The sequence below is a fragment of the Phyllostomus discolor genome, chromosome 5 (genome assembly GCF_004126475.2).
Source record: "Phyllostomus discolor isolate MPI-MPIP mPhyDis1 chromosome 5, mPhyDis1.pri.v3, whole genome shotgun sequence".
Classification (NCBI taxonomy): domain Eukaryota; kingdom Metazoa; phylum Chordata; class Mammalia; order Chiroptera; family Phyllostomidae; genus Phyllostomus; species Phyllostomus discolor.
In genome coordinates this window covers 89,143,734-89,205,374 of record NC_040907.2, presented here as the reverse complement: position 1 = coordinate 89,205,374, position 61,641 = coordinate 89,143,734, and the positions used below count along the sequence as shown (strand labels likewise).

The following is a 61,641-nucleotide window of genomic DNA, read 5'->3' as shown; positions in this document are numbered from 1 at the left end:
CACCTATACAGCCCCACACACAATTTTTGCTGAATTATTTGAAAGTATTGAATAGGTTGCAGATCCTTCACCCCAAATGTCCTTATGAGTCTTTTAAGAATGAGGACATTTACCTACGTGACCACAATAATCGATCAAACCTAAGAAAATTAATCATTTTAAAATACCATCTTACAGTTAATATTCAAATTTCCCCAGTTGTCCCAAAAATTCCCTATTTTTTCAACTCACGAGCTGTAATTGGTTATTGTCTATTTTTATCTACAAAAGTCTCCCCTACTCTCCTTTTTAAATTAAGTCATTGAATTTTGTCAGGAGCCTCAGCAACTAGTCTTGTAGAATGTCCCTCTTTCTGTGTTTGTCAGATTTTTTTTCCTTTATGGTTAGATTCAGTTGAAGTGGTTTTGCAAGGAGATATGTGTGCCTCTTTATTACATCTCATAGAGGACATCTACTTTAGATTCTCCATCAGTAGTATGAAATTTGATCACTTGGTAAAGGTGGTGGCTGTATCACTCCATTTTAATAGCACATTGCCTCTTGGTAATTGGTAATCTGCAGGGTATCTTGAGGTCATACGAATGTCCTGTTCCCCAAGAAACTCACATAATTCTTCACTGAATGTCATTATGTTAGAAATTATAAATGATGATTCTTTAATACTATCATAGCTAGCATTCTTACTATAATTCTATTTTATTGTTTCCAATATGGAATCAAGGTTTCTAAAAATTACTGATTTAACAACAAATTTTTAAATTCATTATTACTATTCTATTACCATCATAATCCTTATTGATGCACAAATCATCTCAAATTTGACCTGTGGGAGCCACTTTAAACCAACTCATGACTCTTTGACATGTTCCATTAGTCCTTGAGTACTTACTTCCTCATACTGATAAACCCCAGTTGGTTTCCCCAGATGGTTTTAACTCCTAGAATCTAATCCCTTTTATATTATTTTTATTTTATTCAAAATTGATGCCAAATCTTTACTTCCCTTTGCACTTGTATCTACCAGATGAAGAAACAAATGTGAAAGAAATTTTTGTGAACAGCTGTTTCCAAAGGAAGTACCAGAAAATACAGAAACAAGCCAGTAACTGCAAGCAGATGTGGGGTAAGGGGTGAGTTCTAGAAGCGGATTATTCATTCTGCCCACAGCATCTTTAGTAACATTTACTGTTTAGCTCAGCAGCCTGGAAAATGTGACTATTTGAATGTGAGATGATTTTCACCTAAAAATTATATATTTTCCTTTTCGGTGGATGTACTGTGCACATGAACCAAATTAAAACTAGTGCAGGTGAAGAATGTCCTCTCTCCCAGGACACAGCCCTATCTCATCTCAAAGCTTAATGACAACTTTGGTAACAGCTTGGAGTGGGTGCAGTTTCAACCTTAGGAACTGCTTTACACTGCTGTTTGTTCATGTTTAATCATCACTTTCCTAGAGCATTCTGCCTCATTCTGGGTTAGGTCTCCTAATGGGCTGAACTGCATCATCCCCCACACCCCACACCCCAAAATGCGTATCTAATCCTTAAACCCCATTGTGACAGTATTTAGAGATAGGGCCTTTAAATGAGGTAATTAAGGTTAAATGAGGTTATAAGAGTGGGGCCCTAATGTGATAGGACTAGTAGTATCCTCATAAAATGAGAAAGAGACATCAGAGCTCCTTCCATACCCATCACTGCCCACAAGGCGGGAAGAGTTGTCACCATAAACCAACCCTGGACTACAACTTGATCTTGGAATTCTGACCTCCAGAACTATGAGAACATAAATTTGTTTAAGCCACCCTGTCTGAGGTATTTCATTATGGCAGCCCAAGCTAACAGTCTCCCAGCTCTAGTATAAGGAATCTCTATTTGCTCCAACACAGCACTTATGTTTTTCTTCCTTTCATATTACAAGGGCTATTTTTGTGCCATGTGTTCCTACCATGGGATCTAGTTTCTAGCACAGTGTGTGGCACAAAGAACAACTCAATATTTAGTGAACGAAATAATGGCAAGTCTCCCAGATTGGAAGGTGGGGAAGGGCAAGAAAAGAGGCAAGGCACAAGTGTTTTCACCATACCAAAAGTCCCAATAATTTGTTATCTTACGTATGATCTTTTTTGTTCTACACATTAGCATTTCATTTACTTCCCTTTTCTTCTATCTGTACTATAAAATTCATTTGACTATTGAAATATATTACTGACATATGCAAGGTGTCCCACTGAGTGATGTGCATGTATCTTCTGTCCCCATCCACACTGTACAGGCCTGAAGTCAGGGGCCTTCTAAATTCCACTGCATCCTCATAGTACCTAGCCCAATAGTAGACACAAACTAGGTACTCAGTAAAGCCATGTTAATTTAATGACAAATTCAAGTTTCTCTTTTGATTGAAAGAATAGGCTTCTATCATATGGACTCAAGGACAGTCCTTTTAGGGGACAAAATGAATACCATGCATTTTGAGTATACCCAAAATAGAATTTTGGCCACCTCATGCTTTTTAAATGTTATGATGATAACTTCTGCCCATGCTACTTGATACTCATGGTCCAAAATAAAGTAGAAGTGAGTACTGACCTCTGGCCTGGCCTTCACACAGGCTTATTTCCAAGGACTCTACATGATACACAACAGGCACTGGATAAGTGTTGAAAAAACTATCTTCAAAGACCAAATTCTAACAAGAATTCAGAACCAAAATGGTTTATAAATGGTCTTTCTTAATTCATATTTTGCAAAAAGCTGCTGCTAAATGCCCTTGTGTGTATAAACATGTTATTAAGTCAAAACACAAAAAATTCAAAAGTCCAAAAGTTTATTGCCAGAATAGCAAACTTCATAGACAGCTTTTTAAAGTACAATGAAAATGACAAGCAAAATAAACAGGAAAATTTGACCAAAGAAAAGCAAAGATTGCTGCTATCATGAACAGTCAAATTAATACCAAACCAACCAGATACATAATAGTGTATGGGGTCATACAATCCACATTCTAAAACTGAAGGAGACTCATTCCAAAATGCTTAAGTTTGGGTGGGTTTCTTTTGGTGGGGGGTGGGGGATGGGGGTGGGAATCTCCTAATACAGAAAGTGGAAATATGTAGATGAGAAACAAAATGACTAAAATATTAATGATCCATTTAATGTTCATCTCTAAGAACAGAAATCTGTATTATAAGTCAAAAGAAGTTTAAGAAGAATCAATCGAAAATCTAAACACAGAAGAGAAGAAACAAATTCTAAGTTCAATTTGTGCTATCCTTACAACTGATTACCACTTCACAGACATGATATCCAGTGTATTACATTAGTTGAGGTGGGCTAAGAAGATAAAAAGCCTGAATAGCCTTTACTATTTGATTTCAACTTAGGCTATGTTTCCTTAAGCACAGAAAATCCTATCACTATACTGCAAGCACCAATTTCCTTTCTTATTTAATAAAATGAAAATTCATATGAATGAAGTCACGGTATAGCAACCATTTCCAACTGACTACTAGTGCCCAATAGAGCTACTGCTAAAGGAGTAGGAGTAAGAGTAGGAAGAATTCCCAGTTGCATCAAAGCTTCCTCTCCGGGACCCACTGCGGGAGCCAGAGCGCGAGCCGGAGCGGGAGCCCGAGCGGGAGCCCGAGCGCGAGCCTGGGGCAGAAGACACGTTATAAGGGCTGGGCAAGCCCTTGGATGAGACAGAGGCAGCCTCCAGAAGGCGTAGGCCAGTGACATCTTCCACCATAGAGCGATTCATAGCATCCTTATAGGATATTTTCAATTTGGTTTTGGGGCAGGTCAGGATTTTGGCATAGCTGCTGGTATCCTGCAGCCTCTGGGCTGCTCGGCCGTCGATGAAGCCCTTTCTGATGGCTTCTTCCGTGCTTATCCTCCCGTGCACTTCCGGGTCAACTAGCCCCCCAGTGAGGTGCTGGAACTCCATGAAGCGCTGACCAGCCTCGTAAGGAAGCCATTTCTCTTTCACTGCCTCTGCTGCTGACATCTTCTTTCCCTTCACACCTTCAAAGCCAATGAAGGCTTTCTGCGCAGGCTTCAGCCTGGTGGCCATTTCTTGGTCAATCAGACCCTGGGAGAGGGCATCCTGCAGCGACAGCTTCTGACCGGTGGTTGGGTGGATGATGCCACCCGTACAGGCCTGAGCCTCTAGAAGCCTCTGGCCAGTGATGCTATCCACAATGCCCCGCTCGATACCTTCTGCAACAGAGATCTTCTCCAAGTTTTCTGTGTCAAAGATGGCTGCAATAGGGCTCGATTCTTCCAGAGGGTCAGAAAGAGAACTGCTCTTGATGGTTAAATTCCTGACACTAGATATAGTAGAAATCTTAGTTACTGACTCATGTCGGGAGTTGCTAAAAACATCATCACTGATACTGCCACCCATGCCAATGCTGTTGCCCACACCATTTTTCAAGGAGATCATATCAGCAAACTGAGTGAGGCTGAGGCTGCCAGATCGGTACTGATCAAAGAACTTCCTGTCAACGAGGCCCTTGTCAATAGCATCTTGAATATCGTACTGACTGCCTGTCTTTCTATCTACCAGGACCACCCTGGTGGAGCCGTCAGATCCAGTGATGGTTATTTCTTCCCACTCACACTCCTGCTCACACAGTTCTTTGAAGGTTTCATAATCAATAAGGCCCTTCTTGTAAGCCTCCTGAACAGACATCTCCTTGTTGGTTTCTGGGTCCACAATGACCACTCTACGCTTCCTCAGGGTATTCTTCTGTGATGTCTGCACCTGCTTCTTCTTTTCTTTCAGAGGCAGTAGACAGAGCCCCGTTTCCTCATCCTTGATGCATCTTTCTTTCAGTTGTAAATAGGTAAGATTTTCTTCAGTGTTTGGATCAAAAAATCCCTTCGTATCATCAGTTGGATCTGAGAGAATCTCACTGAGCTCCTCATTAAAGTAGCCCCTTTTGTATGCCATATCAACTGGTAATCGATGGCTCTCCTTTGGGTCGATGATCCCACCAGTTGCAATCTGTGCTTCTAATAATCGAATGCCATGGCCCTTCTCAATGAGTTCCTTGTTCATGGCTTGAAACAAAGAGATGATGTTTCCTGTTTCAGGATCATTATACCCAGTGACAGCTCGTTCTGCAGACAGGAGCTTCTCTTTGAACTCAATACCCACGAGACCTCTTTTATAGGCTTCTTCCACTGTTAACCTTAAGTTGCTAACAGGATCCACTATAAAGCCAGTAGCTGCTTGGGCTTCCAGCAACTCCAGAGCAGTACCAGGTCGAACCAAGCCAATTTTCATGGCCTCATAAATGCCAAGCTTCTGTTTTGTGGTCTCATTGTAAATGCCTGCTATGCAGCTTGAACCCTGAAGGAAGTCCTTAATTCTCTCACCAACCTCATCATAAGAAATTCGACCCGATTCCAGCTCATTTACAGTGCTGAGTCCCAATATACCAGAATCTACTAGCTCAGAAACAGTCACAGGTTGTCTGATTCCTTGGAAGGACATACTTCTCTTCTGTACCAACAGCAAGAGCAGACCAGTGTGAGGTTCGATTCTGCACCGTTCCCTCAACTGCATGTAACTGACCTTCTTCTGCGTGACTGGATCCACAAACTTTTTCTGACTATCTCGGGGATCATTCAGGGACCGATACAAATCTCTGTCAATCAGCCCACGAGCCAAGGCTATATCTTTTGGCAAAAAGACACTGTTCACGGGGTCCACTATCCCCCCTGAAGCAATCTGGGCTTCCAGCAGACGCATTCCGGTTTCTCTATCAATCAAATTTTTCTTGATGGCTTCTGAAAGAGATACTGTCTTGCCTGAAAATGGATCATCAAAACCAGTGATAGCTTTTTCCGCTGCATATATCTGTTGACGGTCATCGAAGTCAATGAGGTCCCGAGCTATTGCACTGTCAACAGTCAGCTTCTCATTCCTATGGGGATCAATTATACCACCTGTAGCTGCCTGGGCCTCCAGAAGCATGACTGCGGACTCTGGGGTGATTAGTTTCTTTCTCTTGGCCTCGACCAAAGAGTACTTTTCCTTAGGAGAAACAGATGCTCCAGCAATAGCTCCTGCACCCCGAAGGAAAGGCTGGATTTCAGAAGCAACTTCTTCCACTGACTTTTTCCCCTTCAGCAGTTTGTCTAAGGTTGTTTTGTCAATCAACTGGCACTCGTAGAGCTGCATCGCTGTCACCTTCTTCCTCAGTCCATCAAACACCAGCTTGGAGGAGTCAACAGTCCATTCATACTCAGTCTGGGTCTCCCGATGGGACCCATATGGGCGTTGTTTGAGTTTGTCAATTTCCCTCTGAAGTCGACATCGTTCTGTTTCCAACTGTGACTGTGTCTCTCTGGTAGAATCCTCCAACTTTCGTCTGCACCTCTCTTCAATCCTCTTGATCTCTGCTTGGAGTCTTTCTACCTCACTCTTAAGGCTGTTCTTCTCTCTCTCACTCTTTTCTCTTTCTGATTCTATCTTTCGAATAGCCTCTTCTTTGCGGGAATATTGAGTTTTCCACTGATTCAGGTCATTCTGGATTTGTTGTTTCTCACACTCGAGGTGCTGTTTCACCCTACTTTCTGCATCTAGAGTTGCTTTCATACGGTTCAGCTCATCCTCCAGCCTCTGCAGCCTGATCTTATCTTGCTCCAGGACCTTGATTTTCACCAGAAGGCTCTCTCTTTCCTGCACCACCTGAGTGCACTGACTCTTTGACTCCTGAATCCTATTAGATGCCTAGAATTTAAAAAGAAATGGAAAAGAAAAGTTTGGATCACATCATATGACTACCATAATTTAACCTCTTCTACATTTTTAAAAAGAAATACTTGTTTACTTCTTTTCCCTTCCTTCGTTTTCTCTGACTATAATGTTATTTTGTCAACTTACACATTCATGAAAAAAAATCTGCAACTATATGTTGTCACTCTGGGAAATGGCTTCATACTTACTATTTTGTTCCATAAAAGGAACTAGTAGAAGTTGTAGTCCTGTCTTATTCTTAACAGTAATTATGTTTTGAAAAAATGCAGGGAGTTCTATTCTGGGAAGTTACATCTGCTATACCTACATCTCACCTTCTGTAGCTATATGTTGCCACTTTGAGAAATGGCTTCATACTTACTATCTTTTTCCATAAAAGGAACTAGGAGAAGTTGTATAGTCTTGTCTTATCCTTAGCAGTAATTATGTTTTGAAAATATACAGGGAGTTCTATTCCAGGCAATCATACCTGCTATAGCTACATCTCACCTGTTACAGCTATATTAATGTTTTAAAAAGCAATAAAAATCTTTAAATATATACATATCCCACACCCAGCCCCACACAAATATTGTCAATAGAAGTCACATGTATTATAAGTTAGAGAAGTTATTTTTAAATAGGGGTTAAAAAAATAAAAGCCAAACGAACAGGGCCATGATCAAGAGAGGAGAACAATGCATGCAGAACTAATGTAAGCAAGAAAGAAGAATGGTTTTAATATTGCATGGAAAATGCCTATGACAAGAATTTTATTTTTTAAAAAATTTAAATTAAAAATGTAGGTCATAGCTCACCAAGTAGGAGCTATCTTCTGGAAAATAAAGTGCAACACCAGAGGAAGTGATGCCAGATGTTATAGCCATGCTGAACTTCTAAAAGCAAGGCCAAACACAGGTTACATGTGAATTGGCACTGATGCAGTGACAGAATAGAAGGGCAAAGAGCACTGAAATTACTTTAAAGCAGTTGTCTGGATGACTACAAATAGTAGTTCAGTAATAAAAAGAAAAATCAGGCTCTCTACAAGCATTCATCTCAGTAGCAAGAGCACAGTTCAAGTAAGGTGATAATGGAGTGAATTATTTGAGAGACAGTGGAGCTGTGATCAAATATTTGTGAATACCTCTAAAGCCTGCTTTTGGAATTTCTCAATTTCCTGTCTCAAATTTTCCCTCTCTCTCTGTAAATCATTAATCAGCCCCTGCAGTTCCAGGGTCCGGTTGCTGCTGATCTGCAGTTGGCTCCTTAATTCAGAGATGGTTGCACTTTTATCACTATCTGCTTCACTTCGGCCCCTCCTGAGTTCGTCGTATTCCAGCCTCAGGTTCCGTAGCTCTTCCTCCAACATCAAATGGTCTTTGGTCAAGTTCTCCGTGAGAGACTGGAGCCTCTCAATTTCTATTTTGCTTTCATTTAAGCTTCTGCTTTTATCTTCTATCACCTTCTGGAAATGTTCATTCCTCAAATGGGCCTGTTTGACATTTTCTTGTTCCTGGAGCAACTGCCGCTGCAGGGCCTCTACCTCCATGGAGAGCCTCCTCAGCTCTTCCTGGGTCCTCTGCTTCTCCCTCAGGTGGCCGTCCAGCACGTCCCTCTGCTGCCGGAGGTCATCCTCACTCCTTTTCTTAACAATGGATGCCTGTTCCAGCTGCTGGGTCAAGTTGGTGATTTTTATTGCTTGTTCCTTCAAAGACCTCCTCATGCCTTCCAGCTCCTCCTCCAGTTGCTTCCTTTTGGAGGAGTCTTCTGAGGCTGTCCTCTTCAGCCGATTCAGCTCCTCTTCCACTATCTGCTTCTGTAGCTGCAAGTCTTTCAGAGAATTCTGGAATCTGGTGATGTCCTGCTCCTTCACAATCCTCTCCTGGGAAATCCTTTCATAGTCAATCCTCAGGCGTGTTAGCTCTTTCTCCTGAACCTTCAATTTGCTTATCGTCTCTGTTGCACTGTTATTTGCTTTCTGCAGATCATACTGGGCCCTTTGTAATTTAGCCTTTTCATCTTCCAGGCATTTGCGTTCATTTGTTTCTGATTCTACAAGTTGTTTTAACCTTTCTATCTCCTTGTTTTTGTCTTGGATCGTCATGGCAGCATCATCAAGAGACTGCTTATATCTCAGGCTCTCCTCTGCTCGCATCTGAGTAACCTGTCTCAGCTCGACCTCCAGCTGCTGCTTTCTCTGACATGCCTCCAAGCCGGTGGCCTTCTGCTGCTGGATGTTCTCTTCAACCCTCCGGAGATTCTCTGTGGTCTGGGCTAAAGTGTTCTTCAACCTCTTTATTTCTTCACACAGGTTCCTGTTTTCTCTGGTGAGGTTATCTATCTGAGCTCGGTAGCCACTGGTGTCTTCTTCCTTCTGCATGGTGAGCTGGTGGATGGTCGTCTTGGTGATGTTGATCTCTGTCTCAAACTGGTTTTTTAAGCTAATGATTTCCTCATCGTAATTGTTTCTTACCTTAGCCAGTTCATTTTCATATTCCCAGCGGCGCTTGGCCTCCTCCTGAAAGTCAGCTTTGAGTCTTTCAATCTCCTTATTTTTGTCCTGGATAGTCTTTGCAGCCTCCTCCAGGGACTGTTTGTGTCTTGCATTGTCCTCAGAGCGCTGCTGGATTACCTGCTTAAGCTCCATCTCCAAATGTTGCTTCTTTTGCATCATCTCAGACCCACAGGCTTTTTGCTGAAGGGCATCTTCTTCAGCCCGCCTTCGATGCTCAGTGGTCTGTAGGATGCTGTCATTCAGCCTGACGACTTCATCCTTCAGATCTCGATTTTCCCTAGAGAGTCTTTCAAGCTGGTTTCTAAGATTTTTGGAATCATCCTCCTTTTGCATGGATATCTCCTTGATGGTGGTCTTCGTAATGTTAATCTCTGTTTCAAACTTGTTCCTTAAATTACTGATCTCCTCATTATAGTGGTTTCTTACCTTTGCCAGCTCACTCTCATATTCTCTCTTCCGGGCACTCTCCTCCTGCAGAAGAATCCTCAGTCTTTCTATCTCGCACTCCTTCTCTTTGATGGCTTTTTCAGACTCTATTTTTTGCCAACCAAGGCTCTCCTTTTCACATTGCCTGGCTTTCTGCAGTTGGTCATAGTCACTCTTCTGTTGATCTAATCTGTCTTCCACAGTCTTTCTTCTTCTCTTTTCATCTTCGATTTCATAAGTTAGTCTGGTGATCTTCTCATTGAGTTCTTTTATTTGGCAATAGCATCTGTCTAGATTTTGCTTTGCTGCCTTTCCATCCAGCTCAGCTTGTCTCTTTAGTTCCTCCAGGCTCACAAGCTTTGCTTTGGCCTGAGAACACTCTGTCTGATATTTCTGCAGGTTCTGATCCAGGAATTTGTTCTTGTTGCAGTTTTCAGAGTTGGCATCCCGGGCCAGTTTGAGCTCCTCTTCCAAAACTTCAATCTTGGTATTTTTCAGCTATAAAAGTAAAATCAGAAACACATTGAAACAAAAACACCTCATATCATGAGAAAGAAGCAGTACTTTTCCCCTCCCAGACCAATGTACATTCTCATTTCTCTTTACCCACTCGCAAACATACACACATACAAGCACGCATGAGCACACACAGTACCTACAAAGAGTAGTTAGTATACGACAAAAACTACTTGACAAAAATTCAACAAATCTGTATTTTTCTCAAATTCTTCTATCAACTGCTTCTTATCTTATGATCTTATCAAATGATATACATTTGAGTTTCAGCCTCTCCATCTGTAAATGAGGTCATTTCTTTGAAAATCAAAAGCTTATGATTTTATAAATTATGTTCTTTTATTTCAAGGTATAAAATAAGTGTCCATCTATACTCAATTCAAGTATTTGAAATAAGGAGTAAATTAAACAATCACTCAACATGAAAAAATTCAAATACAGCTCACCTAGGATGTTCTTAGGCTGAATTTAATACAAAGGAATAAAGCAAATTCATTGACCAAATTATAAATAAAATTACTGGTTTTGGGCAAGGTTAAATAGCTACAATTTTGGAAACATTACGTAAGGCATTTTAAGCAGTATACTGGAGCATGGGACTAACGTCAGGCTTATAAGCAAACTGTATTATACTAATTGTGTAGAGAAAACACAGTTTTACCAGTAAGTATGCCCAAATCCATGTTATAATGAGGCAGTAACAATAAGTTCTACTCTATTTTTTGATGCTTCAAGGAAAATAAGTAAATTACCTTCAGATCTTCCAAACTCTTCAGCATTTCACTCAAGAATCTGTAATAGCCTCCAGATTTTGTAAGTAGTTCTATGTATCGAGAATGCACGTCTGCAGCCTTGGAGAAAAGGAGTGAAAGAAGAAAACAAAGGTATTACATTCCAAAAAAAGTTGTATGCAAGTTGACCAATTTTGTTTCCTAAAAAAATGAAATAGTAAAATTATAATTCAAAGAGTGAATTCCCTTCTTTCATGTGTGGTAATGACAAATTCTAGCAATACATCAAAATAAAGGCCTAAAATATTATAGTCCATCCTCATGACTTCAGGGTGCTTCCCGTAAGTCTCCTGACAGGTGACATTCTCTGAAATCTTTGGGGGAAAGTTATCTTTTAAAAATCTACAAGGTATTTTTTATTTTAAAAGTACCCCTCATTAAATCCAGCATTTAAGCCTAATTTCCACAGATTCTAATATATGGACAACAGATTCAGACATCTACTGATGATTTCCTAAAATGCATCACATATTGATGACTCACACTAGAAGAAGCATAACCTATTACTGGATCTTTCTGAGTGGATACTCTTTAACAAAGGATGAGTTTAGGGACTGTTGGTAAGACAGGAAGAAGACAGGTAAAAGGAAAGAGGCAGAAGGGCAGGTCCCAAGAGATATGTAATTACATACATACCTCTTGCAAAATCACCCCAGAGGGAGATTGAACCATGGTCCTCTTAATAGGTATGTTCAGTAGAGTTTCCAGTCCTGAGGTGTATGATGCCAGCTGGAGTTCATAATCCTGCAGAATAATCAAGTTGAAGAAAAACATACTTAGTGAAATTAAAAGGAGTTACTGACAGCTACAATTCCACAGTTTCAAATCATCAAACTATGTTTCTAATGACCTACCCCAAAAGCTCTGATTGTACAGCTAGCACCCAAGCAACAAATACTGCATTACTAAACCAAGCAGTACATCTCTCTCCATGCTAACTGGAGAATTCTGCACATGCCACCAGTCTAAAGAATGAAGACCAGTTTGTTCCCACAGATATTGCCTACGTGAACAAATTCAAGTTAATGGATAACAAATTTTTATGGTTTTCTCAGGAGAGAATATCTGAAATCCATAATTGCTATCCTTGAGAAGTTTATAATCTTGAAAGTGAGTCAGAAAATAATGCAGGTAATAATATCCTTGATGAAATACCAACATTCTTTGTAAAACCAGCATACCTTAATTGAATTTGCACAAAGTTCAGCAACTTTTTGTACTTCTTCTGCTTTGTCTCGTTTGCCAGAAATTTCGTTATGCAAGTTCTATATAAAAAATAAAATATTATTTACAAGTTAAAATGTATACATATTTTTAAATAAATGTTATTTCACTCTCTAAGCACTGTTATATGTTTTTCTCTCTCAGTTTATTACAACATGTACTGACCTCATATTCTCACAGTTCAACCTTAGGAGATAAGCATATGTTCCATTCAGAAAAAAGAACAAAGTTCTTCAACTTATTGTCTTCCTAAAAGGTTACTTTCTAGTCAGAATTCTTTTCTTGTCCTTTTCCCTCAATTTATAAAAATACTTTAGTACATTACATTATTTCTATATTCATAATTGCATTTTTTTGTAAATATCTCAATTGTTTCTCTCTGGGCAGCCTTTGAGCATTCACAAAATAGGCTTGTAATATTAATCATTTCTAACCTAGATACCACTATGAAAACCAAAGGAAAATATAGTTTACACCCAAATAATTTTGAAACAAATGACAAGCTGACTTTTACCTTCTGCTCATTCAAAAATCGCATGACTGTGTTGGAATCTCCAAATTTCATGGACTCTAAGGAATCCTGGCGGCGTTTGGCCTCGTAGAGCCACTTGCAGAAAGCCTGATAGTTATCACGGTAATTCCTCAGTTGCTTAATTTGTTTCTCCAGGTCCCATAATCTAGGACAAACGCAGATAAAATTATTAAAATTGTTAAAGCGCTGCTATTGTCCCTCAACGTATTTAACATAAAGATACCATAAGACCAAGCAATTCCTTGGTCATATACCTAAGAGAAATTAAAACATACATCCACACACAAACTTATACACAAATGTTTATAGCAGTTTTTTCACAATGATCAAAAAAGGGAAATAACCCAAATATCCATCAGCTGATGAAAAGATAAAAAAATGTGGTATATATCCGTACATAAAATATTATTCAGCCATAAAAAGGAATGGAGTACTGACACATGCAATACCACATATGAACCTCAAAAACACCATGAGAGTGAAAAAGCCAGTTACAAATGGCCGTGTATTGTATGATTCCATTTATATGAAATATCCAGAACAGGCAAATCTATACAGACAGAAAGCTAGGAGGTAGTGATGGCTAGTGACTACAGGGTTTCTTTCTGGGGCTGATGAAAATGTTCTGAGCTCAGATTGTGGTGATAGTTACACAATTCTGAATATACTCAAAACCACTGAATTGTACACATTAAATGGGTGAATCATATGATGTGAATTATATATCAATAAAAACATTTTTAAAAAGCAATACTAGTAAAATGAACTACAAGCATGATTCAGGAGATATTTTTAAACCCTCATGTGCAGTAAAGCATTTCTTTTGTTAAGATTTAATTTTTCACAAACTTTTACTGAAAAAGTATCTACTTCCTCTAATAATCGTGACAAGAGCTTGTTTATAGGGCACAAAAGAGCATGATCAATGTCTTCTAGTATTTCTCAAAGAACCTGGATGGCACTTGGCGTTAGTAGGTCAAGCTTGGCTATTACGACACACTATCTTTCCATTTCCAACAGCACTGCCTATAGGCAGTCCATAAATAGAACGTCTGTACTGACTAATTTACATACAAAACAGAACCATTCTTTTTTTACAGTGATTATTTCAAGTGACATTATCTTAGGAACAAACAAATGGAGAGAAAATATGGGAGAGGGCGGCATACCTGTAGTCTATCTGTTTGTCTATTCTCTGCCAGCGATCTGTCAGCTGCGTGACTTTTACACTGAACTTGCCCAGATCCAGGTCATAAAGTGGATATTGCTGTGAAGTCTGAGAGTAGATCTGCTGGGCCTTCTGCAGTTCTGTCTTCATGGTAGCCAACAACGACTTCTTCAAGTTCAAGTCATTTTTAATTTTCTGTCATCAGAGAAAAAAAGAATACAAATTCATCTCATCTCCTACTTCATGCCTCACTGCAGATCACCAAACTATAAAAAATGTATGAAAGTCTTTAGATTGTTCATATTTTTAAGTCATAATCAATTCAGGAAAATATATTTACTGATTGCATTTCCCAATATTTGTGCCAATGATTTAGTTCCTTATGCTATCCCATTAAGAAAAATGAAATGTGTAAATTAGTTTCAGAAATGCTGAATATTACACTCCATTCTACTCCTGAATAATTATGACATATATTAATGTATTAATGGTTCTGAGGAGTCCTACAATAAAGAAACCAGTTTAACTACATTTAACTAAGCATTCCCCAGACTAGTCTCACCACAAATTACTTTCTCACATAGTTCCTACTAACACACTCTAGAAAACAGTGCATTAGAGATAATTAATACCATGTGTGGCCAATGAAATCTGGTAATCCTCAAAACTCATGAAAACTTAGTGAATCTTTATAGTTGGGAATTGAGTGCTGAATTATCTCCCATAAATTGGCCACTGTTACATCCCTTCATATTACCTTTAGTCCACAGCGGTACGCTTCCACCTTGTCCAGATCCAGGTAGACAGTTTCTTCTTCAGTGAGTCTGGCTTCGTAAACCTTTAACATGTCCTCTGTCTGGAGAATGGCCTGGAGTAGTGCTCGCACTGAACATAAGCTGTAAGGAGCAAAAGGGGCAAACAGAACTGCTGGTAACTTCATTAAACTCGGAACATCTGGCTCCTGCCACTATTAGTGAAAGAACACTATGAAAGCAGGTCATTTATTTTGCGTCGTTTATAAGCTGAAGGAGCAATACATTCTCCCCACCCCCATGCTTCAGACCACCATGTTGCACTAGCAAGAGAATTCCAAGTCCTGGCCCTTAAGTATACCTTAAATGTAACACACCCTAAATCTGAAAACAGTGGAATTAACACCCTTATCTAGAGGACCCTCCCTCAAAAGCATAGAAGACTATTAAGCCTCGAGTGAAACAGAAACTGTAAGGCTACAGATTCAGCAAGCCAAGCATATAAAGCAGACAATATGTTGTATTATCTGACAAAATAAAGCTTAAGCAAAGCAAAGGGTCTGAGATAAGCATTAGTTGTGATTACCTATTTAAGTAGCCATCTGTAACGCCATTGATATTTTCCAGTTTCTGAAACAGCCCAAATATCTCATTCTGTAAATAGCAATATTTTTCTGAGCCTCTGAAATTAGCCAGCATATCTTTAAGCTGGTTGAGAACTTCAGCGATTGCTTGAGAATCATTCTGCACACTCTGTCAAAAAAGAAGGCAAGCTCTTTCAATTTAGCTGTGTGATTCTTGTGATTGTTTTCATCTTTAAAAAGTTCACTAAATGTAAAGGGTTCAAGAAAAAGACTGACTTGACCTTTCCCTTCCTTCTTCAGGGAGGCCCTATCAGCACTGTGCAACTATGACCCCTTATTTATTTAGAATTTAGACTTTGGATATTGCAAAGTAGTGCCCAGCTGTGACTGGGCAGAGAAGATCACTCAGCTTCAAGCTAAAACACCTGAGCTATGGTCCCAGCTTCATCAGTGGCTTTGAGTTTTTACTCCACCAATCAACTCTCCCAGTACCAGTTTCCTATCCATAAATAAAGATAATTCCACCTGTCTAGTCCCTATCATAGGTTGTTTTAGGCAGAAGCCAAATTAATGTTTGTGAAAACTTTTGAAATAAACACAGTACTATATGGCACAAAGGAAAAGCACTGTAGCCTGATTCTGCAACCCACAAATGCACAGGAAAGCTGGCTTAATCGCCAGCCTGATGAACACCTACAAATGTGGAAGCAGGAGAAAGAAGAAAAAATCATGCCAGAAATCAGTTTTATCAAAAATTAATGTTTCTTGCCTATGAATATGTAAACCAGGTGGGGTGTTTTGTTTTTGTTGTTAGGTTGCAAATAAATATAAATATACCTGGAATCAGGCAAAATATTAATGGATACCTACCTTTAGCTCATTTATTTTCAAGGTGATATGGTGAGAAGACCCTTGGTCTACCAGAAGGATGTTTTTAAGAGCCATCCTCCCTTCGCAAAGCTCCATCTGCCTACGAATCTTCTGGAGCTCCATCAGCATCCATGTTTCCTGCTTGTCATTTTCTCTGTTGGTTTCAATTACTTTATTATGGTTGACATCTTGGCAGGAACCAACATGAGTGATTTCCGTTGTGCTTACTGTAAAAATACATTTGGACCACAAAAATCAGAGAATTCCTAGTTAGAAGGGTGCTAGCCCTCAAAAAAAAAAAAAAAAAGAAAGAAAAAAACCACACTGCATAAAGGTATGCTACTTCATTTGTTTTGATTCTGAAAATTTAGCATGTAAATGAATTTTAATATATTATCTTTCAAAGAAATGATTCTGAAACTAGTTTTATGCCTACTACTCTCTTTTGAAAACTGCATGTATGGTTAATGCAGAGAGAAAGATGCTCCAAACCAACCTGTCTGCTGCTGATGGTGGCCAGGGAGCTGAATGACCAGTGTCTGGTAGTGCTTCTGAGCATCCGTGAACTGCGTCTGCATTTTCCGCTTGTCATCATCTCCAAACATCTCTGAGCCTTGGCTGTTTGTGATGAACTCTCGGTAATGGGACTCGAGGTCATTTAGTGTCTTCTGGTAATCTTCCTTCCGCATTGTTCTCAGCTGGAAGTAAACCAGGTAGAAGTGATATATAGCTCCTCCCACAGTGCGACCAAGAAAAAGTCTGCTGAGAAACAACCTGTGCGAGATGGGGCTGGCAGCATCGCCCATCACAGCCCATTAAGATAGAAAAGGTCTTTGAGCACGTGGAAATTGCTCCTAAGAAACACAGCAATGGGTTGCTGATTTTCTTTCCCTACATAACTTTATTCTTCAAAGGGAATATTATTCAGAAGCCCCAAATGTGAAGCAAGTCACAGCAAAGCTGTTCTGACTAAAAGAAAAGGTTATGTTGAGCCAAAAATTGCCCATTTCACGCCCCTCTGCACACTGCCATCCCAATCATCCCAAGAAAACCCCAGCACCTGGGATTCTCAGACCCCAATTTGAACATCACTGATCTTAAGTAACTAGTGCTTTGATGTTCTTCCAAGAATTCTACTCCAACTTTTACTTCTGTGATAGCCAGTCAATAACTGATGATCTAACTTTTCATTACACCCAAGAGGAGTAGGATCCAGAATATTAAAGGACCATGTTGCTTTTCCATGGGTACTACTAGTCAGTCAGATAATTTTAATGAGTCTTGTACCCAGCCACACGTGAATTCCTCCCATTGTATACTGGGCAGACCAGAACCTCTATGGCAGGCTGAGCTGATTCTCTAAGTGAGCTACAACAGCATTAGCTGCATCACTAGAAAGCCTGACTGGTAGAGACATGCACTGTAGGGAGTAGCTTGGTGCCTCTTCCAGGCAGCCTGGATGGTCCTGGGGACATACCTTGGCAATAGTCATGGCCCTGATTTTCTCGATGTCGATCATGCAATAGTGCCAGGACACCAGGCTCTTCATGTTGATATAGAGTTGGTTCCACAGAGCCCAGATGGCTTCGTAGTATTGCTCGATCCTAGGAAGCACAAGGGGAAAACACGCTGAACCTGGTTTTCAAACTGTGTTCCACATGGGAAACGTGGCTGTGCATACAGAACTGCACAAAAAACTACAGAACTAACAGAGTAACAGGTGAATGTATTATTTTGAAAATATTCAATGTCGCAATGCATTTGGCCTAATTTACCCTCCAAAAGTGCATTCTCAATGATCTTTATTAGTATAGATTGTGTCAGTCATTTTGATCAGAATACATGGTGTGATTTTTTGGTGTATGTTGTTTACAGAACACGTCTTTACGGACAGAGGTCTGACACTGGGCGAGACTACGGGCAGGGTGCGGTCACGGCTCCAGAGCCAGAGCCTGGAAATTACGCTGTGCTCCCTATTCTGAGGGTGCTGCAGATTTCTGCAACTAGTGGTTTAGAAGAATCTGCCATGGACAACTTGTAAAATGAATACTCCATCTATTGACAAGCAAATATTGATCTTAAGTGCATTTTATATTTGCAGCTACATTCAAAATTGCTGATTGTCTAAGAAGGGAAGAACTTTGGAACAATGCCCTTTAAATATATGACAACGACATACCCCAGTCCTCTTACAGTCAGACGTTATTCTTTATCCTCCCACAATAACTATAGTATCTTCAACACAAAATTGTAAGACAATGTAAGGGGACCTTCATGAGGTTCTTTGAAAGGATGGAATCACAGCAGCATGATCGGCATGATCGAAATTCTGTGTCTGAGTTTTTTGTATAGGCATTTGCCCATTTCTCCCCACTCCCATTCATGTCACGGCTCTGAGGAACTTCGACAACTTACTTGCCAGCGAGGTCCACAGCCAGAGGATTCGGAGGAGGAATAATCAGACTGACAGAGGGTACGAGCATGTCCACACCTCCTGGGCCCGTCACGTACCACTTGCTGCGCTCATTGTTGTCCTTCAGGATGCACTCATCACCTTTGTGCATGATTTTCTGTAAGGCAAGCAACCGTGGGTTTTGGCTTTATTCATGAGTACACACTTTGATCTTCTTTCTCAAAGACAGAAACAGAGATGAACATGTACAAACTACTTGAGCTTTTACCTTATTAATTTCTCATTAACCAAAGATAATCTTTACATAATCCAACCACACTGATGCTTTACATAATACCTGTGAGCCTGAAAAGTGTGTATAAAGTAAATTAGGTGAAACAATTTTCCAAAGATGGCCAGGGGAACCCATTAATAAAGTGAGAAATCCTTTTGTAAAAGCAGTAACTTACCACATGGCTTTTCTTTGTTTGTGACTTAATGCTTTATGTATTAGATTTTAGTGTGTGGACGTCGCTTGTCTCATTCATTTGCTCATAAAAATTTTTAAATAAAATATTCTGGTATCAGGTGCTCAAAAAATAACTTTCTAAATTTACTCCAACATCTAAATGGCTTCTTTTCTAAGTTAACTCTATATAGCTTCTTAAAATGGATACTTAAAATATGACATCTATCTTAACTGGGTGAAATGTAACAAGCTTGATTTTTATGTAACAAGCTTGATATTTACGTACTTCAGTCTCCCTTTTAACTTACTTTTCACTTTGTATTTACCACAGAGCCTGGAGAAGTGATACGTACACTCAATGCTGCATAAAATCTGCACTGACATTGACTTCATAGGTAGCAGAAAGGCCACAGGCTTCATTTCTTTTATGTTAGAAGTTTAAAGATAAGAGTGATCACAGATAAATAAGTTTTGCACATTAAAGGGAAAAAAGTATGAAGATTTAGAGTAGCTTAAAAATGAGCCCTGTTTCACCACTAACAACTGTCACAGAATTCAGGACAAGCCGCTGCTCATTCAGCACTTGCTGCTTTTCACACAAAAGAAAGACCACGGTGCTCACAGGAGCCTACATTAGATTCTGCTCTTTTGACAAAATCTCTGTGTAGAGGAAGGGAAAGCTTTGGTATCGCTCTGCGTAGGTGAGCACCCACCTGGTCTTGCTTGTAGTCACACAGAGCCCTGAGAATAATGGGTTTACTGCTTCTGTAGTCTGGGTTACGCGGCTTCAGCTGCACAATCTTCTTGGACTTGTTCACCAAGTTCTGCACCTGACGCTTGTATTCATGGATTTTCTCTCGTTCTTTCTGCAATTGCAAGTAAAAATCATACTTTAACATAGATACTTTGAATTTTTATAATTGCCTCAAATAACATTAATGTAGCTGCTATGACATTATAAATGAGAGATTGCCATAGTTGTATTTGCTATAAAAAGCCATAAAGTCTTCTATCTTTAGAGACTATGAAAACCTTTCATAATAAGTGACTCCAGAAGCTACACAGCCATGAATTAAGTGGGCAGGAAAGAACATCGCTATGTAAAGGACATTGACAGAATTTGAAGCATGCTTTTCCAAAGGAATTTTCATGTTATTCTCTGTTTTGTTTTGAGCAATAGTAATTATGATAGCAAAAGCAATTTTCAACAGTAGCTGAGCCTGTAAAGAAATTTATTTTGAGAAAAGCCAAACAATTTTTGTTTTTTCTTAAAATATAAGAAAATGCTGGTGTGATCTTTGGGCACACATTGTAATATACAGCAATGCCAATCAGCAGTCTGTGCTGCACTGCTCAGGGGCATTTTGTCTCCCCTGTGTAAGGCTGCCAAGGGCCTGGGTCAGAGATGATACCTCCAGGTCCTTGATCTGGTCCAGCAGACGCTGCAGGGGCATGTTCTTGTCACAGGGGTACTTCTTCCTGATGGAGTCTTGAAGGCCCTTCAGGTAGGCTTCCGTAGACTGGGCCTCTTCAAAAAACTATTAAGAATGACCGTGATTGCGTGTCAATGAAAACCAACTCAATGAGCAATATAAATATCATCCACTATTTCGATTTCAAGGACTATCTTCCCTAAGAGTCTATTTGATAGGTGGCTAAAGAAAAGATTAGAGCAGAAAGTACATTCACCTACCCATCTATGTTCCTCTAAACTAAAAACCAAAAAAAAACAGTACTTAGGCAATACTTTGAAGATTATTTTCAGTACTTTTTAAAACATCTAAAAGACAAGGAATTGAGACCTAAAAGACAATGAAATTAGTAAGTATAAAAACCTGAAAGTAGGCAGCGTTTTCTTTGAGATGAACATCAATGCATTTGGTGATCTGAAGAATCCAGCTCCACTGTGTCTGGAGAGTGTCCATGTATGCCTGAAACACGGAAACATCAACTGTGTCAGCACCGCTCAGGCACAGAGAGGCAGGCATCTATTCTTCCATAGATATGTGGGCCTAAATGAAGCTATGAAGCATTTTTTTATCTAATTGCACATCAAACTTTTTTCCAAATATTAAAAACAGAGTTTTCCAACAGGGAACTCTTGGTATAGTAGAAATTAAACTTTTAAAACCAGTTTTAACAAATAGATACCATTAGGAGTATCACTCGAAATATTCACCCAAATGGCACAGCTACTGACCGATCCAAACAGATACTGGGACAGTCCTGAAACACGGTTCCCCCACTGCCCCAAGGCCTGTTCCTGGATCCCAGGGAGGTCCAAGGCACCCATGTGGAGGGCTTGAGGGGCTTAAGGCAATGACTCTTCCTAGCTGATATAGAAATATTCACCTTTTTTTAACAACCATTGTGACCATACCAGTGCCAACAGCTAATGCACAGCCAACAGATGGCAGTCTAAGACAGAGGTCAGCAAACTACAGCCCCAGGGACCACACCCGGCCCACCTGCCTGCATTTATATGTAAGAGTTTTACACATGGTCAAGCTCATTCGTTTATGAATTGCTATGGTTGTTTTCACACAGCAATGGCAGGGTTAAATAATTTCAACAGAGACCAGATGGCCAGCAAACCTAAAATATTATTTGGTTCTTTCCAGAAAAAGATTGTGAAGTGTTCGTCAAGGGTAATGATCCCAAAATATAAAATAAACTTGTCATGGCTTTATGATGGGTAGGAATTCATTCATTTGTACAGGCTTTATGAAAAATTTCCCTTTTTTTCCTAATAAAAATGTAAATCTCATGCAGCTTACCTCAATTTTGTCTGAAGCTGGATGCTGATTGAGGACAAGCTGGTCACTTTCTTGTTTAAGCTTATTGAGCTCCTTTTCCTTAACTTCCAGTTGACTCATGCGTATCTGTGAATGAAAGAAAACAAACCTTTCAGAGTCAGTCACCACTGGCCTTCTGGCATTTCCATCGCTGGATGTTAAATACAAAACTGTATTTGGGAAATGGACAATGCCTAGGAATATTGTTATGTTTTCCTCAAGAATCCTAGCTTTTTTTTTTGCCCTGGCCAAGTAGCTCAGTTAGTCATTGTGTCATCCTGACATGCCAAGTTTGTGGGTTTGATCCCTGGTCAGGGCACATACTGGAAGCAACCAGTGAATGGATAAGTAAGTGGAACAAAAGTTCAATGTTTTCTTCTCTCTCTCCTCACTCATCCCCCAAGATCAACAAAAAATAAAAACAGGGAGAAAAAACTTTATTAAAAAAAAGAATCCTAGCATTCTTTAGACAGAAAAGGATGTTTGAGATCTTCCAGTATGTGGCCGATGCTGGTTTTCATGACCATTTGCTTATGCTAGAAGGTTTTTCATGACCATTTAACATAGGCTAAATTATAATTGGCTGATAAATTATTACAAGTCCATTGACACCCATCTCCTAGGCCTCTAAAGTGACAGCCTCGAGGCAAGCATTTACAAACAGGGGGCCGGGCGGGTGCCGGGGGCAAGCTTACGGAGAAAGCCTCTTGTTTCTGAGCAATGTTGGTATTCTTGTCACTCCAATCAAAGAGCAGCTCCTCCTCCTCACAGTCATTGATCCACATGATCTCTCGGTAGGCGGCCAGGATGATGTTCTGTAGCTGTCGCAGGTGTTCCATTCTCTCAGAGGATGCTTTCTGCAAGGGACATTCAAAAGCAGCATTAGGACCACAATATGCAGATTAATGGTATTCTCTACAGATTCCACAGATACACCCATGTGATCCCTTTTACCTCCCCCCCCAAAAAAGCACAAGAATCACCAAAATGTTAACCATTTACATTCACTGACCACCTGGTATGGGACTCATCCAAACTTATGATGAACAAGGGAGCAATTTTAGATTTGGTAAAACAGCCTTTCCAGAAAGGTCTGGATTCAGATACTGATGTTTGAGTTCAATAACTAGTTTTAGACTATAAAGGGGAAATGGCATTCTTAAAAAGATAAAGCAAGCTTTCTCTGCCCTCTCCCATACCCCAAAAATTCAAGGTGCCATCAGTCAAACCCTAGACCTAATAGGAAACTGTTGTGTCACAAGTAGCCACATTATTTAAAAAGTAGCACTACCAATAAGAAAATATCAAAGAAGTAGAAATGGGGCAATACAAATAGGCAGAAGAATGAAAATATCACTTCTTACAAGTCAAGTAATTGGTTCGGAATTTATCATAAAATGGTCTGGTAAACCCCTATCTACCTCATAAAAAGACTGCAATTCACAAGTGGAAAAGCATTATTGCATTAACTGCAAGTATTTTATGAGTGCTATTGATGTGACACTTAATTTGCAAATAGAACAGCATTCAGTACTATCTTCAGAAAAGCATCTTTTAAAATTCAGTTCTGAAGGGAACTTCAGCAGCAAAAATGAAATTAGCATCTTCAAGCCCCTGAGCGTACTTCCAGGTACTTGCAGAGTCATCAGGGGGAACAGAGTCATCAGGCAGAACACCTAGCAGGTGCCTTACCCCGTGGTGGCGCTCCAGAGTTATGGAGCTGAACTGAACGCAGAGACTTCAGAAATAAGTTGGCTTACCAGCAAGTTTTCATACTCCCCCTCCAACTGGTAAATGGCAGCTTTCTCGCGCTAGAAGGTGACAAAGAGCAGGTAATGATTTCATATTCCCCTTGTGGTTTTGCAGAGAAACAGCAGCCCCTCTAAACCTTTTTGTCAGATACTGATTTTATACCCTTTGTGAGAAAGACTGTTTTCCCTAGGAAATCTTTCCCTCACAGGGACCTTTCCCCCACTGGTCTGAAGACAAGCCCTCACTGGCCTGGTGGTGCCATCTCCACAAGTGAAGGCCTGATCATTGCCACCGAAAGACTCGCTTGTTACGAAATTGTGCGAGTCTGAAAATATGATTTCGGACTCCCTAGCTAGGTCTTAGGGAAAACCAGTCAGATAGTGAAGTGGACAAAAATTAAGGCAAAAAAGAAAGCTAGAAGAAGAAGAGAGATGAGTGGCTCTGTTATAAGTTTTCTTTTTTTTAAAGTACAGAAATCTGGGAAGAACTGAGCTCTTAAAATCAGATGACTATTTTATGTTGTAATTCTCCACCCAGCTTCAAGTCAGTCTTTTCAGCAAAGGAAAGGTATCAGGAGGAGACCTAATTTTCCCCAGTAGAGATGCATTTTAATTACCACATAGAAAAGAATTCACCAAGGACATAAAATGGTATGACTGTCAGATTTTCTCTATTTGAAGGAGTGCTCTGCATTCCGCAGAAAAGAACCCCCCCCCCGACAAAATACTCATCTACAAACTACACACAAAGGAGTGTTTGTTTGTTCTTAGCCTTTTGTTTAACTGCCCCCACTCAGTGCTATCATAATCTCCAGCAGATCTATTGAATTCTACTTCCCCATTTATAAAATGGGATTTTTAAAAATTTCCAGTCATTTGGGAAAATAATGACAGACAAATGTCTCAGACAAAACTGTCTGGGACCAAATAATTATACAACCCTTCACTATGCCTTTTGCAGACTCTAAAATGAAACACTTCAAAGTACCAGGTCAGCTTTCATTTTGTCCAGCTGCCAGTGGTATTCCTCAATGGCATTGTGGACACTCCTGTGGCTGTTGATGCTCTGCTCCACCGAGGCCGGGTCCATGCCCCAGGACAGCGCGTCCATGTCCACCTGTCAAGGGAGAGAGTGGCCTTCATTTCTGATCCTGTGCCTCTGACACACCTTACCTGCAGCATCAGGGGTCAGAGTGCCAGAGACATACACAGCTTCATCTACAACAACCTGAAGATGTAAATACTCCGTACTGGAAAAAAAAATACTTTAAAGGCTTGGGATTTCCAAGCCATTTGGCTAATGGGGTTGCCAAAAACTCGCTTCAACTTGTCTGACCTCAGCTCAAGACGGGTTGAGAGGGGATTCAAAAATGAGATTTGTGAAGCCTAGATCATGACCTCTGATACAAAATATCTACATGTGTACATGCAAGTGGCATATGTATGTGTGTGTACAGTGTGTGAGCATACCTAGTTCCTAAACTTAACATATAGCATGTCATAAAATACTGGTAAGTTTCTATAGTCAGTCATTTTTAAATGGGCATCAGAAACAATCATATAGTACTTCCCAAGCTGAACAGCTAACCTAAAAGATTTTTGTTGTTTTTCTTTAGATTACTTTGAGAAATATAATTGTTAACTCTTTAAATCCAGCATTTACTATTACCTTTCAGGATGCCAAGCTCCCTATGGCCCATTTCAAAGAGAAGTTACAACATACATGCAATGCCTGAACTTCAATTAATGTTGGCAACATTGAAATTGTAGACTTCCATTAACTTTTTTTTTATTTTAATCATTGTTCAAGTACAGTTTTCTCCCCCCTACTCCCATTCCAGCCTTCCATTAACTTTTTAAAAATTGAATCTAACTTCCTATTTTGTCTCCACTACTTCAAATTTAAGAATGCCTCATAATACGAACCATACACATTATTCCACAAATTTCATGCCATGGCAAGTCTATCATCTCATCTTCCTTTTGCACGAGGCTCATGTAAATTTCCAAATCACCTATGTCATCTCTAGGACATGCCAAGGGCAAACATTCCAGTCTCGTATTACAGCGAGAACATAACACATATTGTTCTAAGCCATATCCATGTTCTAATGTACTTGGCAAGCTTTCAGAAAGGGGAGCCATTTGAGAGTCAGACAACTGAAATGTACCCAGGACTTTGACCCTTCCCTCCCACAGCTCATTTTGGCTTTAACAGAAACAGGTGAGTGCACTGGGACATGAATAAGACGGCCAGGCTCCCGCTCAAGCCCCTCATTACCACCCAGGTGTATAGTATCTGACTGGTCCATCAGCAGAAACACAAGTCAGGGAAACAAAACAAAACCCTGGCACAGGAAATGTGTGACTGCCTGCTGACTGTGCTGCCGGGGACACTGTTGTCTTATCAGCTGACCTCTGCAGCTCAGTCTCCTGGGAATGAGAGCAAGAATGCAAGCTATGCTTTGGGGGAGAAAGGATAAGAAGAAAGGGGCCCAAGAGAATCCCAGAGCAAACCAGCAATAAGTGATACAACTACATAGTTCTTTTGAAGCCATAGGGGCCACCTGATCTGAAAAGCATCACTCATCAACTATTAGAAAATGCTCCCAACACCACAACAGAAAACCGAGTCCATGTGATAATGCCATTTCCCAAAATTTTAAAATGTAGCCTTTGCTACAAAGAAATTCTTACAAAGCTGCCCCCAGCCGTGAACACAGAAAATGACAAAATCTGAGTTGTCATTTTATGTAACTGTGATACTAAAAAGAAATGAGGGAGTTTGACATTTCATAATTGGTTCAAAGGCTGTTTAACCTGACGTCCCCAATCTTTAAGATGAAGTACAAGCCTCATCAAGCCTCCCTCTAACGTCGCCATCCCACAGGTGCCAAAGCAGCACCCCATCCGCCAGTCCTCTCTGAGCAGGGTTCTATTACAGCTCAAACACAGCACTTAATCCCACTCTGCTCTGCACAGAAGTCTGGCATTTGGTGTATGTGTCCTTTCTTCAATAATATTCATTTTCAGGGTCATGGAACATAATTTTTGACCCCTCAATTTCTGGCCTGGTACCAATACCTATAACATGCTAAGAAAAAATGGGTGTTTGGAGATTAGAAAGGAATTTCACAATGTACACAAATGCTGAATCACTATGTTGTACATCCGAAATTTGTATAATATTGTATGTCAATTATACCTCAACTGAAAAAAAAAATTAGAAGGGACTTTGAAAACATGCAAAAAGGTTTGTATTTAGGTGCCTGGGATTAATAACCTACTTTTAGCCTACCTTCTGTAACAGTGTTATGTAGTTCTTATAAGTGGGAGAAAAAGTTGACTGAATGAATGGATGTTTACTCTCATATGCCCTCACCACTTAGGAAAATACACATAGAAAAATTTTTAAGTCATCAAGAAACTTTAGAACCACTGCTAAATTGCTCCAAGAACAAGTAATAAAACCAGTATTTCTGTCCAGGCTGGTGTGGCTCAGCAGATTGAGTACCGGCCTGCAGACCAAAAGGTTGCTGGTTCGATTCCCAGTCAGGGCACATGCCTGGGTTGCAGGCTAGGTCCCCAATTGGAAGCATGAGAGAGGCAACCAATCAATGTATCTCTTGCACACTGGCAGATTGAAGTTTCTTTCCCTCCCTTCCCCTCTCTCTGAAAATAAAATAAAATAAATAAATAAATAAACAAACAAACAAACAGTTTCTTAGAGCCACAACCACATTGCAAAACAGTCTCTCCACAACTTATCATTCAGACATAGGCACCTTCTCAGGAGAAGGATGGTTCATTAGTGTCAGGTTTTCATTATTAAATGCCCATCTACATGATTACGTCATATTCCTACTGCCACCTGTTCATTACAGTGCATAATTACTACATAAAACAACAAAACAGTAATTAACATTGAAAAGTACTTTGTAGAAACTCTGGTTCTAGGGAGAGGCTCAGCACAAACTCCTCTTGCCATCACTTAACTTCACTCCCACACCAGTGACGTAATGATTGCACAAGACAGCTGACACTTCAAAAATACAAGGTAAGCAACCAATGAGCCCCAACCAGAACATCCAGTTTTAGTGTGTTCCCAGCTCCTCCAAATTTGTTAATATTTTAGGTGAACTTCCACAACATTCTTTTTTTTAATACCTATCAATAACACAGATAAAATCAGTTACCACTGAAGTAGAACAGTGAAGTTTTTTAGCACATAAAGACCCACAACAGGTTTTGCAGTTGTGCACAGTAAGAGTTAGTCAAAATCTACTAATTGACTTATAACTATTAAATATTACCTGTGTGATGAAGTATGATTATAAAGCAATGAGGCTGATGCTCTATGCCATATGGGGCAGGGGGGGGGGGGGGGACCTGAAAAGTTTCATTCATTTAAAAATAGAAGCCCACTTTCAAATTGTATATGAGGACAATTCCAAAAACAGCAACTCATTGCTGCTAGCTGAGGTCCAGAACATGCTGTATGTTCCCGACCGCTGGGCTGACCCTGCCTGTTCATACCCAAGGCCTACACAGACCTGGAATTTTTGAGAACCAGCCCTTGTCCCTCTGGAAGCTGCTTACTTACCCTCTGCTGCCTTATCCACCCCAGACATTCACTGGTGACACGCTTGGTGAATTCATCCCACCCGGAGCCACTCTGGCAGGTGTACCCTCCGCCACCCTTGGAGCTGGCCCTTCGGACTCGAGGGACACTGATGGCTTTACACAGGGCGCGCATTTGCTCCTGGAGCTGCAGCAGTCTGAAAAGAAAGGAAAGCAGTTACACCAGCACAGGAGAACAGCCCATGAGAACACGTGCTGGGCAAATTCCCCTTTCCTCAGTCTTTCTTGTGTCAATACAGCGGTCACAAATGTTTTCTTTGAAGAATATTTTTCTTACCACATGATGTGGATCTGAGTCACATACAAAAACTTAAATAGTGTGATGCTCAAAGCCTCAAACATCACAGAATGTGCCGCTGGCTTTGCCTAACCTGGCTGCACTTTATGCTTTCTCTTGAATTTTAGGTATAGTGAGAACCAAGGCAGACTGTCCATCTCTGCCTTAAGCTGCATTTTCGACTCTAAGACTCTCAATTTTGTTTTCAGTAAACTGAGCTTGACTTGATATTAGACTCTTAAAAGACAAATGCTGCCCCCTCAAGGGAGGTACAGTTAACATAGTAAACTGAACCCTTCAAAATAGGCACACTCTTTTGGCCAGTTCTGTTCAATTCTCATAGCAGCTCTGAGTCCACAAGATGAAGGCAGTGTTTTAAATTGATTTACATTAGAAAGACATAAAGCTGCAAAACACCAAGTATGCAAACCTGACCTTGTGAGCCAGCATCTGTGCTTCCTTCAAGGGATGACCTGGGTCGTGGGATTGAGAGTAACTGGGTGTATGACATTCCTCTGTATTAGTGCTAACTGGGGAGTACCTTTTTTGATAAGCTTCGCAAGGCTGGCCCATCTGCCGCATCTCTCTGATCAAACTATCGGTAATTTCCATCTGATCACTGGCCTGAGCAAAATACTCCTCCAGTTCTCTGCTCCGAGCCAATTGTATTCCATCTCCATATTTCAGTTCCTGAAAGAAAGAATAAAGGAAGGTTCGTTAGCCAAAATTTGTGCACTGTATTTTAAATTTTCGCCAGGCTTTTAAAAGTATATTTACAGAATGCTAATCTTTCCCTTTCTTCTGTACCTTAAATGCCTATCTTTCATATTTACACAGAACACTCATTGAATAGGAATATTACTATGGTAGGAACACTGTACCATCATTATATTGGCCAAGGTCTTTTGCATACAAACTGAGCTTCTCCTGCATCTTATGAGAAAATAATTTTTCAGTTCTTAAAAAGAAAGCTGTCTAATTCACTACACTAGGACAATTAATTTCCTTCTTTTGATGATGTATTAATTATGTGAAATGTCACCTTTAGAGGAAGCTGGGGATGGGTACCCAAGAGTGCTCTGTACTATTTTTACAACTTCTTGTGAATCTATAATTATTTCTGTGGTGTGTACGAGCTTTCTCTAGAATCTGAGAATTGCTGCTTTCATTGGGCTTCAGCCAAATGCCCCTTACTCCTCTAAACAGAAATGTTACTGAATATAGTACATTTCCCTGACATCACTGCACCTCAGTGCATAAAAGTAATAATAAACTGAAAATATGATGCCATGAAAATTTGTGGAGCTACATGTAAAATGTATCCACAGCCACCACAAATGTTCCGGACTGGGTGTGTATGTGTTCAACGTGAAGTCACTGGTGCCTCCTGTTCAGCGTTAGGTAAAGGAACCACGTGAACTTTTAGAGGACTGTGTTTCAAATCAGAGGCATGGAACAACCAGAACTAGAACAAAGCTGGTTTGCTGAGCCCCAAATATCTTTTTACATGGACTGAAGTTAATAACCAGAATAAGAACCCACACAATACCTAAAATTAAGAAATTAGAACATTAAGATAGTCTCCAAACAGAACACATAAATTCATTTGATTAAAATCCCTCTTTTTACTTAATAGGGGTACTTTGTGAAAAGCCAGATTCCAGATTTAACCCATCCATTATCATCAGCGTCGAGGAGCCTACAGAGATATAATAAATCAGGGAAGGGATAGAAAATGTGGCTATGGCCCCATCATTCTCTAGCCTGTTTTTAGTAAACTCAGGGCAAATGTAAATGCTATAGTCTTTTGAAATAAAACCTTAAACAGAAAAGACATCATAGAACCTGATTTCTAAGCCTGTGTCAATGAGATCCTAAGCTCTCTCAATAATATCAAGATATTATCATGAGGCTTTCATTAATGTTATCTTTTTCCTTCAATTTTCAATTGCTTATTTTTCCATATTTTTTTGTTTCTCAAATAGAATTGTTCTGACAATATGGTAATTTTTTCCTGAAAACAACTTATTACATTAATGGTGTATATCACAATCCAGTGACATAAAGCATTTCTAGGAAAAGAAGTGTTACAAAGTAAACAATAAGAGGGTATTGCAATTCCAACAGGTTGTTGCAGTCTGCAACGTAAATATCTGTTGAAAAGAAAAACTGCTTGTGTGAAAACTGGTTCCCATTGTTAAACCAACATTACAAGTAGGTTAAGAAGATGTACATCCCTATTTAGTCTGTTTTGAAAAGATAATCTCCAAACCCTGAGTGAAGGCAGGCAGTGAGTAAGGGCGCACAGGTGAGAGTGGTGAGCACACAAGCGAAACGGGAACAAAATTGGGCGTGGGTGATACTTGAGAACAAGAAAGCCTACCGGCTGCACAATCAGCTCAGCCCGCATCAGGCAATCGGCACAGTTCTGCAGAAGCTCCTGGATGGTGTTCTGGTTGGGCTGCCTGGACATCGTTCCAGTTTGACTAATGAGACAAATGCAAAGAAGCAGGTGTAAATTTTTTCCCAATTCTGAAATAATTTCAAACTTTCAAAAAGTTGCAAAAATGAGAAAAAAACACTCCTGTAGTCCCCTCTCAACCCCAATTCCCCAACTGTTAACAATCTGCACAGTCACCTTTATTCCCCCTCTGTATGTAAATGTATTTATACATTTTTTCTTAACTATTTGAGAGTAATCATGGCCCTTTAACCAAAATATTTCAGCATGTATTCCCTAAGAATAAAGACATTCAATTATAAAACAGTATAATTCTCAAATCAGAACACTTAAAATGAATTGAATAAAAGTTCTAAGGAACTTTTTCAAATTTTAGTTATTAGCCCAATAATGACTTTCACACCAAGTTCCTTTTCCAGGTCCAAGATCCAATCCAGAAATACTCTCTGAGCTGTAAAAACACATTTCTAGCAGCTTATCTACCACACCTCTTGCTTCACCCAACCACAGCGCCCAGCCCCCAAGTCCCTGGGGTAAAACCTCCCAGCAGAAAGGGGTTTCTGACCAGGATGGCTAAGGAAAATAGTAGGAGAAAGAATAAAGCTCATTTCACAGAATATTTTTTGCAATCACACTGAAAGAAAATAATGGTAAAGAAATAATGGTGCCAAGGAAGTGACAGGAATTTAAATATCTATATTGCAAAAACAAGCCACTTTTCCTTTCAAGATGATCCTAGAATATTTTTCTCTACAATAACGCTCAGAAAGTTGAGCACGTGTACATTTCAAAGGAAACTCTTTTCTAGAAGACATATGACAGAAACCTTAAAACAACACTGGTGTTTAAGAAGAATATTGTAGATGTTTCATATTTTAATGAAAAAAATTATAGGAATTTAATTTGCTCCAGATATAAGTAAAAAGAGCAAGGTATAATAACACAGTCTTACTTTTTAATTTGCCAGGATACATTATGCCACAGCACAGCCTACTACAGCTAGTTTAAGAGATTTAAAGCATACTAAAACATTCTGTAATGATGGGGAAAAGGTCTGACCAATGGACTACAAGAAGCCTGAGTCTTTCATGGGACCCCAGAGCCACGTAGCCCTTGGGCTGGGTCCCGGGCAGATAAAACTGACAGATGCCTGTTTGATGTACCGGACTTTCTTCCTTTCTCTCCCCGCCACCCCAACCCCCTCCGACTTCCAGCTGTGTGTGTGTGTGTGTGTGTGTGTGTGTGTGTGTCAGGGGTAGGTGGGGTGGATATGTGTTTAAAGAAAGAATTTACTGCTTAAAAAAAAAAGGTTTGAAAAACACAGGCTATCCTATGCATAGATGGGGTAAAATCACAAGAAAGCAGGGAACTTCTCCCACCAGGCCTGATTCTGCGTCATTTCACATTGGTAAGCATTCACTGACTCTTTTTCTCTGCCACCTATTTATGGTCCCTCCATGCAAGTCAGCCTCCCCAACAAGCCAGCACTAGCTGAATTTATGCAGGTGAGGAACCAAGCTTTCCCTGGAAACCACCCCTGGATGATGACACGGTTCCTCCAGGCAGGCCCTGGCAATAGCCGCCTGCACTGCCCACCTATCAAAACCAGGTCTCCACGCCCCTTCTGAACGTAGCCAGTCTTTCTTCCACGCAGAATTCCACAGGAAATCTGGCACCCTGCTCATCCTGCTGAGATACAAACAGGACTGCAGCAGTTGTCTAAACTTGCACAAAATTCCAACTGACTTAGAACACTTTCCAACATGTACTTATTATACAATAGAGGAAAGAAATTCAAGAGACACAAAACATGTCAGAAATACAGAAACCTCATTTAGAACCATAGGATAGAAAAGGGATTAGGAAAGTCCTGTGTAATTACATTTATTTTCTTTTATTGAAGAGGGATGAGATTACCTTTCTTCTGAAATATTTAGTAATTCTGTACAGCTATTTGATTCAGAGGGTAATTCCCATAAAGAATACCAGTCCCTAGGAAATACTGTATTTTGCCATGTATAATGCGCAATTTTGCCCCAATTTTTGAGAAATAGGGATGCGCATCATACATGGTTATAAGACTCCCATGTATAATGCGCACAAAACCGTCGATATGCATTATATATGGCAAAATATGGTAAGTGGAAGGGCTATCTCTCAGCAATGGAAAGTCCAAGTTTCTCGAATGATTTAATAATGTGTGCTACTGTAAAAACTATCACACACCTAGCTACTAAGACAAGGCAGAGAGGGGAACCTGAGTGAGCAGTATATGAGAACTCTCCAGTATCTTTGCAAATTTTACATAAATCTAAAATTATTCCAAAATAAAAACATATTTTAAAAAACAGGCCAAAATCAGCTGTGAATGAATATACCAGTGTATGTCTCTTTAAGGTCAGTCTATGATTACATTCCTTTGAGAACAAAATAAAAAACTCACCAGCTTCTTTTTACCCAATTTCTAGAGTAGTTATTTATAGGACACTTAGAAATTAACGGTTCCCAAGAAAAAGAAAGGTGAGGCAATTAAATGTTGGCTTAAAATAGTGGACTTTCCATGGGTTTTTTTGGGTGGGCAAGGTAGTTCCCTCCTACTTTCAGAAAACATTCATACTTCCAGAGAGTGCAGTTGACATCTCTATTAAGATATCTTATCTGCTTCCCCTTACCTTCGTACATTTGAACTTAAAACAAAACAAAACAAAACAAAACAGGGAATTTCATATGCTGTTAATACTAAAAAGAATTCTCCATGCTTTACTAAAGGGCTTACATATGTTTATCATACATGCCCTTGATATCCACTAAAACCCTATGGGTGTTGCTTAACATTTTAGTAAATAGTTTAACAACTATGTAGGAAAGAGGAATTTATAAAAGCCTAATCCCTTTAAGGGTCAAAAAATGAAAAGTTAAAGTGTCTGAACAATGTAATGAAGAATCTTTGGTATTGCTATTTGTCTATAGGAAAGTATGATCTAACTAATCAAATTTCATCTTATACATAACTTTTCAGTAAGTGTCTGTTCCAGTAAGCAAGATCTACCTCTCCTGTCTTTCATCGGTAAGCACCTCACTTCCATCCAAGTGTGGCTAAGGACCCCCTTTGGAAGAAAACCTTGGTGAAAAAGGGAACCTTCTGAAGAACTCAGTCCATCCAAGTTAGATGGAGGAAGGGAGACTCAGGCCCTGAGGTTTAATGACTGGAGAAAAGAAAATCCACCTTTATATTTCAGTCTGCCATCTCAGCCCAGTAAAGAATCCACACAGAATGGCTGTACTCAAATCAAGAAGGAAGTGCAGATAGAAAGGACTTTGACCTAGTGGGTCAGCCCAATGTCCAACACTCAACACTGTGTAGAGCTGGATTCTTCGGCATGATGGCCAGCAGAGCTTGCTGCAGGGAACACGTGTACTTTTTTGAAGTTGTGTGTCATTGAAAAATTTTAAAATCAAATCCTATTTTTTACTGACCACATAACAATTTTAGATCTTTTTTTTTAATCTTAGGAATTTTCTAGACCTCAGTTTTCCATCTGTTGGGCTAGTGGCATCTAAGATTTCTCTAGCTTATGCTTTCTGTAACTATTTTTATAAAACCACCAAATGCATTTCTTTGAAAATAATACAAAAATCTATGTTGTATCTAATGGTAATAAGTTTCCACTTCAATTCATATAGTGAGTGCACTTTGGGAAAATGCAAAATCCTGTCATGTGTGAAAAAATAATTTTTACATAAATTTACTTATTGAATAAGTATATAAGAATATAAAAAAACCCTAGCCTCAATGAAATTTTCAATACTAGTACCTATAGGTGTTAGGTGTGCAGCAATTTTAAACTACTTTAGAATTCAACCAGCAAGCTCAATTTTTAAATCCCATTTCAGTGTCCTGGAAGATGAAAGATGTCATGTTAAAAGAAAAGAAAAATTAATTTGGACCAAATAAATAAAAAACTATTGACTTCTAAACTAAAATTAATAGTTGTCCTTGAAAAAGAAGAGTTCATAAAAGTTTTTAAGCTTTCTGAAATTGTTTTATCTTCAAACTCACAAAGACAGATGATTCATACTGCAAAGAACCTGCCTGCACAAACTCTTTTAAAGTTCCTTCTAGAACTTGTTTAAACAAGTAATGTTTCCAATAGCTTGCTCAAAGATCCCTTCATCAGTGGCTAAAAGAAAAACACGTTCTGGATTTAAATCCAAGGATGGAGCCCATGACTGTGTGAACAATATGATAAAGCTTTGTATGTTTTACTTTAACACCCCTGAGTAACACTCTTTTCTTAAAAAGGACTCTAAAATGGACTAGCTTAAGGCATTGGTATAACACTCATTGCTAAGAATCTTATAAATGAAAAAAGACAATTATTTTTAAAAGAGGCAAGCAGTATTACAAAGTAAAAATATTTTTAAATAATAATAGTTACTCTCTTGCCCTGGCTGGTGTGGCTCAGTGGATTGGGTGGCAGCCTGTGAACCAAAGTGTCACCGGTTGAATTCCCAGTCAGGGCACATGCCTGGGTTGCAGGCCATATCCCCAGTAGGGGGCACTAGAGAGGCAACCACACATTGGTGTTTCTCTCCCTCTCTTTCTCCCTCCCTTCCCCTCTCTCTCTAAAAATAAAAATCTTTAAAAAAATACTCAGTCTCCTTGTTTTATAAAAGTAATTTTATAATAATCTATTCTATTCATTAGACCATTGGCCCTTATCACCTAACTCCGTATTTCTTTTGTGTATATACTCTGTCCCATTGGATTTCTTCTTCCTTCTTTACCTTCCTCCGTCTCTTTCTCTCTAACTGTCCCCCTCTCCCTCCCTCTATCTTTATCTCTGTCTATATCTCTAGTCTTTCTTTAGTTTATTCATCAACATAGGGTCCCACACATGTTCCAGAAATGGTGTCTTATGTCTTTTTGTATCCAGGTTCATGAAACAGTGTCCTTGGAAAAGCTGAATAAATTATTGTTGAAAATGTGATAATTATGTAATGCATTTATATTGATCTTAAAACCAATTTGCTTAGCTCTTCATAATTTTCAAAGCATTTCACATATATTATTTTAGTTTCTTTAAAGAATCTTAAGTAAAAAGAAAAAAATGTTATGCCTGTAAAAAAATATTTTTACTTCTTTATTTAAGGACAATACCCTAGCTCCAAAGCACAATAAACATTCTACCACCTATCAGAAGTCGTAGAGCAAATGCTGCCTCCTCTACTGAGTTCTCCCACGCACACCTCTGCCCTCCTTCTGCCAGGTATTTACACACCTGTCTTCCCCACTCCTAGAGACTGAAGTCCCACATCTTAGTCCCACACCTTCAACTCCTGAATGCACCTAACAGAGTGTGCACACAGAAGGTACTTAATGCATGTGTGTTTAGTTTTGTAAAGGAGAAAAAAACAAAGTCAAATAAAAGACCGATTTATATAAAAAGACCCCAATTTCCAAAGTTCAATCAGGTAGTACATCTATTTTCAACCCAATAGTGAGAAAAACAAGGTGGGACTTTTTTCCCTATAACTTTTTAAAAGAGGGTCTCCTCTGATCCTTCATTTTGTCCCCACTCAGGAGCTTTGGAATCAGGACTGTAATAAAAGTCCCATTTCCTTTCCATGTTTATTATTTTTACACTGTTTTTGATAGACAGGGTGGGGGAGTGGGAAGGAGACTTGATCATACATTATTAACTTCAAAAAGAGTAGGGCAGGCTTGGGAGTCCACTCCCTGCTCAGATACTTCCGGTTGTACAGTCTGTGACACAGAGCAAGCTAGACTCACTGTACCTGGAGTTTCTGCATCTGCAACATGGAGGTATACCCACCTCCTGCAGTTGCCCCAATGATTGAGCCACTAATGTCCACCCAGCAAAAATGAAATCCTCACTGCAAGCTAGCTCTTGTGTGGTGGCTGCAACTGCTGCTATGTCATGGTTCTTAGATTTCATTTTGTAATTTTTGGCCCAGTTAATAATTTTAAGGATATTCAGCAGCAAATTGGGGGTGGTCTGAAAAAGGGAGGGGAGGAGAGAGAGAGAGATGGATTCAGTATTAAGCATGAGACATTACAGAGGTTCCTAAAATTACTTACAAGACCTGAAAATAGTTTAAGACAATTCAAAGAAAGTGATATGTTTTAACAATATGAAAGGAACTTATTGAAGGCATAAGAAAATTCAGAAAAAGATGTGCTCCTTTCCTTTATTAAGCAGGAATGATATATGAATAGTTGAGCCTTACAAATTCAATGTCGAAATAGGGATTTCTATTTTGAATTACTTCTCTATATGAAAACTTACCTTCATTCTGAGATCTAAAAAAAATCACTTATAAGTTATCTGATTATCCATCAAGAAGTCAACTCCTTTTCTTAAATTTTTTTTCAAGTGCCAGATGAAGCAAGGGACATTACTGTTTACATGTCCAAAATTTTAATTCTAAGCAAAAACTTATACCTCTTACTAATCTGTGGTCATTTTCATGAAATGTAGATTTCACATTCATGAGGTCTTTGAAGGTCCTGGACCCTTTCAGCCCAAGGTGTAAATTATCTGGCTGCTCTAGCATTTTACAGGACATTGCTTCCCATGAGTCTCACTGAGTCTTAGGGTCTGTGGGCCGATGACATCAACATCAGAACCATGCCTGACCATTTTCCCACGAGTGTAAGAGGGAGAAAGAGAAAGACAAAGGGTGGGGCAGCGCTCCAAGCACTGATGCCTGCAGACTGAAGAAGCACTCTTCTAGAACCGCCTTTTCTGGAAAGACTGGTTAGCAGAGAACTGAGTTGGACTCTTCAAGTCACACCCAAGTCCTCCTTTACTCCACCCTAAAAAGTCAGCAATGAGGCATTAGGGGCATCAGCAGTTTTCCTTCTTTCCCAAGACATTTCAGTCGCCTGAACAGCCATTATGCCCATATTCAGAGAAAAAATTAACTGCTGTTGAAAGCTGTTTGCAGATCTGACCAACGATTAGTTGGCTTGGTGCAGCATCATACTGTTTTCCTAAGCAGACAGAAACTCCACAAGAACGTTAATGAAAGAATGCAATGGTGATGAGATAAACAGTTCACAGGAATGCAACAACTTAAAAAGTAAAAACTCAGAAGAGCTTACAAATAGGAAACATGAATGCTAATCACTACAGATTGACTGATTGTTTTTCTTGAGTCATTGCAGTACACTGAATTCAAATGTAGCTCAATCACTGTGTGGCCAAGGTCAAGCCATTTAACTACTTTAACTCAGTTTTCCATCTGTAAAATGGGAAGTCTGTCATGAGGCCTGAGATAAGCATACAACATACCTGGCACATCATAGAAGTGTTTGCCAGGTGATGGTAACTATTATTGACCACTGATCTGATATTTTTATAAAGTATCTAACTTATTCAAACTTAACCATGTAACTGTTCTCTGCCACATACTAAGCTGAACTGAATCTTACTTGGCAATCATTTCCCAGAAAAAAAGTCAGAAGCTCGATTCTGTAAGTCACCCCATTCTCAGCATGTTTTCTCAGACTTTCCCATGCCTCTCACATCCAGTCTTAGCTGAAACTGCCACTCCACCTAGTAATATCTCCTGTCCTGACCACTGCTGCCAAACTTGGCAGGGAGACTTTCATCACCTCCCTCCTTCACTGGCCTAACTGCTTCCTTAAGCCAACTCCCTCCGGCAGGATCCACCCACTTCATGCCACCCTGCACACTGTGACAACAGACACAGTCCAAAAGCTCACTTATGATCATCTTATTTCTTTCAATGCAGGAGACTTTCATTGGCTTCGGTGAAAATCTGGAGAGGCTCCCCTCTGCCTATCTAAATTCAGGATCTGGCCCCAACCAACCCTTCCTCCTCAGATCTTCCCCAATTATAGTAAATGCTCAGAAAGGACATCACTCCATAGATCTTGGCTTTGCTCCTGGTTTTCCACCTCTCCGACTGTTCTCAAACTCTCCTCTCCCCCTGGAATGCTCTCGACTCACCCACCTTTACCAGCTGAAATTAATAATCTGAAGTCTAATTGAACACTACTTTCTTTATAAAATCTTACTAAGTCTTACTACAGATGTTATCTTATCTCCTTATGAAGGCTCTGAGTCATTTATACCCTTCCAGTCCATTATCCTTTCACATTATAGTAGTGTGTATCTATTTTCCTTCAAAGAGTATGTGCTCCTTTCAAGGAGTCTTTGTATTTTCACCTTTGAAACTCCCCAACACCAACACACAACAGACCCTCTGTAAACACTTGCTGAATGAATAAAGAAATGAAATTGAAATACTTTCATTGTGTAAGTACAAGACTGTCCAGTCTAATACACAAGGAACACTCCCTACAGGCACAAGATGACAGGAGAGCACAGAGAAGGGGCCTTGGGTTCTCGAGTCAACTCAGCCAAGAGTGGACTGGGGTTTGGGGCAAGCCTTAATCTCCTTGCCTCTAAAGTGGAAAAATAAGGATTCTGTACTCGTTTGCATTCCCTCTGACTCTGATTTAGGGGAAACGGACCTGTTTAACTTTATGAAAAAAATACAGGCTTATTTTAAAAAGCAGTTTAAGATAAACTTAAAATATATATCAAATAGCAATCACATGCATTTTGAAATCATGAGTTCTAGAGAAAAGTAATAACATTATAACCATATATTTCTGCAGCAAAATGATTTGGCTTTTATCCTATAAAATCACACTTTGATCAGCAGGGACTTTGTCATTTGGCCACCAAAATTCACTACAGATCTGTCATTTCTTTGAACTATAAGAATAAAACTGGAGTAATTCTGCCTTAATTGAAAACAATATTAATATAATATCCTATACCAGAAAAATCCAAAGTTTATATTTTCAAAAATATACCTATGTTATCAAGCATATAATATTTGCCAAACTTTAAAATATTAAGTAGAGCAGAGAAGTTAGGTAAAGTAGATACAAATTCCATCCAACCTAAAATAAAGACACAAAAGACAGCTGAGGGAAGAAGGAAGAATTTGAAGTTAGATATAATACTGTCCTAAAAACTGACAAGTGCTATTAATGTAAAAAGCACAACGAGAAAATGTTTCAAAGTCACTTTAAAATAAAAAATACACTCAACTTAGTTTCTCTACACACTCAAATTAGTTTATTAGGGAAGGGCTAAATGCAAACACCAACTCTTTCAAAAATCACCAATCTAATACAACTATTAAAATAGCAATTTTTTAAATAAATGAATTTAAATTCAACCAGTAGTTTTCATGCTGGTTTTGTGTTTTAAAAACAAAACACCTTTATTTAGAAACACATTTGGCCAGAAAAGGACTTATAAGTTTTTTTAAAGCTTTTATTTATTTATTTTTAGAGAGGGAAGGGAGGGAGAAAGAGAGAGAGAAACATCAATGTGCAGTTGCTGGGGGTCATGGCCTGCAACCTAGGCATGTACCCTGACTAGGAATCAAACCTGCGACACTTTGGTTCACAGCCCGCACTCAATCCACTGAGCTACGCCAGCCAGGAGGACTTATAAATTTTTAATCATCATTCATTTAGCAGGGGCAGTGGGGTCACAGGTGGTACCCTACTTCCACAAAACGCATGCCGTGAACAAACAAATCCCTCCCCTCGAAACCACAAAGCCTTCAGGAAAACAGGTGCGGGTGCATGGCCTGTCTCTTCCATCAGTCGCCACTATTTTAAAACGCAGAAATTAGCATTTGCGGGCAATTTTGTATTATGCTAATTCTTCAGTACGACAAGGATCGGTAGCAGCGGGACAGGGCTGGTGAACCAGGAGCTGACTCCAGTCCCTCAGCCTGACGCCTGCCTGCTCAGGCTGATCAACATCAGCCCACAAAAAAACACCCTTCTGCACATTAGATCAAAGCCCTTCTCAGAGATGTAAAAACTTGACAGGTTTATAAACAGCCTTTAGGCTGGAAAAACCAAACACAAGAAATGACACTATATGACTGTGAGGAAAACATCGAGGCTCCCCAAAATTTAATGTTTCAGTGAAGAATCCTTATAAACCCCGTAACTTTATACAGTTTATTAGCCAATATATTAACTACCAATTTCCTCTACAAGAAGCCAAAAGAGTTTAATTTCAATTAACAGTAACGTTTGTCAATTTTATAAACAGGGACTCTAGGATAACAGAGGCATATTTAAAAACAAAAACAAAAAAAAACTTGGTTCCTAAAATGCCGCGAAAAAGAATTCTGAGTTGGCTTTAAATCTGTAAATGTTAAAAATGTGCTTTCCAAATTCTGGAAGACAAAAAGGGAAAAGTAAAGTTTCAGATTTAAATGGCTGGCCCAGTTTTAAAACAATCTTAAAAACCAAAGCAAACTGTAAAAAGTTTCTTCCCATTCTCCTATTGCTTGGCACTTTTTCCCTGGAAATTCCAGGTGCATTTTGTTCGGGGGGAAAAAAGAGCTCAAGATTGAGGCAATTCTTTACTAATTCACAGTTCGCAAAATAAATTACCAAGATGCTCCGGGAAAAATAAATAAATAATAAGTAAGTAAATAAATAAATCTAAGCAGAAAACAGGCTGCAACTCGTATAGTACCAGCCTTCAAAACTGCTGGCCAAACAAAAACCCCCTGGAGTGTATTCAGGTTGCTGCTCCCAAGCCTGAGGCCACGAATCGGGGTAAAATTTGTTTCGGAAACCAGGCGTCTTTCCCCGAAAGCCCTGCAAGGGGTGGGCTTGTGGGGTAAAGGTTTGCAGGAATTGCGGAGAATGCGGAGTGCAAATTCTCCCGGTTCACATGGCCATTCAGAGCCCAGTACCAGGGACCCGGTAAATGCACGTTTCCTTCACCCATTCAAGTAACTCCCTCTGTCGGTTTCCTCCATGACCCCAAGAAATAGACCCCGTCTTCCAAGTGGGCCTCTCTGAGGTACCCAGACTGGGCCAGCCCTCAACCTCGCGGGCTGGCAAAGGTGGGACGCGGCGCCCTCCGTCGGCTGCTAAAGGTGCAGGACCTTGCGCTGCGCTGCGCGACCAAGACAATGAGACCGTCCTCGGGGTCTTTAAAACGAGGGAGACAAAGGACTCAAACACAGGCCACCGGTGCGCTCACCGGTGGGGGCTACCGCGTGGCCGACCGAGGGGGCCAGCGCCTACCCGCGGAGCTGCGACCCAAGGGCCAGGTAGCCGCCCTTGCCCGGAAGCTTCATTTGAGTAGCGGAGGAGGGCGAGGCCGGGACTCTGCGCCTCCCGGACGTGCAGCCTCCCCACGAAAGCCGTAGGGCTGCCGCTGTGGTCTCCAGCTGACCAGGAATTTGTGATGGGTCAGTAGACACAGCTGAGCGCCGAGTCCGCCCTGGCCAATGAAGAGTTCTGACCCCTCATTCCTTTATTTCACTTCAGTCACAGTTAAGAGAGGTTGGGTTTTGCTGTAGGAGCCCCGCCGGCCTTACCTCCCCACCTGCGGGCCGGGACAAAGGGGATGCTAGCCCGCGCGGGCCCTGCAAGGGACAGTCCTGGAAGCAGCCCAGACCCCCACAGCCCCACCCACCGCGCCGCGCCCGAACCCCTCGCTGGGTGGTCTCCCGGGCCGGTCAGGGACAAAGGCTGGACACAGTCCCCGCTCGCACACACCCACAGGGGTCTGCGCAGTGCAACAGGCGTCCGGTCCACTGGGTCCTGCCCCAGCGCGAACAGGAAATGCTTTCATGACCTCGGGCGAACAGACTTTCCTCTTTCTGGGCCTGGGTGTCCTCGTACGTCTTGGGAGAACTGTCCCACTTTTTCCCAACGGGTTGGGATGGATTCTGCTGAGAGAGAGTGGAAACCCGCCCCCCGCCCCCACCGCCCCAGAGGGACCTCGGAGCCCCGCGCACTCCGCGCGCTCAGACACCCACCAGTAGCCGTCCGAGTTCTGGTCGTAGACCGTGTAGCGCCGGGAGTAGTACGTCCTGCTGGTGCCCCCGCCGCCGCCGCCGCCGCCGCCGCCGCCGCCGCCGCAGGTCATCTCGTAGCGCAGGTCAGGGCCGGACTCTGCGCGGGTCATGCGGCCCAGCGTGTTGATCCGGGGGTGCGATCCTCCGTTGCAGCTCATGTTGGCGGTCACTCAGAGAGCCACTCAGCGCCAAGGCATAAGCGGGAGTGGCCGGCTCGGAGAGAGCGGAGGGCTTCAAAGTAAAGGCCAAAGCCCAGAGACGAGAGCCGGGAGGCAAAAGTGTGGCGAGGAAGCCCCTCTCCACCCGGGCCGTTCCGGCCGCTGCGAGCGGGGCGCGGCGGGCGGAAAACCGACGCTGGCGACGACCGAGGGCGGGGAGCCGGAGCGCGAGCGAGAGCTGTGGCTCGGAGGGCGGCGAGGGCGCACAGGAGCTGGGTCGCGGCTGGGTGTTGGTGTTGTCGGTCGGTGGGGCGCGAGTCTCCTCCCCGCTGGCGCCCGGCGCCGAGCCACACCTGGCCCGTTTATTTCCCGGGCGGAGTGCTGCGGCCGCCGCTCCTCCCCCGTCTCCGAAGGTGTCCCGGGCGCGCCGCGGCCGCCCCTCCCCACCTGCCGCCCCGCAGCTCCGCCCCGAGCCGCCGAGGCCTGAGGAACACCAGGAAGGGCGGGGTCCCCCAGCCCCGAAAGCCCCAGGCGCTACTCCGCGGGGAAGGACTAAGGATTCGAGGGTCCGCTGAGCTCTGCGCTTCGGCTGCAGCGTCCGGAAAGCGCGGCCCTGGCTTTCGACGATTGTATGATCGATCCCCAAGGCGGAAATAAGCTGAAAAGGGCCCTTCGATTAGATACTTTCCTATTAAATATTTATTTTTGTTCATCTCTGGGAATGGTGTCAACCAAGTTTTGACGGAAAACATAATTGAGGAGAGAATGCTTTAGATGAGGTTTTGTTTGGGGGCTTTTTTGAATTTTTTTCTTTCCAGTAATCCAGAAAATTGCCGCCATATGAAGTGAATTTTTTTTACACAGTACCACCACTTTCCAGGGCAGACGTCACCATAAATAAATATTTTTTTCCGCTTAAGATAAAAACACTGTACCCCATTTTCATGGAACAACATGAAAATATAAATTGCAATTTTTTTATTTTGCCTGTTCGTGGTCACCTGAAACTAGAAATTGCAAAGGCTTCCACCCTTTGATCCAGTTTCCAATTTTGTAAAAGAACCATGGGAAAGCTTGTCTCTCACTTCCCTGAGCCATGGGTCTTCTTCCTAGACCCAGCCATTTCGAAACTCTGCCTTCCTGGGACGTCAGTCTCGGAGAACCCTGTACAGGGATCATCCACTAGGTACAAGTGAGTAATTCTGAGCCAGAGCATTCCAGCGACCTGCTCCAGGGCCCCGCCCAGTCAGTGGCTGAGGGCGAGCTACAGCATAGTCTCTATGGCCCGGGTGCAAATACAAACCCATCACACCATCCATAAAAAGCTGTTTTTAAAATTTGGAAAAATGTTAAATTACTCTTTAACAAACATTTAAAGAATAAGCATGTGTCATCTTCCCAGTGTGAATTAACTTGCCTTCTTAAACAGTATATTTCTGAAGTGTCTATGGACTAAAAAGAACAAAAATGGAACTATATTTGCATGTTGTAGCTGTTGTAGGGGGAGCTTTCTAACCCATTCCCATATAATCACACCTCATTTTTTTAGGCACAAATCTTTCACAAAGAATAGGAAAATGTCCTATTCTTTTTCTTCACAAGTGAGCACCGAGTTGACCAGCTTAAATCCAAGGAGCCAAACATACAATGGAAACTGACCACTGTTAGCAGTAATTCCCATTGTTGCCTCAATTTCCTGTCATTTTTGACAAAGGCAAATGCGATGTTCAAATGATTCCATGAACACTGGTGTGTGGACATGACAGTGTTTCCTCGAATTGAATCAACGGCTGTAAGTCAGCCCAGCACAAAAAGTTAAAAGCCATTTGGGGGTGGCAGTACATAGTGTACAAATTTGATTTAGGATGTTTTCCCACTCGCACCTCATTTGTTCAGCAAATACTTAGTGTATACAATATGGAAAGGCCAATGCTAGACTTCGGAAAATACAAGGATGAATAAGGAACAGTCACAGCCTTTAAAAATGTTATAGTAAAACTTAAATTTTTAAAAATTTAGGGATTCCTTCATTCTGATAATATGCAATAAGATCATGCAATTGCACAGTAGAATTCTTCTTAAAAACAACAGACATGTATGAGCCTCCTGCCAGGGATGACGAAAGCTCCATTCAACCCAGGGGTTTTGTTTGAGAGCTCCCAGGTAAGGCACCACCCAGGCACCACCCAGTCCCACAGAGCTATTCAATCTGTTTACAGAATGGGGGAGAGATGAAAAACAGCCCACCAATTATGCCCTCCACTGCTTCTGAGCCAATCTCACTGCTCCTTCTTCCTTTAGGTATTCCCAGCTAACCAAACATGCCAGGTCTGGGGAAACAATGACTTTCGTTTACTACCTTTGTCTAAGGATAATAAAGGAAGATAAGAGGATGAAATAAATAGACCGACGTGGTAGATGGAACAGACATACACACATTGGTCTAAGCTGGCTCCTCTCACAAAAGGCACACAGTGAAGGCCGGGGATCAGAAGGCCATAGTTCTGATCTTACTGCTATGGTTTACTTGGACAGGAGCTCGATTTCCTCATGTACAAAGTGGAAATGGTAATACTTGCCCTGCCAACTTTCCAGATCTACACAGAGGATCAAATGAAATAAAATATGTGAACATTATTGAAAACTGTGAAACATTATATAACCAAGGTACAGCCCATTAAACCCAAGGCTCTTTGCTGGATGTAAAATTTTAACCTTTAAGGTTTCTCATGTGAATCAGTAAGACTTCTTCTTGTAGGCATTTAACATTCATTCCTTTAAAAAGTCATTATTAAACATCTACTCAGTGCCACACATTGGGCTCAGTGCTGGTCACACGGACATGAGTAAGTGCACAGTTCTTGGTCTGTAGGATATCAGGTCTGTAACAGAAAGACAGATCATTACAATACATTGTTAGCTATGTTATCATAAAGGCATATTTATAGAATTGCAGTAGAAGGATTTAAAAGTTCATTTCTCATCACTAGGTTTTAAAAGTTCAGAATCTAAGTCTGGCAAAGTCCTCATAGCTGACCAAACTAAGGTCAGCTATTTTTTCCCTGCCACTTGTAGATACCTCCCTTTGTGCTGCTAGAGACAGATCACTGACACGTAACTTTGTCTGACCTTAGAAACAACCTTGCAGTTAGGAAAGACACATCAGTCATATCTGAGTATATTTTTAAAATTAAACAGAGCACCTGAACTTCAATGAGCTGAAGAGGAATCATTTACTTGCTCAGAATCCCATGGGAACTGTTTTACATCTCTTTGTTGGTAAATGATATCCCTTTGCAGCAGGAAAGATTCATGACCTGTCAGTTAAAAGACCTGTTCTGCCTGCCAGGGGAGCAGGATTTTAACAGCTCAGAACTGCAGAAGCTAGGACTGGAACTATAATGAGATAAAGAAAATGCCTAATAGTTAAAATGGTTAATGCTTAAAATGGCAGACAATCCAATTTTTAGTAATTATATCTCTTTACCCTTTCTTACTTACTCTGTCTTTTGTATGAGTAAATTAGAATCCTCCAGAATTAATGAGATCTGGATTCTATCTATCGTAAAAATCAGATTGATCTCTCCTAAAGTTGCAACTATTCAAAGCTTTCATTGAAGAAAGCAGTGTGATAAACCACATAAATTCCATTTTAGAAAAAGAAAAATATTGGTGAAATATATATATTAGACCAGAAGTATTTTTGTTTTCCTTGGTTCAGGTATCCTCCAGGAACAGGGTAATTTTTCTCTATGTAGTGGTTTTTCATGTTTTGCAGGGGAAGGTGGTTAACTTTTAAGAAATTAAATAGCAGAGAGAAACATTTCAAATATATTTCCTGTCACTGTAGTGATAAGATTTTTATGTTGTTGCTACTTGTTTTAGTTTCTGCACAGGTAACAGCTAACACAGCATTCTATTTGTTTGTGGTTTCAGAATTTGTTTTTGGAGTGTCATTAATTGGAAAGCATGGATATGGGGGATTTGTCCATACCTTTCTGCCTGATCCTCTTTTTCATGAAGATGCCAAGTTTGCAAGATTGGAGAGGTTGGAGGTTAAGGTTACAGATGTTGGTGAGAAGACATTACTAGGTCAAGTGACCTCTAACTGACAAAGTTAAACAGTAACTCACATTAATTTTAGTCAATAAAAATAATACAGGAGATAAGTTAGCCTTTTTAAATATAGTCTCCAAGTTTTTATGTTTATTATGATTGTGAGGGACTGCTGTGCTGAGACTGGAACACTCAAACATCTATAAAGTCAAGATGCAGATTATTGCTGGTAAACCCAGTTATCAGCAACACCACATGGATATATATTGTGCTAATCTATGTGAAGGATGTCAAAATTAATATTCTATAGAGAATTTCAGAAATGAAAGCTGCTTTAAAGAACTTTTATACCAGCTGTTTTCAACACTTGTATAGCCTCAGAATTATTTCCACAAATGCAACCTTATGAAGACAGTCAGTAGATAAAACAAATGATGATGGTATCAAACTGGTTGTAACCTGGTGGGAGCCCAATCCCACCCTCTGTACCTAGACTGCACCTTCTCATGCTCAGCCCCCCACCCCAGCATTTCCCCAGCCAAAGCACCATATAAACCCAAACACACATTTGAATAAAAGAAAATAGTAAAGTCCCACAGAGGTTAAGAAATTTCCCTGAGTTACTTAATATCGAAAATATCAGAATTCTGCCTGTTTCTAGCTTCATGTCCTTTCTATTAATCAAAATTACTATCCAATCAGACATGAAAGAACACCTTTCTGGGCAATGACTTGGTATCAGTATGACACCAGAAACTATCCTATTAATTCTTATTTTCCTGCACTGGACACATATGATGTCTCGAAATGCAGTAAGTATAAAGTAATCAGCCTGCTTTGCAAAAATCATATCAAAATTTACTGTTATTAATTTTAATCATATTCCTATAGGTGAGGTAATTATCTTTTTTGACCCACAAATGCAAAAATGCATTTAAGGGAAAGTGGTTAACTTTTAAGAAATTAAATTGCAGAGAGAAACATTTCAAATATATTTCCTGTCATTGTAGTGATGAGATTTTTATGTTGTTGCTACTTGTTTTAGTTTCTGCACAGGTAACAGCTAACACAGCGTTAAATATCTGTGCATTTTTTACTGATATGCAGAATTTACTGATTGCAGAATCTTCAAATTACACTTCATGTTTTTGTTTTGTTTTAGTTGTTTTTTTAAAATATAGATTTGATCTCTTAGAAAAAGTGGAATTAGAGATTCATATACAAACAACACGAAACTAGAATGAAAACAAAGCCATAGATGATCTAACTTTGGGTAGAGTGTAATTGAAACGAAATACAACCTAGTTTCTGGAGTAACCATATTTCAAAATTTAGACATTTATAGATAGTAACAAGTTCCCGTAGCCATCATTATTTTATCATCACAAGGACATACTGCATACACATCATTGCCCTGCTGCGGAGAGAAGCATCAGCATGAAGAAGTTCAACGAAGTTCCTATCTTCAATTATCTTAATATCTAAAGCTGAAGACAAAATATGAAACATTAACCAACAAAAAAAACACAACAAGTGAGCTTTTAAATATAGCAGAAGCTAGGAAGAGGGGGAATCAAAACCATCCCCAGCTTTAACTGACTCTCCTAATCTAGGATTGCTGCAATAATTTTATTTTGTCAGAGACATGATAAGATCACAGATCATAGGAAAGAAACTATTCAAACTCTTCATTGGATACAGAGAAAAGTGAGCTCAGGAGCATTTGTATTACTTGTCAAGGTCTCAGCCTGTGAGGGGCAAAACCCAAGTTAGAGCTGAGAGTTTGCTAGCAAATTAAATAAGAGGCTTGCTTAGAAGGATGAACCTAAAGTTAGTGTTTTTCCTCTTGACTATAAAAGTATGTATGTTTGCTCTAGAATGCTCAGAAAGGTAGGAGGGAATATAGAGAGAAGCTAAGAAAAATCTTATCTATAATTAAAACATCCAAATGAGGCAATCACACTAAGCATCTTTGGTAAATTTTTTTCTAGTTTATTTTTAATGATTTTTATTTTACTTAACTGATCAACATTAGTAATATGCAAATTTGTGTCCTGCTTTTTAATTTAGCATTATATAATGAGCATTTTCCAATTTCATTTGTTAGCATTGCTTTAAAAAGGTACATGCTTTTTTTTTTTTTTTTTGTAAGACTCTTTTCAAAGTCACAAAGTGCAGATCCTGGAGGTTTCCATGTCAGTGATTCACCACTGTTCTAGAACTTGCCACATCAATGGCAGATAGCCTACACTGTGGATGGGAAAGGAGAGAGGGTAAGGCAGAGCTGAAGCAATGAGCAGTCACTTCATGGAAGCCAGTTACAACAGCCAGCAGTCCATGTTTAAGTAAACAATCCTGCCCTCAGGGTGCAGGTATGTCCTTGCGGGGTCTTCTCAGAAACCTTATGCATTCCTACCCTCAATATAGGACTACAAATGTCAGAAACCAGAGAGTCTCCTCCTAAAAGCTCTGAAAGACTGGGCTGTTTCTGGTTTCTTTAACCAGCTCCTCCAGGTTTAGTGAACTGACTGCTCACCTCCAAGTGAGGAAGCTTCCCTTTAACAACAGTTGGATTGAAGAAAAAAACATGCAAATCAGGAGGAGAGCCCAAAGGATTGTTTCTTCTGCCCTAAGTTAATGCCCATGACAGCAAATCTAACTTGATTAGATTTGTGCATATTTTACTGATTTGCAGAATTTTAAGTTGGAACATTTAAACCATACTGAACATCAGACAGAAACACTTCAAATTTAGGAAAAAGTTATAGCACAGTTCCACAGCGGTTTCAACAAACCCATGAAGCAGTTCTGTCTTGCAAAGGTGGGTGAGGAGAGCTACATATCATTTTTGTTAAACCTGTCTGACCACTCACTGCTCGCTTAAGTTTTAACTGCTTAGCAGTTTGCTTAGTGTAGAGTCAAGCAAAGTATCTGGAGTCTTTTCCCATCAAGGTACTTAGAACAAATGTTATCTGTCTTCTCTAAAGAATCTTTTACTTTGATTTACTGAATAAAGAAAAAATAATCTTACAATTTAAAATTGGAATTACTGTGTTCTTAAAACCAAAATCAATATTCCTTTTTAATGTATTTGTGAGAAAAAAATGTAACATTCAAAAGGAGAGTTTTTAAAGCTGCTTTGTAGCTACAGAAGGAGTTAGAAGAGGCCTCTATATTAATGTAAAATTCATCTTCATCTCAGAGTAATTAAATATAAATGTTAAAGATGAGGTATTTATATAGACATGGATGTAGAAAGAAGACAAAAAGTATTGTAAAGTTATTTTAAAGAGCAATTGTTAAGCCATATCAGATTTTTACATTAAAAATTAGGTACCTTTTTAATATTTTATTTTATTTTATTATTTATTGTTGTTCATGTACAGTTGTCTCCATTTTCACATCACCACTTCCCCACCCCCACCTACCCCCACCTCCCACCTTCAGTCCTTCCCCTCTTTGGTTTTGTCTGTGTGTCCTTTATACATGTTCCTTGATGACCCTTCCTTTCTTTCTCCCATTATCCCCTCTCCCCTCCTCTCTGGTTACTGTCAGTTTATTCTTAATTTCAATGTCTCTGGTTATATTTTGCTTACTTGTTTGTTTTGTTGATTAGGTTCCACTTATAGGTGAGATCATATGGTATTTGTCTTTCACTGCCTGGCTTATTTCACTTACCATAATGCTCTCCAGTTTCATCCATGCTGTCTTGAATATAAAAATTATGTATTAAAAGAAACATAAAGTGATCTTAAGTCATAGAGGCTATCACTAGAAGATGGGTGTATAGAAGCTTTATTTGTTAGAGTATACATGGCTAATAATAGGTCTTTCAGGTAAAGTTATGCAATTTTTCAAGAAAAAGATGGCTTTCATGCCTGATTTTGAAAATGAAAGGAAGATTCCTAGCATTTCAGTCTAAGAATCTGTTATTTATCAATGTGAGAAAATTAGTGATTATTCCATTTATTTGTACAGTACATTTCAGGGTTCTATTTTTTTTTTCATTTTTATAATTGTGGTAAAATATATATAACATAAAATTTACCCTTTCAGCTGTTTTTAAGTGTGCAATTCAGTGGCATTAAGAATATTCACAAGCCTTGGCTGGGTGGCTCAGCTGGCTGGAGCATCATCCCATAACAGAAAGGCTGAGGGTTCAATTCCCAGTCTAGGCACATACAATCCCCAGTCCAGGTACATAGGATCCCCACTCCCCACACCCATTTAGGGACACATAGGAGGCAACAAATTGATGTTGCTCTCTCCTTTCCTTTCTCTCTCTCTGTCTAAAAGTAACAAAAAGCCCTGGCTGGTGTGGCTCACTGGATTAAGTGGTGTCCTGAGAACCAAAAGGTCACCAGTTCAATCTCCAGTTAGGGTGCATGCCTGGATTGTGAGCCAGGTCCCCAGTTGGGTGCAAGCAAGAGGCAACAGATGAATGTTTCTCTCCTTCTCTTTCTCCCTCCCTGCCTCTGTCTCTGAAAATAAATAAATAAAATCTTTAAAAATAAAAAAAGAAAGTAACAAAAAATGTCCTACAGTGAGATTAAAAAAAGGAAGTTAAAAAAAAAAAGGGTATTCACACTATTGTGCAGCCACCCCAACCATCCATCTACAAAACTTTTTGTCATCCCAAACTAAAGCTCTGTGTCCATTAAGCAGTTACTCCCTCTCCCTTGGCCTGGCCCCTGGGAACCTCTATTCTACTTTCTGTTGCTATAAATTTGACTATTCTAGGTACCTCATCTAAGTGGAATTGTACAATTTTTGTTATTTTGTGTCTAGCTTATCTCACTTAACATAGTGTCTTCAATGTTCATCCATGTTTTAGCATGAGACAGAATTTTCTTGTTTTTTTTTTAAGGCTGAATAACATTCCGTAGTATCTTACCACATTTTGTTTATCCATTCATCAAATGATGGACATTTTGGGTTGCTTCCACCTTTTGGTTATTGTGAACAATCCTGCTATATTGTTTTTTAAGTTGTAAAATTATTATAAACTTTTATTTTTCTTTCCAACTTTCCCTGCTACCAGAGTAAATAACTGTCTTTTTTTTTCTTTTGCTTAGTTGTCTGTTGTTGTCATTAATTGATCCCCACACTCCCCTAGATGACTAAGTATTTTCTCAACACAAACATTCACATCAGGTATTCCATATCACCTGCTTTAACAAGTTCTTCCTGGTGAGGGTTGTGGTGAGCAAAATGGGTGAAGGGGGTCAAAAGGTACAAATTTCCAGTTGTAAAATAAGTCATGGGGATGTAGTGCACAGCATGCTAACTATAGTTAATACTACTGTATCACATAATTGAAAGTTGCTAAGAGAGTAGATATTAAAAGTTCTTATCACAGGATGTTAACTAGACCTATTGTGGTGATCATTTCACTCTATATACAAATATCAATTTATTATATTGTACACCTGAAACTAATACTATGTTATATGTCAATTACATCTCAATAAAAAATGTAAATGTATTGCAGCCTCATAAACAAAAGAAAAAAGGAAGAAAGGAAGGGAGGGAGGGAGGGAGGGAGGGATAAGGGGAGGGAGGAAGAGGGAGAGGGAGAGAGAAAGAGAAAAAGAAAGCCTTCCTGGAATATTGAGTTGCTTTAATCTGAGCTAATTGCTCTCCACACCTGCTTCTTCATCATTTATGTGTGACCTCCCTTCACCTTCACCCTATTAAACAAAAACCTTCAAGGTCAAAAATTAACCTAATAGAAAGGGTTTGTTGAGCCATATGCTAGCCCCAAAAAGGGTCAGTTCCTGAGGCCTACAGTCTAAACCACCAGCAACAGGGCTAAATGAAAAAGACATCCTCCAGGGGTTGAAGGGATTCTCTTAAACAATGAGTTCGGAGATGAAGGATGTAAGTTGTTTAAAAGAATTTACACTGTCTATCAATAAGGGGGGTGAGCAAGGGTGAAGCAGGGTAAAGTCTGGGGTAAGTGAATAGTCTGTAAGGAAGAAATACTTGATGCTTCTGGATTGGTTGTGGGCAACCAGTCTGGAATGATCATGCATAAGCAGGATGCAGTGGTGTATGGTAGTTGGCTATTCTTTTTATTCTTGATAATTGCTGAAATAGCTGCCTGGAAGTCGATTCCAAGTTTAAACATACATAATCAGGAATGTGAGCAGTCTTCTGCTGGTTTCAGCTCAGGTAGCTGCTTAACTCTACCTAGTCTCTTCCTCCCACCCTACAGCCCTCTATAATTAAATTAGGACATCTTAGCATTTTTCTCTTTTTACCCTAAGTGTTCCCTTTTGCCTGCTGTGTATTGGTGGACCCTCTGCTTCCTGGATACCATGCCTTTCTCTCTCTTGGTTTATTCCATCATTCGGCTGGTACATACCTTCCACCAACTTTACTGAGAAAATGACATGGGAGATAAACTTTTTGAGAACTTGTATCTCTGAAAGTGTCCTTATTGAACCACACACTTAACTGATAATTTGGCTGGATATGAAATGCTAGATTGGAAATAATTTTCCCTCAGATTGTTGGAAGTATCACTCTATTGTCTTCTCTTTGCAGAGGTGCTATTGAGAGGTTCAAAGCTACTCTGGTTCTTTGTACATTTTTGTGAAAGCTTCAGTAATCAGAATGTTCTATCATTTTTAGAACATAAACTCAAGGAGGGGGGGTCAACCTAAATGCCCGCCTTACTTGGTCCCCAATGCAGGAGAGAAAGAGTGTATTATGGATCACAGAGAGTTGCTGCAGCAAAAAAGTCAGTAGTCAGTAAACATGGTGGTGATTGGAAGAAGAAGTTAGATATTTTTAAATTCAATAAATATGGTAAATTAATGAGTGAATTCCCCTTAATAGTTAGAGAAAAAAGGGCAGCTTCCTCCCTCCCTCCCTCCTTCCTTCCTTCCTTCCTTTCATCTGCCCTTCTTTCCAAAGATGGTTCCTTTATCTGGGAAGAATAACTTCCTCCACAGAGGGACAGACCTCATTCCTAGAAATGCAATAATAGCAGGCAGCCTCCTCCAGCTCCATTTCCCAGGCATCATCTGCTTCCTCCTAGACAAGAGAGAGTGGAGTGGCAAGGGACAGTACACAAAGCCAGCTCAGGTGACAGGAGAAGGGGTGTGGCCAGGCCTGACTCTAATCCCCTGTGCTCTTCACCACTTGGGGGAGGGGGTACCATTCAGTACCTTCTCTCTAGCTCCTCTCGGACAGCCCTGTCTCCCCACCCCCATGGGACTCCTATTCCACCTCATCCAATTCATCTTTCTCCATGCAAGTGAGTCTCTTGTTGGCATATCAGCTGCCCAGTTCAGTTTCAAATTTCATAGATTAATACATTTCCATTGCTCACCCTAACTCTAACCATTGTTTATCTTCCCATGTGTTCAAGGGGGGTAGAGGGAAAAGGCTGGCCCTCAAAACACCTTTTATTCTCAGCTCAGTGTATGCCACATGCTCCACTCTCCTCATCAATCCAACCTTCCAATTTAAGCCTGTGTCCTCTCCAACGAAACATGTGCCTGCACTGATTTTCAAAAATGTCATCTTGTATTATATATTTCAAAACCATCTGCATGTATGTTGGTAAATGGTTTAAATAGCTACATTAAGAATTCATAACAAATAGAGAAGACACAAAGACCGATGCCCCTTCCTTAATCTTTTCTTTGTCTCTCTTTATTTCCATAGTTGTAGTGCTGGTCAGGGATGTGACAGTGTCCTGCTTAGTTAGAATGGATTGCCCCGTTCCTTTTTCCACTCCATACCATAAACCAGCATGAGACTAACCTTCTGAGTTCTCTCATGTTATCCTCCTCCTCAATATCTGCACTGACTCTCCACTGTCAGCAGGTAAGATACACACTTCTCAGCCTGGCTTAGAGCCCTTCACAACTGTACCCCAATCCACCCGCTGAGCACAGCGTGCCCTCCTGCCTCTGACTCTGATGCATGCCCGCCCCCACTGCAGTTCTCTCCCCCTTCTCCACACATCCCTCTAGATCCACCCTAAGTCTTGCTTCTCCATGAGATTCTCCCAAGCCACCAAAGCCTATGGTTCATTTTTTTAATTCATTCTACTATCAATCCATTATACCTTCAATCTTTTCATTTTGCAAATATTTTCAAGAGCCTATTATGAGCCAGGTATTGTGCTAGATTCTGAGGAAACAAAAATAAATAAGTCATTTTTTTAAAGATGGCAGGACTGACAATCTAATAGAACAAATAATAGCTGCCACTCAGTTTACACATAGCCTATGCCAGGTGCAGTACAAATCATTCAAAACATTTTGTTATAAATTATCTTAACAATAACACTGTGAGGGAGGTATTCTAACCCTGATTTTATTGGCAATAAAACAGAGGCTCAGGGTCAGGCTTTCTGTCTATAGTCACTCAGATAACAATCAGCAGAGTCAGGAAGGAGTCTATAAAAACCTACCTGATGTCCAGACTCCTCAGTACAAAGGCTCTCTTACCACACCACCTACCTCTTTCTCTCTCCCTGTCTCCCTCTACCTTCCCGCACTCTTCCCTCCCAGCTCAAAGCATTTGGCAATTGGTCATATACTATATGTTTTCTATTTGCATCTTCTTAATTTATTTCATTTTTTCTGTGATTATGTCAAATTTACCCAACAAGATTTGTAAAAGAGACAGTGGAAGTTTGAAAAGGATGCAGTCTGTAAAACATTCTTTATACTGTCATAAATAGTGCTTGAAAGTCCATGACAAAAACTCCTCATCTCCTCAGGCATCCACATCCCACAGAAACAACTGGTTTACGAGTTTGCTGCCCCTGAGCCAAGTGTGGACAGACTGTCACCTTGCAAAGAAAGAGACATTCTTTCCTTCTGAGTCCAAAATTCTTTTATGGAAAGGAATCTTAAGTTAGGGCAGAGCTCTGACATTTATCTCTCTTCTGTGTTCAACAAGAATACAAAAGCAAGAGTGGTTCTCAGCTCACTGCGATATCATTACAACAGGTGTCAACAGGATTTGCAGGAGTGGATTCAGTGGGACAAATTTAAGTACAATTTAGCAAGTTCATTTTACCTCCCTCTAACCTCTGCATAGCCCAGATCTCAGAGAAATCTTGAGTTAACAGATTTGAGTCTAGTCAAGGCTAGAAATGTATAAACTGTCAACAGACAACAGTGTTTGCCATGGAAAAAGAGACTTGTCTTTCCACTCCCCCCGCCACTACCATCCTCACCCTGGTGCCCTCTGTTGAACTTTTATTATAAATTTTCTCTGTTTTTTATATAACACAAGGCTATATTATCTGGTTAGTGTGTCTCTGAATGGACATACAAGAAATCATTTGAAGCACAGAATATATAACTTATTGCATGACATGAAAAGGTTATTCAGTGTTTTGTTCCTGCATCTACCTAATGCTTCCTTAAAGAGGCCTGAAGGCCCTTCTGACGTGAGACTTGAAACCATAAGCAACACACAAACATAGACTGTGAGTCTCACTCTGGTAGCAGAACTGAGGAAAGGGTCAGTTTGACAGTCAATGAGTTACTACGCCCAGGAAGAAACATTGCTGTTCCTTAACTGGCCAAGAGGTTTAATTTAAAAAGTAATGATCTGGAGAGAAAACCCTAGGTAGGGAGTGTACCTGGTCTTTGACCCTGGGGAGGCGGGGGTGGGAGAGAAGCACTACAGCACACAGCTAATGTGATCTATGCAGCTATAAATGTTATCAGAATAACAGTAAATGTTACATCAAAAGCAGAAGTAAAATGGATTCTCCAAGGTTGTATGTGTCTTTTGTATGATAAATAGTGAAATCGATTCAAGGCACTGTGTGCAGATGCGATGAATTCTGGAGAGCAGGATTTGTTGAGGAGGGTCTGTATGCCAGGGAAGCATGGGGTAGAGAAGGCCAACTACTGAGAATAGAAAAAGAAAACAGGTAAGTCAAGGCAGAAAAGAACAGGGAGCTCTGTGTGTGTATGCAAGTGCATTAGTGAATAAAACAAAAATATTCAAACATATATATGGCTTGAGATTGATCCACAAATGAACAATGAGATACCTCAGCCACTAAAGAGATGTTCAGAGCACATCTTCCTTCTTTAGCAGCCAAATGATGAAACAAAAAGACTGACGCCATCCATGACTTTCTATCCAGCTGGTCCACATCACGAGGCACAAAAGAAAACACAAAATACATAGCATTCTTCAGAATTATGATTGCTGAAGTAAAAATATTAACAAAGAAACAGCTTTCTGTTCATTGGAACAGATTTAAACTGGTCAACTATGAAAATGGAAATGTTTAAAACCAGACAATAATAATATGTATGGTGTTAGAATTAGGGTAGTGGTTACCTTTGGTGGGGACTCACTGGAAGGGACCAATGAGGAGGCTGTCTGGTGTGACAGTAATGTTCTGTTTCTTGTTCTGGGGACAGGCTACATACAAGTGGGTGAAAATTCATCCAACTGTACTCTTACAAGTACATACATTGTGTATATTTATGTATGTATATTATGCTTCAACAGAAAGTTTACTAAAAATGCCTATATAGAAACTGCAAAGCTATTTCACTGGCAATTAAATCTATATAAAAGAATAAGCAATTCCTTGATATTTATACAACTATATGTATTTTCCTTTAAAAAAGTGGTTGATGGATACAATACCAACAATTAAGAAAATACTAACGTTAGGAGAAAGAGTGCTTATTCATGAGTCAAGTTTTGAGCTTCCCCAGGAGATGAGAAACTAGTCCCATATAATTAAAGGAAATATGGGGATGCATTTACTACAGAGCCCAAACCGAATGGCCAGATAAAAGTCTAGACCTCTTCAGGTCATTCGGTCATCCAGCCTGTACTTTTCTAATTGTCTTCTTCTCTGGTATCATTAAAGCCCTTACTAATAACCTGCTAGTAAACAATGGATACAGATTAGTGGCCATTAATCAAGGTCATGGGTCACCTAATAGGAAAGTTTATATTTGTCTTATTTCATACTTGATTGATCATCAGGGATGACCAGGTCTGTTATTACAGCTGCATCACAACCACACCCTCATGCAGATGTAAATGCTCCTCTCACTCTCCACCTTGAACTTACCAATGGAAAAGACAAACACAACCCAGGAATGCAGGGGTCCCCTATTTGAACCTCCTGGACCCCCATATTTGACAGCTGTCAGGGCCCCAGCTCCCTGACTTGAGAGGCAGGTCTCTGAGGGCTACCAGCTTCTAAAGCCCCCACTGTCGGCGTCCACCCCATTAGCTTGTTTCCAATCTCCAGAATTAGCAGAAGTGATTCCTATTCATGGGGAAAAAAACCAATAAGGACCTTTATCAATTTTACTCAGAGGTAAATATCTTCACAGCATTATATGATGAAATGGTGGGATTTTCAAATCGAGTCTATCAGCATTTCACAAAGGTGCACTCCTGCTTCAGCAGGAACAGTTCCTCTTTTTTTTTTCTATGAAATGTCAGATTCTGTGCACGATTTCATGAAGAAAAAGGAGCTCTAGTGCTTTTACAAAGCTTGGAAATAGAAGTCAGTGGCTCAGGGATGGCCAGTGAAGCAATGCCCAGCCAGCTCAGCTCAGCAAAGGCTCTGCCCACAGTGCCCACAGACACCCAAGTGCTCCCCACGCAGCGTCTGCCAAGATGCCCAGGAGAGAGAGGGTAGTTCAGCTCAAGAGGCAGTAAGGGAAGAGAGAGCTCGGGGAGAGACTGGCCAGACATCATCATCCGAACTGTTCCTGCAAACATTGAAATTGGTATCTTAAAAAAAAATTATCAAGCAAAAAAAGTGCAGACAAATGGGGCAAGGAGAACAAAAGGGAAAGAGCCAAAATGACCAGCCAAGAAATTGAAGACTCGCCTGCAGAAGAGAAGCTGTGGGCAGCAAAAGACCAGCCTCCGATGAAGCAGGAAAGAAGCCAGATCTGATCTGCATCAAAACCGAGTTTCCTCGGCTGTCTCAGTATCGCCCTTTGTGAACAATCCAGAGGAATTATTTTATCAACTATTTTGTAAATGCAAGTTTTTAATAGTTCTAGAAATACATTTTAAGACGTAAGATACCCACACTATGCCTTAAAACAATTTTTGATAACTGTAAATACTTTTTTGAGAAGTGAGTTCGTGGGCTTGTTGTTTATTTTTCAGCACAACCAGAAATTAATCAGATTTAAGGGAGGTTTTGATCATAGGCTGGGGAGGAGTGAGGGGAGTGTGCTGGCAGTTCTTAAAATCAGTAACGAGAAGCATAATCAAATGGCTATTTGAAATCATAATCACGCATTTGGCTTGTTAACATATCCTATTAAATTTATTCTCCTACTGTCCTTTAGTAGAGTTATTTATGAAACCTCTCCCTGACCTTGGCTTCCCCTGACAGAATTAGGTGCTCTCTGTACTGTCTTTGTCTGCAGTAGACCTGCTTTTCCTCTCTCTGTTTTTTCTAGGGGGGGGGGGGGGGGCGGGGGTGGTCAGGGAATACATGACCCCTTTATTTAAGAAAGCCTTATTATTAAATAGACAGCTGCTTAACTTCTACATCATTATCAATAGAAATCCCAATTAATTATAAGGCACTAAAATAAAGTCTAAAACATAATTTTTAAAAAAACTCTAAAACATTTCTATTGATACATCTCTTGGTTTCTAGAATATTCTTCCATTCTGCTCTATGTTTATATGAAGCTCAACAAGTCTCAGCATTAGCTGATTCTTTTCCCAAGATCTATGATACTGATATATATGTAAGAGATATGTGAAATATATTATGTTCAGATATAATATACTGCATGTATTTAAATAAAATATATACATAGTTTTAACCTGTGACAAAGTTTCAGGTGTGAAGTGAGTAAAGCAGACAGATGTAGGAGTTGATCTTTCTGGAGTCATTTTACCATCTCTAAATAGCAACTAAAATAGACACATACACACAGCATGACACTAGTTAAATTTTCTGATAAAATTGCAACAGATATTCTAAATGCTAATATAGGCACAGAAAAGATTGCTTAGCTGATTTTAATAACATGATATAAAACCCCAACTCTTGCTACTATTGTTACACAAAATATGTAGATGAATACTGTGAAAAAATAAATAAAATTAATAAGCAAGATGTGAAAATAGGCAAATTTCCATTAAATAAACATTTTTAGAAAGAAAGTTTCATTTTCTATACCATTTGAAGAAAGTAAATTATTATTTAAATAATATTTAAGTTAATTAAACAAATTTTTAAAGTATAAAATGTTTAACTTTCATCAGCTTTAAGGTTTTTGTTGCTCCCAAATTTTACATATAATTAAATTCTCTAATCTACTAATACCCACTGAAATGATCCCACTTCTGGATTCTAAGGTCATCAGTTTCTTCTTGAAAATTTTTCATTGCTTCTTGAACATTTCTTGCATTTCTTCTTGAGAATAGCTGATGAAAACATCAGTTTAATAAGGTATTATTAAGCAGTTGTCCTCTGCAAGCATGATGATCTTCCAAGCAACTTCTAAGTTGTGGAGTTGTTTCTTTTTTATGTCTATTTCTTCCTTCAGCTTTGTGATTCTGCTTGTATTCCATGCAAATTTGTTTGTCTTTTGTTGATCTTCAAAAGTACATTGACATCTTCTGCAGCTGCCATCTTCATGATGGGCACCCTCTTGGGACTCAGCTGGACTTTTCCTAATAACTTTGTTAATGTGCTGTGAAAGAATGAAAGGTGTCTATGCTAAGTGAAATAAGCCAATCAGAGAAAAACCATATGATTTCACTCATATGTGGGATCTAAAGAATAAACTGAATAACAAAGAGAATGAGGACAGACTCATAGATGGAGAACAGAGTGACAGCTAGTGTGGGGGGTGGGGAAGTTAGAGCATGGAGGGATTGAGCAAAAAGGAAAAAGGACTCATGGACATGGGCAACAGTGTGATGATCGCTGAGGGGAGGGGTGTATAAGGGAACTAAAAGGTAATGTAAAAAAATACAATAAAGATGAAGTTAGAAAGAAAAAGAAAAGTATTGAGTATATAGGGTATATGGTATTAAATCATGAATGTATGCAATTTTAGACCCAACAGATTTCCAATGCTACAGGATAATGGTATTTGAGAGACTCTCATTTTTCCAGCTTTTGTGAAATATACTTGACATACAACATTATGAAGTTTAAGGTGTACATGGCAATTTAATACATGTATATACTGGAAAACAACTACCCTGTAGGGTTAGTTAACACCCCATCACTCACAAAATTATATTTTTTAAATTTTTCAGTTAATAGTTGACACTCAGTATTATTTTATATTAGTTTCAGGTGTATAGCATAGTGGTTACACACTTATATAATTTACAAAGTGATCCCCCCCCCCATAAATCTAGTACCCACCTGGCACTGTATGTAGTTATTAAAATATTATTGACTATATTCCCTATGCTGTACTTTACAACCCCATGACTATTCTGTAACTGCCAATTTGTACTTCTTAATCCCTGCACCGTTTTCACCAGCTCCCTAACCCCTCACATAATTACCTTTCATGTGTATGTGGTGAGAATATTTAAGATCTACTCTCTTAGCAGCTTTCAAGTATATGATAATGTAT

General features: G+C 40.0%; 1 protein-coding gene and 1 pseudogene across 3 annotated transcripts; both read right to left on the bottom strand.

The window, feature by feature from the left end:
- Positions 1 to 2,812: 2,812 nt before the first annotated feature.
- Positions 2,813 to 43,326, bottom strand: LOC114496282 (desmoplakin). 3 transcript variants are annotated; one of them, XM_028511588.2, is made up of 24 exons: positions 42,792 to 43,326; positions 30,840 to 30,942; positions 28,998 to 29,146; positions 28,142 to 28,316; positions 24,527 to 24,655; positions 23,548 to 23,598; positions 22,483 to 22,644; positions 21,770 to 21,874; positions 20,828 to 20,923; positions 20,405 to 20,530; positions 19,706 to 19,858; positions 18,547 to 18,701; positions 17,609 to 17,735; positions 16,628 to 16,829; positions 16,132 to 16,358; positions 15,264 to 15,430; positions 14,683 to 14,821; positions 13,927 to 14,120; positions 12,740 to 12,902; positions 12,183 to 12,266; positions 11,638 to 11,745; positions 10,963 to 11,061; positions 9,695 to 10,192; positions 2,813 to 6,744 (listed from the first exon to the last, which is right to left on the bottom strand). In XM_028511588.2, exons 1-24 carry the CDS (start codon positions 42,986 to 42,988, stop codon positions 3,511 to 3,513), a joined length of 6,843 nt encoding a protein of 2,280 aa, XP_028367389.1. In that variant the 5' UTR covers positions 42,989 to 43,326; the 3' UTR covers positions 2,813 to 3,510. The 3 variants fall into 3 exon arrangements, with proteins under 3 accessions (XP_028367389.1, XP_028367387.1, XP_028367388.1); XM_028511586.2 differs by having other exon boundaries at positions 7,898 to 10,192; positions 42,792 to 43,143; XM_028511587.2 differs by having other exon boundaries at positions 9,227 to 10,192; positions 42,792 to 43,143.
- A 16,967-nt stretch (positions 43,327 to 60,293) lies between these two features.
- Positions 60,294 to 60,683, bottom strand: LOC114496011 (annotated as a pseudogene).
- Between the last annotated feature and the right edge of the window lie 958 nt (positions 60,684 to 61,641).

Coding starts and splice junctions, on each gene's coding strand:
- LOC114496282 (XM_028511586.2), bottom strand. CDS start 42,988: ATGAGCTGCAACGGAGGATCGCACCCCCGGATCAACACGCTGGGCCGC. Junction 22,645..23,547: donor GGGAGTATGAAAACTTGCTG/GTAAGCCAACTT, acceptor TGTCCCTTGCAG/AAAGCATCCTCTGAGAGAAT. Junction 11,062..11,637: donor CTGGGGTGATTTTGCAAGAG/GTATGTATGTAA, acceptor CTTTTCTCCAAG/GCTGCAGACGTGCATTCTCG.